The sequence below is a fragment of the Antedon bifida genome, chromosome 6 (assembly GCF_963402885.1).
Source record: "Antedon bifida chromosome 6, ecAntBifi1.1, whole genome shotgun sequence".
Lineage (NCBI taxonomy): Eukaryota > Metazoa > Echinodermata > Crinoidea > Comatulida > Antedonidae > Antedon > Antedon bifida.
This window is the reverse complement of record NC_136231.1, coordinates 6,175,377-6,245,135: the sequence shown is the minus strand read 5'-3', so window position 1 is coordinate 6,245,135 and position 69,759 is coordinate 6,175,377. Positions and strand designations below refer to the sequence as shown.

The window sequence follows — 69,759 nt, the reverse complement described above, 5'->3', positions numbered from 1 at the left end:
TTGTTCGTACGGCAACGTTTGTCTATTTTGGCCCTAATGGCCGCCCATAGACTTGAGGCCGAGTTGACTTGGGGCCGACTTGACGTGGGGCCGACTTGACTTTGGCCGAGACGGTTTGGGGCCGACTTGACCTGCACCCCTATTATTGTATTTTTATGTGTATGCACTGCCTTTGTTAAACCGTAACAATTGTCGTATTCGATTGGGAACTTTCGTTGTCAACGTAAAGATTCGTTGAGTATTTTTTGTATTCGAATTGTAAATTTGTGCTCAACAGAAAGTCATTCGAATAGAAAACGTTGACAACGAAAGCTTTTTCGTTAAGAACAATCTCAACGCTCAAAATACTCCGTTAAAGAAGTACTCAACGGAAAAACTGTACTCAACGGTGAAAGTCTAAATTTCGATCCAAGTCGGCCCCAGGTCAACTCGGCCCCAAGTCAACTCGGCCCTACGTCAACTCGGCCCCAATTCAACTCGGCCTCACGTCAACTCGGCCAAAAAATAATCGGTCAACTCGGCCCATTAAAGTATGGAACGCAAAAAGTGCAAAGGAAGGGGATTGATATTTCTTCACATTTTTTTTACCTATGAATAATTCTGACTTTTAATGAATATTAATATTTAGACAATGATACATTTAGCAACAAAAATAAGAATGATAAGCAATCATTATTACTTATTACAATGAACATTTGGATAATAAATAGGAACACATTGTAGGCCCAATAATGATGATGCACGTACGTCGGCGCGTATGTTCGTTCGTGCGTCAAAATTCAATCATGTCCGATATGCGAGGACATGAACTATTAGGTGTAGTAATTAGATTGTTTGGTTGAATCATTGAGGTATAAAATATTAATGTTAACTATGGTTGAATCACGCGTAGATTTTCTTCAGTGCTGCATATCCATTTGATTAGGCGACAACATCTGAAACCAATTCGTAGCTGCGCCTCCCTGCGCCTTTGCTAGCTATTTCGATATCTACAACTGCTACGTGTTTTCGCTGACCGGGGGATTCCCCTTTTTTAAAAACGCAAATCATGGACAAAAACGAGGCACGCCAAAACGATGTACGATCATGTTTTCTATGGCCAAATGGTGGAACGTAGGCCTACGTCTTCGATTTACTAAAATGCTGTACCTGCACGTGTTTTTGTAACACGCGGGTACTTCTATTCATATCGGCAATGAGATCATTTTTTATATGAGTATTTTTCTTATTTCTTCATTTTTTTTAAAGCGTGGATAGTAATAATCATAATAATATTAAGCACTTTTTGCGTTCCATACTTTATTGTGGCCGAGTTGACCGATTAGTTTTTGGCCGAGTTGACGTGAGGCCGAGTTGACTTGAGGCCGAGTTGACTTGGGGCCGACTTGACGTGGGGCCGACTTGACTTTGGCCGAGACGGTTTGGGGCCGACTTGACCTGCACCCATAATACCGTAAACACATTTTGGCGAATAGAATGTGGATCACGAAAAAATCTCCTGTGAATGGACTTTCCCAAGTTGGGACCTCTGAGTCTGAGAAGGAAATATTTGATTCCATTAAAACGCCACTAAGGAAAGGTGATACGTGGTAAATAAGGTTTACTTAATTTCATATCATCAAATATTCTAGCTAACCTACTCTTATTTATAGGCTAGGTTTTTAGGCCTATACTACGGGGAACAGACGATCGGGACCACGGACGATCGGGACCACGGACGATCGGGCCCAGACGATCGGGCCCATTGTAAGACGATCGGGCCCAAAGCGGGAGACGATCGGGCCCAACAAGGTTTTAAGACGATCGGGACCAGAGACATCGGGCCCAGACGATCGGGCCCAACAAATAAGACGATCGGGCACGTTTTATTTTGGTCGCAATTAAACCAACTGTTGGAATTTTTTATGGCGCGCGCCACTCTAGCTATGCAATTTTTATCATATTATCGGTCGTGTTTTTTTAATCGATTGGGTTTTATTGCATCGCGCTATTTTCTTTGTATATTTTGGCCCACTAAATATTCGTGATCGTTTTTATATTATAGGTATGCCTACTGTAGATTATTTATTTTACCGTCTGTATATTTTTAGACGATGAGTATTTTTATTTAATTATATATTTCATTTACTTTATTATTACAGGTGAGGAGGAGAGGCGATGTGCTTTTCAAAATATGATTGTTTATAATTATACTAATTGATGTTTAAATGTAATTATTAATCAGTATCCGGATATTCACCCCCTGGACATTTACCCCCCGGAAAACTACCCCCCGGACAACCACCACCTGGACAACTACCCCCTTAGGACAACTACCCCTTTAGGACAACTACCCCCTTAGGACAACAACCCCCTTAGGACAACTACCCCCTGGACAACTACCCCCTGGACAATTACCCCCTAGGAACAACCTGACTCTGCAACAGTGTATAATAGGTAGTTGACCGGGGATAATTATCCTAAGGGGGTAGTTGTCCTAAGGGGGTAGTTGTCCGGGGGGGTAGTTGTCCGGGGGGTTGTTATCCTAAGGGGGTAGTTGTCCGGGGAGTAGTTGTCCGGGGGGTAGTTGTCCTAAGGTGGTAGTTGTCCGGGTGGTAAACATCCGGGGGGTAACTGTCTAGGGGGTAGGTGTTCTAGAACCTTATTAATCAATATAATAAATGTCAATGGTCGAATAATTTCATGTGGTGGTAGTAGGAGATGAGACGAGTAACCTTCCCCTGTTGTTCTTCAGCACATGATTTTGTTGATCATGCCACAATCCGGGGATTCCCCTTTAAATAAAACGTAGCGTGTTACGAACTAAACATCAAAGCGGTAACAGTTGCCTACCAAAGTGGAAACAGTTTGAATTTATGACACTTTTTAAATTATGTTCTCTGTCATAATAGTTGCAGTAAAATAAAAAGCAAATAAAAAAAAGTGTGTCTTTATTATACATAATGGTAATGCCGTTGGTTGGTACACTTTTGTGGGTAAATCACACCTTTTTATTTATATTCTTCTATCCATATAGTGTCTTGTCATTATACGCTACGGTACTAGATTCATTCCTCAATCAACAGGCCTACCCAAAAACACGTAATCTAGTATCCACTTGTATAGTGTATGCATAGACCGTCTCATAAAAAATACTTTTAGTATTACTAATTATAAACTATTTTAACTATTAATTTCTGATATTTTTTTACAATGATTTTCAAAGAGCACACATTCACCAACGTTTTGCAACCACCTGTAAAATAAATTGAAAACAAACATTATATACATTATTAGGCCTAAATAAACATTCATCCCTTATACTTATAGTTATACCTAACAAATATTGACCAGAACCAATTACAACCGCAAAAGCGTATCAGCAACGCTTCATACCGAATACCGATACCCGATATTATCGGAACCAAAATAAAAGGCGATCGACATTACCATATCAAACACAAGACTATCGGGCTCTGCGCTAAGACGATCGGGCCCAGCGAATGAGACGATCGGGACCAAAATGGTTCCTAAAACATGAGACGATCGGGCCAACACATGAGACGATCGGGCCCAACGCTGAAGACGATCGGGACCACGTTTTCTGGGCCCGATCGTCTTGGGCCCGATCGTCCGTGGTCCCGATCGTCTGATAACCCTATACTACTAGGCCTAGGCCTACTTAGCCTAGCCTTGGCCTAGTAATAAGTAAGCGTCCACTTTTCCTGGTCCCTAGAGTGCCACTTACTGTAAATCGTCATTGGAACAGTAACCATTAAGAGTGTTTGTGTGAATTCTTTTGCATGTAAGTTTGTACAAGATACCGTGTATGTAATAAAGGGAAAACCCTGAGTTAATCTTCTGAAAAAACATTACAAACTAGTAGTATCATTAAATTAGTTTTTGGTAATTAACGTGAAACTATCTCTACTTTTTTTTAGTTTTTACTGTTTTTACAGGCTAGCTAACCCTAGAACTAGTTTTGCTGTCTAATTTCTCGTTTCTTGATTACTTGGATATTTAGAGATAAAAATAAAATTGGATATTATAAACACTAAACAGGTTTATAAGACCTTTGGTCTGGGATAATAATTTGCAAATGTTGAATAATTATCAAAAATGCCAATATAAAATTAATATGTTGATAGATCATATGTATACTCTATCTAAGGATTTTTGTTTTTACATTGTTGTTGTTAAATTAGGATGTACAGTACTTCTTGTAACAAGTACATATCATATGATGTTTTATGGTTTATGTTTATAATTAACTTCCCTTTATACTTTTTATTTATCTTATTCTGTTTTATTTATTTTGCTGAAGTGTTGTAACAAACGTTACAATATGTGTTATTCTTAAAGGTACCTGGTGGACAGTAAATGGTTTAAGCAATGGAGAAAATATGTTGGACACAGTAATGATTTCCCAGGACCAGTAAATAACTCTCAGCTCTTAACAGGTACGTTTAAGTAACACAGTAGGCCTAAGGTTTTTACAACAGATTAGTGTTCCTGGATTTTACTGATGAGAAAAGAAGCCACCCCTTTGGTTTGCAGAAGCGATCTCGAAGGAAGCCATCTCGAAAAAATCCCATCTTGAAAATCAAGCCAATTGGGCTTTCTTTTCAAGTTAGTAATAGTATGGGCTTCTTTTTGAAGTAGACTGTATGTGAATGTCAAAGGAACAGAAATAACACATGCTTAAGATTTAGTTGGTGAATGTCAGATACAGTCACTGCCAAACTGTGTTTATCATACATCTATATATTAATGACCATACAACCCTTAATTAACTAAATAATCAAACCTCATATATTTATTTTACAGTTTATTGTTTTCCAAATGGTACTTTGATTACATCTTGTACTGTATCTCCTCCTTTTTTGCTTTTTTGGCAAATATGTAAAATTGGTAGAGAATCCCTAAATAATTATATTATTATAGTAGCAATACACAAACATTTTGAAGAGAAGGCCCCCACTTTAATTTGCAAAAGTAATCTCGAAAAGAAGCCCATCTCGAAAAGAAGCCCACCCAAAAGTCCAAACAAGATAATGCTTTGCATTGATATAAATTTATAAATAATTAACATGCTTATCAATTTATCAGTGTATAAAAAACATAAACATACTGGATTTGTAATATTATTTTGTTTTTTTATATTTGTTCTGCTGTTTTAATGCCATTCAATCATGTTTTAGAATGCAAATAAATAAATACCAACTGTAGGGTAGAGGATGTGCCTGGTTCAGTATTATTGATTATTATGATAACATAGTGAATAGGTTTTCTTGTTTGGTTTTCCTTAACTAAGCGTAGGCTATCTCCTCCTAGGCCAAGCTGAATTGGTGAACCTCCACGAAACGGCACAGCCTATGTGGCTATTTGTAAACATGGAAATAAATAATATAAAAATAATTGTTTAGTTCAAACATCTTTTATAATTTGATAAAAACCACATATTTGACGATCACTTCATTTTGCCTAAAATTGGGATGTTTCAGCCTAACATTGGAACGTTTCAGTCCACCCCTGTCAGGTCCTGAAAAACGTCCCTGATTCTTCTGTACTACTATGTTTTACAGTAGTCCAACACAAAACTAACTGATGCTTAATTTAGACATGGCGTGCAACATATTCCATACAGTGGAAAACTAATAAAAACCATATATTATATTACTGTATATTTAGTGGTGAATGGAGACTCTGTTTTGAAAGAGAACCTTAGAGATAACTTGGATTATGTATTGGTACCAACCACCGCATGGAAAAAACTTGTACTCTGGTATGGTATTATAGAAGGGCAGAAGCCGATCTCCCGTAAGGTGGTTGAGCATGGCATATTTATGAAGCGTTGCATGGTAGAAGTGTACTTGATGAAGTTAAAGCTTTGTAAGATTAGCAATCAGGGTCAGACTGATTTTGTTACCAAGCAGTTTAGCAAAAGCGATACTATTGGTACAGTAAATTTAGTTATTTTGTTTAAGTAGTCCTGGTTTTCCACATTTTTACCCGGCTTATTACAAAGATTACTGAATTTTGATGATGTGTTTTCTGCAGAATAATATAATCAAAAAGCTCAAATTTATGATTTTTAAGCCATTGTACGACCATGTGCAGTCATAATCTCCTCTCGATGATAAATAGAGGACTTTGTTTAGCTAAAAAACAACCAACTCCCAATTCAGATTTTGCCATGTACAGTATGAGGGTCGTCCTAAAATGTAATACTGTAATTAACTTGAACAGAGGGTAATTCAGAAGTACACTTATATGTGAAAGATCACTTTAAGGGGTGTGATCTCAGATCTCAGATATATCTGAGTTTTCTAGATCTAGAAAACTCCGATATCTGACTTTTCTAGATCTAGAAAACTCAGATATCTGACTTTTCTAGATCTAGAAAACCCAGATCATCAAATGGATCATTTCATTATTAATAGAGGGTAGCTTGTTTGAAATACTACAGTATTATACGTTTTCTTACTAATAATAATAATTATTGTAACTTGTAGTAGCAGCTTACGACTTAAATCATAAAGAAATACAGTATACACCTTTTAAAATGTATGCTTAGCATTTAGGCCTAGCCTAGCTAAGCAAACTCAATTCAAGGCTCAACGTGTGGGCGCTATCGCGAAGTATCGCGAAGAGTAGGCTTGGCCCTACTAGGCTAGAAGTGGTCAACTCGTACCCAAAATAACTCGTACCTATTCCCAACTTGGCTAACTCGTACATCAACCAACTCGTACCCACACCAACTCGTACCCGCACCAACTCGTACCATGGAGGTATATACCTCCATGCTCGTACATACCTTTTAAGCCTACATTTTAACGGTAACGTGCACTGTATTTTCTTTATGATTTAAGCCGTAGGCCGCTTCTACAATATTAGTAAGAAAACGTACACAGTAATCAGTTTTAATAATACTTTAGTATTTCAAATGACCTACCTTCTGATTAATAATGGAATGATCCAAATGACCTACCAACCAATCATATGATGATCTGAGTTTTCTAGCTCCATTCTGGAACTAGAAAACTCAGATATTGATATCTGAGTTTTCTAGATCTAGGAAAGTCAGATATCTGAGTTTTCTAGATTTAGAAAAGTCTGATATCTGAGTTTTCTAGATCTAGAAAACTCAGATATATCTGAGATCTGAGTTTTCTAGATCTGAGTTTTCTAGACACCCTTTTAAGGGAGAACTTATGGTAATTAGTGCAGTGGTGTTATTTTTCTATTAATCTATTATTTAGTTTCTTGTAAACTTTTTTAAATTATAGAAACAATTGAGAATGTTATGAGGGAGACTTTTGATATACCAGACAAGAGTGAGGTCCGAACATATATATACAGGAGCTATACATATGAACAACTTGCAAAGAAAGATAACACAGTACAAGATGAAGGACTGGACCAAGGACAGGTTTGTGGATTCAACATATTTACTAACCCAATCATGCAGCAAATCAAAATTGGTTATTATTCATTGAACCCTTGTGATTTTCAATGATCATCTTTTTTTTATTCCAATATCTTACCATTTTTGTGTGCGATATTTCTCTAACAATAAACAGAACATGTTGTAACTTGGTCAACATCTGAAGTTGTGCGTCTGACTTATTTTTTTACTGGTGTAAATGGAAAAATCCTACCACTAGGTATTTTTATTTATAATCTATACAAAAATGTAACTATATTGATACTGACGTCTCAAGTGATGAAAATGATATCCTTTTTTAGGAACTGGACAAAAAAGTACTATATGCAATTTAATTTAATTTGTTTTCCTCCATTGAGATAAATTATGTTATGCTCATAAAACAAATACATTTTTTTACCTTCTTACCCTATTTTTTAAAGGCCTGTTTTTGTATATACAAGGTGGGAATGGAGTCGTTTTAATTTAAAAGAAAAATTAAAACAATAATTTATTGATAATATGCTTTAGCTTTCCAAAGTATGAAGTGGTCAATTAAGAAGTGGTCACTTTTTCTAGCATTGAGACTATCTTTGACATAAATAGCTATCCCACCTCCTCAACGTTCGTTTCTGTTTTTTGAGAAGATTGTACTGAGATTTGAGGCTGTCTGAGTACTACATAAAAACCCCAATCTGTTTCTTGGTTAGTAACAGATTTAGTTCATCATATTTGTTAATAAGCTACTGTGCATTGGTAAACGAAGTGGCTGGTAGTTGTTGGATGGATTTCAGTGGGTGGCAGTGTCATCATTGTTCTAATTGGAATTTTTATTTCACCTAATTACTTTAGTCCTTTTATTCTCCCTTTGGAAACAATGAATTAATACTCTGATCTTCCATAGAACCTTTCTACCCCCTCGTCTATAGGGATGGAATACATTCCATCCCTATATAAGTTGAACAGGTTCGTTCAATGTAAGTTCAAGCTATTAAACCCCAGACAGTTCACCAAACAGTGCAAAAAGTCACAAAAACAAAGTTATGGGACAAAAAAACAAGTCAAGGTGGCCATGGAGAGTGAGAGGCCACAGCTTCACCAGTGCCACTAATGTACTGGTAGGTTGAACAAAACAAACCTATTGTGTCAGACAGTTCAAATTACATTTTTTAATGTTATTATTTAATACTTATTAATACTTTATGTTATGTACAAGGAAGGTATCTTAACATGAAAATATTTTTTTATCAGGTTTTGTTCGTGGAACAACAAAACAATGATGGATCATGGCCCAGGCAAATATGTCCTAATCTTAATGAAACCTACCAAAAAACTACTAAAAGTACCAGCAAATCAGCTGCTAGCAGTTCTGTGTATGTACACTTGTTTACTTATTATTATTTATGCACACTAATTAGGTATTATACACCTGTAACATATATTCCTAAATTAGAGGTACGTCTGGTCACTTAAACCTAAGGCCCTCAAGTCAAGGTTACAGTTAGCCTGCCTTAGAGATGGTACTGTAACATAGCCTTTCTTATTATTATTAGCGGATAACTCCTTGTTATTGTATGAGATCAACAGTTTTTTTCTGTATTATTTAGTTATCCGCTTGGTAGAGCAGATAACTCCTTGTTATTGTATGGGATCAATATTTTTTTTCTGTATTATTAGTTATCCGCTTGGTATACCAAGCGGATAACTCCTTGTTATTGTATGAGATCAACAGTTTTTTGGTTATCCGCAACTTAGAAGTTGCGGATAACCCTTGTGATTGTAAATATCTTTTTTTTTTAGTTATCCGCACTTGGCGGATAACTCCTTGTTATTGTATGGGATCAATATTTTTTTTTTCTGTATTATTCTTTCTTTCTCGCTATTTTTGTGCAGCGCTTTTCTCTGGCATTAGAGGACGTGTTTGGAAAATCATAGATCTATTGTATAAAAACATTCAAGGGCATGTCAAATTTGGAGATATATATACAGAGGCATTCAGTATTGAACAAGGTGTGAAACAAGGGTGTGTCCTTTCACCGGTGTTGTTCTGCATATTTATAAATGAGTTTACAAAACTTCTGAGATCCCATGATATCGGTGTAAGAATTAATGATATTTGGTTAGGGGGGTTGTTTTGGGCTGATGATGTTGTCTTGATTGCAGACAATGAACACGAAATGAAAAATATGTTATATCTCGCGGACCAATTTTCACAAGTTTGGAAATTGCAATTTAATTATGAAAAGTCCAATGGCATGGTTATTGGCAAGCGTACTGATAAAACTAAAATTTGGAAATTAGGTAACCATGGTATTTCAGAAGTAGATCACTATAAATATTTGGGCGTATATATATCTCGTAACCTTAATGATCACTTCCATATTGATAATGTAATTAAGAAAGGGAATCGCCTCATTGCGTATATAAAATCTATTATTGACAATTGTAATAACTTAAATCGAGTATATTATGGTAATATCTTGTGGAAAGCAATCGCTCTTCCTTCAATTAACTATGCATGTTCTGTGTGGTGCGGTAGTAGTTGCGATACCGATAAACTTGAACGGTTGCAACTTCAAATGGCCCGATGCATTTTGAAAGCATCTCGTAATACTCCACGAACAGCATTATACGGTGATCTTGGCTGGATACCTATATCAGACTTACAAAATAATTTCAGAATTAATTTCATAGATCGAGTTTTAAAGATGGAAAAAAGTCGATGGCCGAGGTTATTACTTGATTCTTTAATTGCCTTCAATTGTGATTTTAATGACTTCAATTATAAGATTCTAAGCTGTATAGAAAATATATTTAAGAAAGGTAACACCAATGATATATTTGATTGTATTCGTAACTCCAAAGATATTCCCAATACATTCTGGCCGTCTGCAGTCAAACAAGCCCTTAGTGAAGCTTCAATTCAAAATTGGAGTGAAGAAGTAACCAGTAAGTCTTCACTTAGTGATTATATTACATTAAAAACAATTCCTAATCTTGAGAATTACTTGTTAGATAATACGGACTTTGAGGGGGTAAATCTTAAGTTTAAATTACGATCAAATACTCTCCCACTTGAAGGTAGAATATGTAATTGGACACCAGAATGTAATGGTTTGTGTAAACTTTGTAGTGATAATTGTAAAGAAAATATCAGACACTTTTTATTTGAATGTCCTGCGTTCAATGAGATAAGGACCGATGAAAATACAAGGTTAAAGTTACAACTGCAATCATTTGATTATAATGAAATTTGGGAGTTATTCATTAATGGGAACTCTGATGTTAAATTACAACTTACTCTGGGAAGTGATAATTATCTCTTCAGCAAGGAAGTTATGAATATTCTTGATAGGTTTTGTAAAGCATATGTTAAAAGATTATGGAAAAAGCGCTCTCAATTAATTAATAAAGAAAATAGATAAATTAAGAGGCGTCTGGTTCTGTATTGCAGTGTCATTTTGTAATTAGGTTTAGTTGTGGTGCGGATAACTAACTCGTCAAAGTGACGAGTTTCATGTCTAGTTCTTCTTTCCTTCCTTCCTTTTTGTGAGTCGCGTTTCTCTAAAATGTGTAAACATAACATTTCATAACTTTGACAACATATGGGCATTTACGTGAAGTTGTGCACCTCCTATTTTTGAATGACGTCATAGTTGCGCAACGTGACTTACGCGCAATTTTATGAATTTCAATGATTGATCATAGATTAAAAACCAAAAGTCATTTAGTATTGACACTTTGACAAAATTTAAGTCATATCAGGGGCAAACTTTCTACGGATTAAAAATGGCATGTTTCACAAGAAGTTACGCGCGCACGCGCATTTAAAATTTCAAAATGCGCAAAATTAATTTCTAATCAACTTTTTACGCGTTTCTTGTCATTTTGAGCATGTCAAAAATTCCCACGGGCGCGCAATTTTTTACGCACGCGGTGCGCACGTAGCATTAAAAACATTTTTTTCTCTTGAATTATATTTTTCAAGCCTTTCCTAGTAATTTTGAAAACAATTTAGACCTTTTCCAGTTTAAATAACGCCATACGAACACGTTGAATTAGACAATTCGTGCACGTTTTTTATGAAAAAGCTTAAAAAATCGTCAAAATTATGTCTTTTTTTAAACAGTCATAGTTTCTAAAGTAAACCGTTAACCGTTTATTTTTATTACAAAATCTAGAAGTTGATGAGTTGTAGATATCAGATCATGCATCGATAAGGCTAAAAAAACATTGTGACGTCATCGTATGGCCACACGAATGTAAAATATATGATTTTTGTCTCTTTCGTTATTGCTCATCACATTCAATGGAGCGCATCACGCTTATCTGTATTCCTTTTTCTCCTACATTTATATATTGTGTAGGTCAATCAACTTTCTTTAGCATGAGATAAAAATATTTTAATTTTTATGACGTCATCAGGCCTAAAAATTTTAATTACGTGGGTCATTAATTTCATCTTTACAGTAAATTTTAATCTGTAATAGCTCGTAAGAATAAAATGTGATAATCACGATTAAAACGTTTTCTGGAAGCTATTGGATTGTAGATACGAATTCATGTAAACATTTTGCCAATCGGATGTTGTGACGTCATCATATGGCCAGTTGAATAAAAAAAGTTGTATTTTCATATTTTGCGTAATAGTTCATCACATTTAAAAGGGTGCGCATCTATATTTTACGTATTCAAATTTCTTCTACACGTTAATATGTTGTTCCTGAGATAATTTCCTTCTGAAATTGCTATCTAAGTGTTTCATTTTGATACCGTCGCCATGTTAAAAATTGGAATAAATGGCGGGTCCCGTAATTTCACCTATTCTACACTGTATGTAATATGTATACAGATTATACTGTTTGCATGTATATACTATATGACACAAAATTGACAGAATTCAGCACTAACAGCATATCATATTCTTCAGTTCTTGTCATAATGCCATAATCTTTATCTGTGTGCAATATTCCAATGTATGACGTGCATGTGGCGTTTGTCGTGGTGCGGATAACTAACTCGTCAAAGTGACGAGTTTCATGTCTAGTGTCTAGTCTTCTTTCCTTCCTTCCTTTTTGTGAGTCGCGTTTCTCTAAAATGTGTAAACATAAAATTTCATAACTTTGACAACATATGGGCATTTACGTGAAGTTGTGCACCTCCTATTTTTGAATGACGTCATAGTTGCGCAACGTGACTTACGCGCAATTTTATGAATTTCAATGATTGATCATAGATTAAAAACCGAAAGTCATTTAGTATTGACACTTTGACAAAATTTAAGTCATATCAGGGGCAAACTTTCTACGGATTAAAAATGGCATGTTTCACAAGAAGTTACGTGCGTACGCGCATTTAAAATTTCAAAATGCGCAAAATTAATTTCTAATCAACTTTTTACGCGTTTCTTGTCATTTGAGCATGTCAAAAATTCCCACGGGCGAGCAATTTTTTACGCACGCGGTGCGCACGTAGCGTTAAAAACATATTTTTTTCTCTTGAATTATATTTTTCAAGTCTTTCCTAGTAATTTTGAAAACAATTTAGACCTTTTCCAGTTTAAATAACGCTATACGAACACGTTGAATTAGACAATTCTTGCGCGTTTTTTATGAAAAAGCTTAAAAAATCGTCAAAATTATGTCTTTTTTTAAACAGTCATAGTTTCTAAAGTAAACCGTGAACCGTTTATTTTTATTACAAAATCTAGAAGTTGATGAGTTGTAGATATCGGATCATGCATCGATAAGGCTAAAAAAACATTGTGACGTCATCGTATCGCCACACGAATGTAAAATATAGGATTTTTGTCTCTTTCGTTATTGCTCATCACATTCAATGGAGCGCATCACGCTTATCTGTATTCCTTTTTCTCCTACATTTATATATTGTGTAGGTCAATCAACTTTCTTTAGCATGCGATAAAAATATTTTAATTTTTATGACGTCATCATGCCTAAAAATTTTAATTACATGGGTCATTAATTTCATCTTTACAGTACATTTTAATCTGTAATAGCTCGTAAGAATAAAATGTGATAATCACGATTAAAACGTTTTCTGGAAGCTATTGGATTGTAGATACGAATTCATGTAAACATTTTGCCAATCGGATGTTGTGACGTCATCATATGGCCAGTTGAATAAAAAAAGTTGTATTTTCATATTTTGCGTAATAGTTCATCACATTGAAAAGGGTGCGCATCTATATTTTACGTATTCAAATTTCTTCTACATGTTAATATGTTGTTCCTGAGATAATTTCCTTCTGAAATTGCTATCTAATTGTTTCATTTTGATACCGTCGCCATGTTAAAAATTGGAATAAATGGCGGGTCCCGTAATTTCACCTATTCTACACTGTATGTAATATGTATACAGATTATACTGTTTGCATGTATATACTATATGACACAAAATTGACAGAATTCAGCACTAACAGCATATCATATTCTTCAGTTCTTGTCATAATGCCATAATCTTTATCTGTGTGCAATATTCCAACGTATGACGTGCACGTGGCGTTTGTCGTGGTGCGGAAAACTAACTCGTCAAAGTGACGAGTTTCATGTCTAGTTCTCCTTTCACATCGCTTAGCAAAGTTCCAAAGTTTACACACCGGGATACACGCCATACAAAACACTGTTGTGTTTGTGTAAGCGATGTGAAAGGGGTATAGATTTTGTTGCAATATAGATAATGTTGATATAAAGTTTGCGGTACACCACGTGTATTAGTTCTGAAAAGAACTGTTGAGTTTCTCGACGTTTCGATCAATATGCTTTGATCGAGGTGTATGTACCGCAAACTTTATATCAACATTTGATTTCGCCATGCAAACAAAATATAGATAATGTCTAGAGGTTACATGTAGTTAGTTCAATTTGTAAAGTACAATTTGTATAGTGAGCTTTCACATCGGGACAGTAAATGAAAGGTGACAGTAATTTATACAAAAGATAAGTTTTGTTCATTATTGCCACTGTATTTTGTTGATTTAGTGTAACCAGGGAAGAATGTAATTGTTAATGCCCTCGTTTTGCATGTACCAAGACTACTTTATAAGGTAACATCATATTAATATTTACTTTTTAGTGCTTCCTGTCTAGCATTGGAAGAAGCTAAAGAAAAAAAATCATTATCTGCTGAAGTGATCAATGACATTAGTGAAAAAGTTCTTCTGTGTTCCATATGCCATGAGGTATTTCAAACTCCAAAGACCCTAGGCTGTCAGCACTCGTTTTGCCTGAAGTGCATTCAAGATTGGGTGAAAAAAAGTGGTGGTAAGTTAACATGCCCAATGTGCCGTCAAAAGTTCCAGGTTCCAAGTAACGGCGTGGTTGGCCTACCATCGAGTTATTTCATCAACCAACTACTGGAGTATACTAAAGAAAAGAAAGAAAATGTAGCAAGTTTGAAAAGTTGTGTTATGTGTAATAAGGAAGCCACTGCACACTGTATGGAGTGTTCTACATTTCTGTGTAAGCAGTGTGGTGAAAATCACTACAAGATTCCTTCTTGTCGTGACCATACTGTGATGTCATTAGACAAGTATATGGCCATGGATGCGACAGAACGTACTGCAGCAAAGCCAGTTTTGTGTCCAAAACACACAAGTGTTGCTGTTGAGTTTTACTGTGGCACCTGTTCTGTACCTGTCTGCATGAAATGCACTGTTGTCACTCATAAAAAGCATAATTTACAAGAGCTTGATGCAGCATTTGAAAGATTTAAAGATAAAGCAAATAACATCTTGTCTGGGTGTTCAACTAAAGAGAAAGAACTAAAAGCAGAATTGGAGCAACACAACCTCGATACAGAGAAGCAGAATCAGTCAGTAAAGCAATGCCAAGCTCAATTAAAACAACATGCTGAAATCCTTCATAAGAAAATTACCCAGGCCACACAACTCTTGTTGGATGACCTAAACAAACAATATAAAAAAACTTCAGAATGTCGTCAGATAGAAAAAAAAGCTAAAGAAGAGAAAATAAAGCAACTGCAGAATGCCTCATTGTTCGTTGACACATTAGTCAAAGCACCTCAACCTAGTGCAGCCTTATTTGATGCCAGTAATGTTATGAACGAAGCTAGCAAAATGATTGGTAATTGCCAATATAACGACCAACGTTTTCCACATCATGGATATCATTACCAAGATCAACAACGAAGCCAATCATCAATATTATTTAATTTCCAACAAAATAGTTCATTAACTGCAAATGCCAGTTCAATTGGAACTATTCAATCCCAAATGATAACACATAAAAACAAAAAGCAACAATATTATAGTGGTGGGTGGTGAATTTCTTTTCAAAGAAATACAGCGTAATAATTCAATACTGTAGTATGGTGTATTCCCTCTTTTTTTAAATGGATATGTTCTCAAAATGATTATTATGTGAGTGTGAGTGTTTTCTCCAGAATTATTTCCATATACTTTAAAAATAAAGTACTCAAACTTATTGTAGATTCAAATGTTTTACCACAATTTAATCTAGAAGCCTTATTTGGACCGTGACTCTCGGAGATCTAATCAATGCTGTACAACACAAATTTTCTCTCTGATGGTCAAAGAATTGTAGTAGAATAAGAAAATGCTTTGTTGGTGTCTGTAGACTTTTTACTACTTTTCTATAAATAGTGTTATTTTTAGGTTAGTTTTTCATTTAATTTTAATTTATTTAGCATTATTTACCCAGAGTTATACAAACGTAAAATACAATAAAATATATTGTATAAGAAAAAAAGTTTTTTAAAATGTAGCACAATTAGAAACTCTGAGCAGGATTAACCCCAAAAAGTTTCAAGAAATGTACAGTATTTCAATTGGGATCTTGCAATCAATAATTATAATTGCACTTCAAGCATTAAGAAAAATTAATAATACATAGGCCTGATGTATTTTAATAACTAATGCTAACTGCTTTTTTTCAGGTGCATATAATTTAGAATTAAATAAGTATTAAAATATTTGTAAGGTTTGGTCCGTTTTCAACTCAATTTGTGCGGCAAACAAAACGTAGGAAACTATGCTTAGTGCTTTAGTATTAAATTCAAAATAGTGGCAGAATGAGGCCCGGGTAAAAAAATTGCACCTAACTTTAATTGCACTGAATAAAAAAATTAAAAAAAAACATTAGCACGACTTCACTATATAGAAAATTGTAACAATTTGTAGATAATAATGGTTTAAGTTTTCTGTGTATTAAATTAAAAACATCTTTTTTTTTGTGTCTAGCTTATTAAATAGAAATCTTGTACTTTAGCATACAGTTGTTTAGGTTATGTAATGTTACTATTGTATCCTACTAATAGTAATATGTGAATAATTATAGAGGTTTCAACTATATTAAACTGTAAATCCTGTGTCATTGTTCCATTATTGAACAGACCAAATTTAATAATAACCTACAAGATGATCACAACAAAATAATATCTTATCAATTTGGAAGTAGATGCGATACAGTATAGTAGATTAGTTGAAGAGCAATATAACATTTGCCATAATATTTAGTGTGGATGAATTAAAAAAGATGTTGCACTGTTCAATATTCGTTTGGATGTTAGTTCTTTTTCAATTAAAAACTGCTCTTACAGGTATACTATAATTTTTATAATTCTGTTTCAATCTTTAATGCTGGGCTTTCATCTGTAAACTAAAAATATATAGCGTATAATTATTATAATTGATAATTTTGTTTCAAATTAATTCTAAACAACTCTATTGTAAGGGCAATGAGACAAGCTATTGCTTCTAGTGCGGGCCCCAGTTATTGTCAAATAACTGAATAAATGTGTATGAATGAATGAAAATCTGTATGAAATCTTATGTTATTTTATTATTATTATGAGTACATCAACTTTCTGTACTCATATTTTAATGTACATGCATGTTGCGCAGATAACCTACGATTTTTGTGTACCGATTATCTCTTTATCTAAAGTGATGAATTTAAAATCTAGTTGTTTACTTTCTGTCATACAATATGTACATATTCAAGTAAATTGCTTAGTATACCATATTAAAACTTTCTATTGACAATGGTTGAGAATTATAAGATTTAATTTTTGTTTGTCAAAGATATTATTTTTGTTGCTGATTTGAACAAAGGCAATGTGTACACCTCTCAACTTTCTGAAAGTGGACCAATTTCATGGTCAGAATTGGACGTTAATATGACAATGGTGAAACCAGTTGCGGTAGACTTTGACCCGAACCAAGGCTTTATATTCTGGACTGATGTTAGTTTAAACAGCATTCATAGAGTTAGATATGGTGGTTCTAATTATGAGACTTTAATTACAGATGTCCAAGGTAAGATCAAATTTACCAACAATACTCTTTAATATTCAACTGATAAATTAATTTTGTTTGGAGTTCCTGCTTTGTGAATCAATATTAAAGATCTGAACTTATCAATGTGGTCTCTGTAAGGGGCGGAGTCAACGCTGGCCCCGCCTCTTTCAGTATATCAGTATCACTGGTATCAGTATCGCATAATAAATACATTTTAGTTATTCCTAAATATTTTTTCAATAAAATAAAAAACATTTTGATATACTGTAATTAACACTGAACAGACTAATAGTTGCAATGACATTTTCACCATTTTCTGGCAGGGAATTATCAACATAATATCTTCAGGCCTCAGGCATGACAGATTTGTCTTTTGATTTTTTATAAATCTACTTGCTAAATGCTAGAGACACCTTTAATTATATTATTGTATTATTACTGATATTGAGAATTAATTTGCAGTGACCTTGTCTAGAAGAATTATAATAAGTATTCATTAAATAAATGAAACATCTAAGTTTATTAATTGTGGAGGTTCATTAAATGTTTGCTTTCTGAACAAAGTCCAGTTAAACATGATATGAATACAAACAGGTAAGAAGAAGAAAATAAGATACTTCAGACATCTATTGGAACTGAATTGTTTGTTTGTTTCTTTATTTCCATTCACAAAAGCATAAACATACATAAATAATCATTACAAAACAAAAGAATGGAAAGCGGAATCTCTGAAGCACAGCTTATAAGTAGAAATCCTCTGTTACAAAACAGTATATATAAATAGAAATATGAAAAAAAAAAGGCACAAGGGCATAGGCAAACAAAATGTAACTTTTAAGAAAATGCAAACAATCAAAAAAAAGATAGTTTTCTCAGAGAGTGAAATATGTTGGCTATTAGAAACCGGTATCTGAGTCATTCGAGGGCAAAACAAAGTCTCTACAGACATTTTAGTTTCATTATAAATAAATTATATATATGCAATATTGAGAAATGGGGTCGAGGGTCAAATGTCATACTTCCGGGCATTTTTTTGTAAAATGTCTCATTACAGCAAATATAAATATACATATTTTAAATATTTTAGTGAAAAAATCAACACTCTAGCATTAGCGGTTTTCGAGATATGGCAACGCTGTAATTTCACTCCCTAATTTGCATATTTAATATTACTTGTACTACTAATTTGCATACTTTCGAGGTGCATGACGAAGGTGTGATTTTGGAAATTATAATACAGTTCTACGGTGGGTATTCAAAAACAATATCCAAGTCATTGAGTCCAAAAAAAAGTCTCTACAGACATTTTAATCACATATTTATGTAAATATTGAGAAACGGGGTCAAGGGTCAAAATCTGGTACTTCCGGACATTTTTTTGTAAAATGTCTTATTAGAGCAAATATAAATATATATATTCTGAACCAGACTGCAAAAACGAACTCTCTACGATTAGTAGTTTTTAAGATATGGTAACCCTGTAATTTCACCCTAATTTGCATATTTAAGCTAATTTGCATACCTTCGGGATGAGTGTCAGAGGTGTGATGCTCAAAAAATAATCACCTTATCATATGTAACCATTTAAAAAAAAAAAAATCTCTGTTTGCAATTTGTTTCACTCAAAATGCTAGATTGACTAGCCTAAAATGTAATTGTAAAAAATACCTGTTTTAATCAGAGTATTGCAAAAGTAATGTATTTTTGTATTTTATTTTAAAATTTAGAGTGGGTAGAATTGGTGTTTTTTTAATTCATTAATTAAAATATATATTCAGTATTCTAACATTTTTAAAAGATACTATGGTAGGTTAACTAGATGAGCAAAAAGAAGAAAAAAGAAGAACCAAAATATAACATAAATAAATATAACACAATACAATATATCTTATTTTATGGATAATTTATATTTGAATTCTTTTCTAGTAAATATGAAATATATTGATTTTGTTTTTAGTTCCTGACGGACTGGCCGTTCATTCAACTTTACAAAGAGTGTTTTGGACGGATTCTGGCAATGATCGTATCGAGGTGGCTTATTTAAATGGAACCGGTCGCAGCACTATTGTAAATGATGGCTTAAATAAGCCTCGTGCTATTGTTGTAGACAGCTTTCATGGGTATGATTTATAAATATCTTATTTTGCTATTAATGATGTTATCATATTGTTTTATTTCAGTAACTTACAGTGGAGGATCCAGGATTTTGAAATAGGGTGAGCCCAGGGCCTAAAAATGAAAGGAAATGAAATGAAAGGCTGAGCTTAATTTGATGTCCTAACTTTTGCATACAATTTTCAAACTTTAGGGGTTGGGGGCCCCACCTTGGATTCACCCCTGCATTGGACTGGCCTCATATGTCAGGTTATTAAAAGTTCTTGGTTTCCAAATTCAAATAAAAAGAAAGGAGAAATTTAAACCCATTATAAATGTTTCCGTTTTTATGAAGAATATTTGTCCAAATTGATCTACGTCCAAAAGTATGTTATCTTAAGTACCATAAGTATGTATTTTGGTCTATTATTAAACAAAACTATATCAAAAGTATTATTATTTGGGCTGAAAAATAATTGTTTTAGTATTAACTATTAGCAGTCAATGTTCAAATATTAGACAAGTATACATACATACCTTATCTTTGTTTGTGAATAGATAAATAAAATGTCAGTAGCAAAGTGGTGTTTTCTTATAAATTTATAGTCGCTCTATGATTTATGGTTTAAAATGTATATTTTTAAAGTCATTTTTATTTTCTTATAGAGAAGGGGCGTGTTCTTCTCTAAATTGTAATTTGTTTCTATGCTTAAGAACTGATGTTAACCCATACAATGAACAATCCATATTTTACTTTAGAAATATAGTTCTGTCATTATGAAGGTTTAAAATTTATTTATAAAGTTTTTTATATTCTTATTTTCTTCTTAAATGGTTCTTAAATGCTTAAGAACTGATGTTAACCCATACAATGAACAATTCATATTTTAATTTAGCAGTATAATGCTTTGTATTTTTAATGTTTGTTTATATTCTTATACAGGCTTCTATTTTGGACTGATTGGGGTAGTGATGCAAAGATAGAGCGATCTGATCTTGATGGTTTAAATCGTCTGGTCATTGTAGGGACTGATTTGGTCTGGCCTAATGGGATTGCTGTTGACCCTAAAGGTTAGATATGATGCTTTAGAGATTGAATAAAATAATTATCTTTCCTCAAATATACAATAATAAAATATCAGACTCATTTGTTTACTTTATAAAGTCTGATCTTTGTATATCATACACCACTGTTAGATAATATATGATTTACTTTGTGCTAGGTAAAGTTTTTAAATTGGATAAACCAAATATTTGATTTTGTTGAAATTGAAACACTAGGTGTTTCATTTCAGCAGAACTACATACTGTACAGTAGGCCTACAAAACGTTTGTTTTCTGTTGTATAAATAGAGTTGATAATCTAAAACAAACATTTCTTTGGTAGGCCTATATACAACATTTCCATTTTACTTCCTAATAGTCTGGGTTTCAGAAGGATTTTTTTCTTAATATTAGTAAAAAGATAAATATTTTGGCACATATGGTGTTTCATACATATACTTGAGCTTGGATACTCAGACAAAAATCGAAATAAAATAAAATAAATAAAAAAATACAATGAATACAGATTTGGGGCAAGTCTACCTTCCTAATTGTAATATTAGCTTTATACTCACATGGTTGCCCATATTCAAAAGAGCGCCATCTAGGTTGTCAACAGGAAAGCATGGCCACTGAAGGCAAATGAGTTATTAGCAGTTATTACTATTGAATTCAATTTCATTCAAGTTATTACAGCTTTTAACGTTAGTAGTCATTAGGCCTACATTTTTAGTAGTCATTACACTATGTATTTTTACACCAAATGTATTAAAATAAATAGATTTTCATGCTCCAATTAGATTGATATCTAAAACAACATTTTTTTTTACAATGTCCTCTCAGTTACCTTATTGATATGTAAATAGATTTTTATGCTAAAATTATGTTTCTGTAATAGATAAACTAATGTAAACATGATAAATTTATTCAGAATAATAATGAAACTCCATGTTGCAGCCAGTGAATGGTCTAGCAACATATTGAATATTTATTATAAACAATTTGTTATTGTATTGTAAAACATGTGAATTCAATTCCTATCCACCTTAACCATGATGTTTTTTCTTTAAGAAAATAAATTATATTGGTGCGATGCATCACTTCAAAAAATCGAATCGTCTGATTTGTTTGGTAATTTTCGTCAAACATTGGTTTATGGTTCAGTAGTTGGTCACCCGTTTGATGTTGCGGTACACGGCCAATATTTATACTGGACCGACTGGCGAAGTGAGAATCTGAAACGGATTAACCGTTTTGATGGTACGAATCAAGTTGAAAAAGTTGGTTCGGGTGTTTTTGATCGAGCTGGTGGATTACATATTTATGGTGTGTATGGTAGTACATTTTTATTAAAGAAAGATGTATTATAATCAACATTTAACAGTATTAGGCCTAAACTAACATGAATTGATAACAAAATAATACAGTAATTTAACTCAATTTAAATTAATAAATTATGCATGAACTCTTGAAAATGCTACTGTACATAACATCTTCTTAGTAGAGGAACTGCTTTTCTTTTTTATTCTATTTTATTGTATCCAGCAACTCAGATTCCATCATTTTCAGTATTTTTTCTTCAGATTTATTGAAAATTTAATTTGTATATATATATTTATATTATATTCAATAGAAATGGATGAGTGTGGAAGTTCACCATGTCAAAACACAGCAACATGTGTTGACTATATTGAAATGTTTGTATGCGAGTGCAGCAATGGATTTCAAGGAAAATTATGTGATATAGGTATAAGACTGAAAAAATTACAGTATATATATATTTTCAGTCACAAAAAAAAAGAAGCAGCTGGTACATACAACCAAACTAGTGGAGCTGTAGCTTGGTAGTTATATAACCTATGCTTGCCTTCTGATCCCAATGGTCCATGGTTCAATCCTGACCTAGTGCCAGGGTTGTAACTCATGACTCTTTCAACTCCACTCCCTAAGCCTCAAATGAGACTTAGTTTATAAGCATGATAAACTTTCAATAATTTGTCCATCCTGTAATTGGCGAGTTTGTGCTCGCTGTTGGATGAGTATGAAATAAAATTTAAAAACTGGCATTAACCCCTTAGAAAACATGTGCAATGATCTTGTAAATAAGAAAGTTAAATCTATTATCGCTGATGATACGCATCCCTTGCATGGAGAGTTTATAGTTAATAAGTCTGGTAGATTATATTATTAGGTGATCATTTAGAATTCTAAATGATCACCTATTGTTATTGTATGAAATCTTTATTTTTTTTCTTTTTATTGTTTCTGTACACTATTTTGTGTAACAATTATCTCAAAAAGTTTAATGTCAATGATTACCAAAATTTCAGAATATCTTTCAAATAATATAACTTAATCCTAATAAGCTTTCCAGCGTGATCACTCATCCGTGACGACATTTATACGCCATTTTGCGAAATCACATTATCAATCATATCTCCATAATTCATTATCACATATTAATGAAATTCACTACACGTAAACTTCAGGTCAAGGGTAAAAATATTAGCAAATAAAAAGTTGCGCGTTTCAAGGTCATGCACGTGAAATCGCGCGTTAAAAATTTAGAACGCTCAAAATTAAGTTTTGATCAATTTAGAGCATGAATTAGGCCATTTGCGCGTTTCAAAAAATTACTGCACAAAAATGCGTTTTTGCGCACGCGATTCTTAGAAAGCGTAAAAAATAAAATTTGATGTATAAATCACAATCTACTCACAATTCTTAGTACATTCACCGATTTTGAGTCCATTCCGACTTAAGATAACGCTATTCGAGCACATTAAAAATGACAAAATGCGCAAATTAATTGCATCAAAGTGCTGAAAATGGTGAAAAATAAGGCATTTTTAAAATGAAAATAACTCTTCAGAATGCAAGATGACCCCCAATTTTTTTAACTTATTCGGGAAGCCATTGAGTTGAAGATATGAATTCATGTACACATTTGACGTACAAAATGTTGTGACGTCATCAAATGGCCACTTGAATTTAAAATTAAGTTTTTTTTCTCTTTTGTCATATTTTATCACATTCAATAGAACGCATCTCTAATAATTTGTGCCTGATTTTCGCTCAAATTTTAGTATGTGATTGCTCAATTAATTGACTTTCTCATGACCTGCCACTATTTTTATTTTGATGACGTCATCACGCGTAAAAACTTGAATAACGTAGGTTGTGTAATTTCACCTTCGCCGTAAATTTGAATATCTTACAGCTCTTCAGAATTAAAGGTTACCTTGATAATTATAATTTATTATGAAAGCTGATGAAATGTAGATATGAATTCATATAAAAAATAAGCCTATCGGATGTTGTGACGTTAACATATGGCCAGTTGAAGTTTAAAAGTAGTTTTTTCATCTTTTTCGTCAAAGTTATACAAATTTCAAAGAGCGCGCACAGCGCTTCTACGTGCCAAATTCTCTTCCAATTCTTATATTTATTTGCTCAATTCATTATCTTTCGAAATTGTCATCTTCGAGTTTATTTTGATAATTCCATCATGCCAAAAAATTAAAACATGATGTGTGTCCCGTAATTTCACCTATGCTACACTGTATATAGATATACATTATATACTGTACATAATGTATATGGCATATAATAGGCTCAACTCAACGCTATAAGCGTATAATAGGATGGCATACATCAACATTTTCTGATCGTATGTTAACGTACGTGCATGTAAAAAAAAAATTAATTTCATTAAAATGATAAAAATGATCACCTATAATTCGTCAAAGTGACGAATTAAATTCTAGTTAGGTGATCATTTAGAATAAAATGATCACCTATTGTTATTGTATAAAATCTTTATTATTATTTTTTTTTTTTTTATTATTTTTTTTAGGTGATCATTTAGAATAAAATGATCACCTATTGTTATTGTATAAAATCTTTATTATTATTTTTTTTTTTCTTTTTATTGTTTCTGTACACTATTTTGTGTAACAATTATCTCAAAAAGTTTAATGTCAATAATTACAAAAATTTCAGAATATCTTTCAAATAATATAACTTAATCCTAATAAGCTTTCCAGCGTGATCACTCATCCGTGACGACATTTATACGCCATTTTGCGAAATCACATTATCAATCATATCTCCATAATTCATTATCACATATTAATGAAATTCACTACACGTAAACTTCAGATCAAGGGTAAAAATATTAGCAAATAAAAACGCACGCGCACGTAGGTTCATGCGCGTGATATCGCGCGTTAAAAATTTAAAACGCTCAAAATTAAGTTTTGATCAATTTAGAGCATGAATTAGGCCATTTGCGTGTTTCAAAAAATTACTGCGCAAAAATGCGTTTTTGCGAGCGCGATACTTAAAAAGCGTAAAAAACATGAATTTTTTTTACAAATCTCATTCTACTCACCATCCTTAGTACATTCACCAAATTTGAGTCAGTTCCGACTTAAAATAACGCTATACGAGCACGTTAAAAATGACAAAGTGCGCACATTAATTTTACAAAAGTTCTGAAAATGGTGAAAAATAGGTCTTTTTTAAAATGAAAATAATTCTTCAGAATGCAAGATGACCCCCGATTTTTTTAACTTATTCTGGAAGCCATTGAGTTGTAGATATGAATTCATGTACACATTTTACGTACAAAATGTTTTGACGTCATCAAATGGCCACTTGAATTTAAAAATTAGGATTTGTTATCTTTTTGTGTAGATTATCACATTCAACAGAGCGCATCTTGGTTATGTGTGCTCGAATTTCGCACAACTTTCAGTATGTGCTTGCTTAATTAATTATCTTTATCATGAGTTGACACTATCTTCATTTTAATGACGTCATCACGCGTAAAAACTTGAATAACGTAGGCCGTGTAATTTCACCTTCGCAGTAAATTTGAATATCTTACAGCTCTTCAGAATTGAAGGTTACCTTGATGATTATAATTTATTATGAAAGCTGATGAAATGTAGATATTAATTCATATAAAAATTAAGCCTATCGGATGTTGTGACGTTAACATATGGCCAGTTGAAGTGAAAAAGTAGTTTTTTCATATTTTTCGTCAAAGTTATACACAATTCAAAGAGCGCGCACAGCGCTTCTACGTGCCAAATTTTTTTCCAAATCTTATATTTTTTTGCTCAATTAATTATCTTTCGAAATTGTTATCTTAAAGTTTAGTTTGATAACGTCATCATGCCAAAAAATTAGAACATGTGTCCCGTAATTTCACCTATGCTACACTGTATATAGATATACAGTATATACTGTACATATTGTATATGGCATATAGGCACAACTCAGCTCTATAAGAATATAATAGGATGGCATACATCAACATTTTCCGATCGTATGTTAACGTACGTGCATGTTTAAAAAAAAATTAATTTCAGTAAAATGATAAAAATGATCACCTATAATTCGTCAAAGTGACGAATTAAATTCTAGTTATTATTATTATTATATTATATATTATTATTAAAACAACTCGGTTTAGGAATTCCTTTCTACCTTCAGCAGTCAGTGTATTTAATAGAAAAAAAACCTAGATAAGATAATTTTCATTGTTGATAAAATTTTTGGTATTTTGCAAGTGTTGTAAATTTTTTCTACTAATTCAGTGTATTCTTTTTCGCAACAAGAAGACAAATTTCATACTGTACTATTTTGGTTTGTATGACAATAAAAGATCTGTATCTGTATTATCTGCTTGGTACACTATTTGAAAAAGTAGAGGGATCATCACCTGGTGTACTGATCTGGTAGGCGATCACTGCGGCTATCGTGGGTCCATGGAGGGCGCCTAATACAAATTTTCTCAGTTTCCATTTAAGCTTGAGGATGACAATAAATACCTTTACATTTACCCTTTTTGTTCATCTTGTGTAGAAATTGGTATGCTAATCTTTTCCATGACTCTCTTTCAGTAGTTCGATGTCCTGTCAATAATTTCCAAACGATAATTTTAATACTTTACTTAGTGATTTAACTAACAATGTCATTACTTGAAATTGGTTTTCTTATTGAGGTGTTAAAGAAATGAGCAAAATGGAAGTAATTAATATAAAAATAGCTTTACCATTCCTCCACAATTTATTTTCAGATATTAATGAATGCGACAGTTCTCCTTGTTTAAATGGAGGTGTTTGCAATGACCGCATTAACCACTTCAGGTGCAGTTGCCCAACAGGTTCTCGAGGAAGACTCTGTGAAATAGGTAAAATTGATGTATTCTTGATTTACGAGGATAGAAGTTCACTCGAAGGCATGTCAAAGATGAACCCATTGATCTATATTAAATTGCATTTTTATAGCAAGCTGATACTATTTAATTGACATAATTATGCTAATACATTTGGGAAACTAAAAAAATGTTCACATAATTCTTGGGTTGAACACGTAAGTAGGGCAAACTGGGGGGAGGATCCACTGGGGGTAGTGTTTGGCTCCCATTCTCCCCCTTTTAACAACTAAAATGATATGAATTTCCATTTTTAAAGACTATTAATATTATTACTTTATGTAAAAACTATCCTGTATCATGTGAGCAATTAACTTCCTGTAGCTCCCTGAGCCAAAGCTACTTCGAGGTTGTTTAAATTTCCATCCTAATACCATTTGATAATAAATTTTCTTAAAATAATTTCTTAAATTATTTACTTTCTGTATGTTTGTAAACTCATTAATAATAATAATAATAATAATATCCTGGATTTATAAAGCCCCTAATATTGTGAAACCTCTAAGAGCTGTACATATTATTATCATTTCTAAATTAAACATGTATGGAAACATACTGCCATACTGCAGCTACAGGTAGTAATCAGCGCAAAATTGTGTCTTGACCTTACCAGGTACCCATTTGTACACCTGGGTGGAGAAAAGCAAACTTGATTAAAGTGTCCTGCCTAAGGATATAAGCAATGTAACAAGCATTGGATTCGAACCCACGATCACATTATCTACATTCCTGTGCAAGCAAAATAAATTTACTATGTAATATTTTGTTTTCATTAGCACTGCCAACTATTCAATCCTCTTCCATCTGTAAACTTCCTAAATTGAATGATAACGTGATGATGTTGGAACATTCAAAAGATGAATATAGCCCCGGTGAAGAAGTATGGTTTGTGTGCGATAGTGCAAAACTTTTGATTGGATCAGCGAGTGTCACCTGTCAGTCAAATGGTGATTGGTCAGATTCTCTGCCGTCATGTATTCATACAGGTATGAATTTGCAATATATACACAAAGTGATGTTGAATGATTAAAATGAAAATATTTAACTGGAAAATGGGAGAAAACTATAAATGTGGCATGACTGCATTTGAACCATGGTTTCACCAGGAACAAAGCATTCTTACTGAACAGTGTGTGTATGATAGTAGGAATTCTATTGTTTGATTTGATTTGAATTTATTAGAAAAATTAATCATAAAAAATATATACAAAGTGATAACATAACCTACTGACATTACAAATAAATACATTTATGAAAGATTTCCAGGATAGCCCAAAATGCTTATTAGCTTATTACCTCCGCCGAGGAGGTTATGTTTTCACCCCTGTATGTTTGTGTGTGTTTGTGTGTTTGTGTGTGTGTTTGTGTGTGTGTCTGTGAACAGCCTGGAGGCCACAGTTTTTATCCGATTCTCACCAAATTTGGCAACAATGATCTATGACCAAAAAGCTCGGACGAGTTCGAATTTGAGGGGAAAAGGTCATAGGTCAAGGTCACAACTAACAAAAAACTATATTACTGCCTAGAGACCACAGTTTTTATCCGATTCTCACCAAACTTAGCCACAATGATCAATGACACATCATATAATTGTGGTTAAATTTTGAAGGGTCAGGGTCAAAGATCTCCGAGAGTACAAACCTCCGCCTACTGTAAAATTCCCCACATAAAATGCCCCCTGAATATTTTTTTTTTACATTTTTTTTTATTAGTTCTAAGTGTAAATATGTTAACTGCACACTACAAAGTTGTGGATGACAGTGTGGTGTAATGGTTATGTATCCAGCCTCTCACAGTAGAGATTGCTGGTTCAAGTCCCACTGAGGTTATTTTTTTTAATTATTTTTTTATTTCTTTTTTTTTTGTTTTTTGTGGACCTTGATCTTTGACCCTGACCCTTCAAAATTCAACCACAATTATATGATGTGTCATTGATCATTGTAGCTAAGTTTGGTGAGAATCGGATAAAAACTGTGGTCTCTAGGCAGTAAAATAGTTTTTTGTTAGTTGTGGTTTTTTGTTAGTTGTGACCTGACCTATGACCTTTTCCCCTCAAATTCGAACTCGTCCGAGCTTTTGGGGCATAGATCATTGTTGCCAAATTTGGTGAGAATCGTATAAAAACTGTGGCCTCCAGGCTGTTCACAGACACACACACACACAAACATACAGGGGTGAAAACATAACCTCCTTGGCGGAGGTAATAAATTATCATTATTATTATCGTTAACATTATTATGTTGTAAATGTTACCATTTTGATGAATTGTTTGTTTTATATTCAAAAAATAATATCTGCAATTCAGCATTCATTGACTGCAATAGTTTTTCTATTTTTGTAATTTGTTATTTTTTTTAAAGATACCTACGCATATGTATGATTTCCTACTATACTGATAGCGCAATAGGATAATTCAGAATAAATTTATATTAAATTAAAACAAATTGTATGTGCTTGCTCTTTAAAAGAATTGATTTTTCAATTTGATCATTTTAATCATAATAATGTTTGTTTAATACAGGTATTCTTGTAGGGCTTCCTGTTTTGTTTTCAATCTTACTATTCCTGGTACTCTTAGCTGTATGTTATTATTGCAATAGGTGAGTTACACATGTAAATATTGCTTGTTTAATAATTTGGCATACATCCAACAATGAATACATTATTCTCCTGCAATACAGGAAATTTGCCAGAAGTGCTAGTTCTAACCCACTTTAACCCCTTTCTTCCTAAAAATGTTGGGGGCAGAGGTGTTATTATTCGGCCTTGTTTACACTGTAATTTCAAGGCCTTAACAATGAAATAAATCCACCCACGGGGATACAGATTACCCTAGAAAAATACATACAAAACAAATAGAATATTAAGACACTGTAGCCGTATTTACAAATCACACTTAAAGATGTATTGTCCCCCTGAAATATTAGTTTAAAAAAATGTTTTTGTTGAATATGCCATTTAATTTTTTATAGTTATCCACTTTGACCAAAAATTGAATCAGAAAAAAAAAAGTATTTACCTAAAAGAATGTAATTTAAAGCAAAAAATAGTTTAATTTAATCATTTATTTTGTAATTTTATAAGTGAAAACATTAATTTTTTCAAGTTTTTTTTCTACAGAAATGATTAATTTTATTTAAGCTACAAAATAATCTATTCAAAGTCTGATTTTATTAATCTTTAAGTGAGATATTTCTCTTAAATATTAAGTATTTCACTTAACTCAATAAATATTTAAGTATTTCCCTTAAATTGTATTCACTTAGATAGATTTTTTAAATTGTAAGTGCAAGTGTTTCCCTTAGCTCTTAAGAGCCATTGTCTGTAAGAATCAAAGAAATATCAAAAATAGTGGCAGACTCAAAAAAATGGATTTCTTTCAAATTTTGCACATGGCTATATATGTGTTGAGAGAAATCAAATATGAAGTATTTTTTATTTCACACATATATTTCCATGGCAACGGCCAAATTTGTGTTTTTGACAAATTTTGTCCTTTTTTAAGGTTTTTTAAAATGGATATTGGTACTACTTTGATGAACGATATTTTTGTTTTGTTCATTTAATTATAAAAAATAATTAGTGTATGCATAAAAACAATGCATTGTGTACCTGTTTCATATTTTTTTTAAATTTTTGATTTCATACTTTGGGAGATACCATTTATTTAAAAAGGGGTGTTTTTCACTTTTTTAAAATTGTTAAATGCAACTAAACCTTACTTCACCATAACGCCCAAAGTGGTGTATTTTTTTAGCTGATTTATTACAAATAGGTAGTTCTAATGTTTAATAATTGATTTCTAAAATAAAATACTGGGGTAATTTAAAAATCTACAAGCAGTGTTGCGAGAAACATAGGCATTTTTATAAAAAAAAAACATGGTATATTAGTAAAAACATTTTATTTTCTTTGATTATCTGATTTGAAACTCATTGGTCAGAAAAATTCTTAATGTTTTATATAGTTCTAGTTGTGTTGTGAGAAAAAAAACAATATTTTTAATTATAGATTCTGTAATTCCCAGTTTTAATGTCATTTTATAGGTTATATCCTCTGGAAATTTGAATAAATTATCAGATCGTTGTGAATTTTAATCTTTGCAACAGATTACTCCTCTCTTATTTTTAAGCTCCTCTTTCATTTTTTTACTTCCTTTTATTTGCTAACCTAAGCAGATCCCACATGCCCATCCACCACCACTTTCGACTACCACCCACACCCCCCCCCCCCCCCCGACCCCGACAATAACTACAAAAAGATAAACTGTAACACTTTGGTCGATCAACCACTATAGAGTGTCAAATACATGCATTCAAGCACCACCCACACTGCCGCTACCATCGCCCCAACCAATAGACGGATTCAAACTCCTCCATCCCACCCCCTCCCCCTTTCTCCAAGCCCCCATCCACCCCAAGTTAAAAATTGCAATGCAAAAGATATTTCAAACTCCTGGATCCACCACTTTCCCCATCCCAAATTTAAACCAATCAAAAGTCAATGATATACTCAGGTATGTTAATGCTACATAACAAATATTGAAGCCCTGATGTGAAATTTCATTTCATTTAAGGTCAGCATGTAAAATATCACACTTTATATTAAATATTGGTTTTAAATTCTATATTTTTTTTTAAATGTGATGGTTGGATTCAGTATTAATTGTTAATTAATGATTATCTGATAATAATTTAATTTCCTATAGCAACAGTTACTATGGTAACTAAAATTGAGATATTCTTTAGAATTTTTATACTTATTAAATTTTAATTTGTAGATTATTAGCAGGCATGCCTTATTTGCATTTTCAAATTACCGTTTCACAAGGTCATATTCGTAAGGACTTTCTTCTGTGATTATTTTTATTCATAAAAACCCCATATTTTATTTACAGCGGGCACCTCCCGTAAGCGGCCACCTCCCTTAACGGACGCACTTTGAAAAGCCTGTTTGTTCTTCCTATCTAATTAGTGCATTTGGTACCTACCGTAAGCGGCCACCTCCCGTAAGCAGCTGTGGGCACCTTTTTATACTAAAAATGAGATTTTTTGTATGATAAATGACCTCCCGTAAGCGGCCACCCGAAAAATGTGATACTTATTGCATGGACCTATGAATTAGAGGTCCATGTTTATTGTATTTCTTTATGTTGTTGTTTTAAAAACATTACTGTGAAGAGATGAGAAAACTACACAGATTTTGACCGACCATTTTTCATATGATAAAAGCTTTTAAAATTTGTCTGAAAATGCTAAAAAATACTAAACCACCTGGTTATAAATAATAATACAATTAGCTGGAAAATTGAGAGGCTCGCTTCGTTAAGAATATCGTGTATAGCCATAATACGTGATTTTGGCCCGTAAGCGGCCAATTCTCCAGGTCCCGAGGGTGGCCACTTACGGGAGGTTCAACTGTATTAAAAAAAACAATTATCCTTAGTTACGCATAGAAACAGGTTCTAAGATAACATAAATAATACATTTTGACATAATTTGACCCAACAAATGACCCTTTCACAAGGTCAGATATTTTCTGGGATTCAGTAGATAAGTAAATTTGGGAAAAAGCAGTAAAGCTTATATGTAATCAATTGTTTGTAGTCATGAAACCACATACTGTATTAAAAATATTGTACTTAGTTACGTATAAAAACAGTTGCTACAATACACTATAGGTAAAATTTTGATGTCATTTGACCTCAATATGTAAAATATAATTTTTTTTTTGTAAACAGGTTTAAGATAACACTAAAGGTCAATTTTTTACCTTTATTCTGAGATTATTAAGATTCAGTATTTAAAGTAAATTTGGCAAAATGTTTTGTATTTATGAAAAACCCCTTATTTTTTAAATATTTTCGCATAGAAACAGTTACTATGGTAAAATGTTGACCTCATTTGACCTCAAAATGAATGAATTTACAAGGTCAAGTTTGTCATCACTTTAAGATTATTAGAATGCAGTAGAAGTAAAATTGAGAAAAACTACAAATGCAATAAATTCTTTGTATTCATAAAAACGCCATTTTTTACGTTTTTTTTAAAAATTACTTTCCTTAGTTACACATAGAAATGGTTGCTAAGGTAACACTATAGGTCAAAAATGAAAATTGTTGAGAATTGTTATGAACTATCTTGTAAATTTTGATCAAACATTAATAGTTGTAGGAAAGTGGGGACCTGTCCTGTTTTGCATTCTGACCCCTTTTGACCTCAAATGACCTATTTACAAGGTCAGAGTTTTTGGGAGGTCTTTCTGTATCTCTTTACACAAAATAGATGTAAAAATTTATAAAAACAATTGACGCAATTATTTCAAAGTTTAACATTATTTTCCATCAACTAAATATTTCAATGCAAAATACTGTTTTTCTGGCAATTAATTGAAATAAACCTGGCAACACATTCTCCTATTTTATCTAAACTATTCGTATGACTCTAGTAGCATTATGACAAGCCACATATACATTTTATTATTGGATTAGCCATATTTAAATTGTGTTTCATGTTTTTTGTTTGTTGATATTTTGTTTGTATTTTTTTGTATTTTTCGTATTTTCCTGGCAACACAAAACTTATGTACGAAATTTACCCCAGTGTTTTTTTCGTGATTATTGTTGACAAACCTATTGACTATCAAATTACAAAACCTTATTGATATAAAAACACCACTTTGGAAGTTATAGGTACGTTTATGAGGTATACTTTTATAAAAAAAATATTTTTTAAAAACACCCCTTTTTAAAATAATGGTATCAACCAAACTCCATTTTGTAAATTTTTTTTTTCTACATTAAATGGAACTCAATACGTGTTGTTTACACTGCTATAAACAAAAACTGTATACTGTAAGTATTTTTGGTTAAAATAAGTATATAAGTTTGTACTTTTTCAATATAGAAAATCTGTGAAAAATGGCAAAAACATCAAAATTTGGATAATTGACCGTTGTCATGGCAACGGAGGCTAAAAATTAAAATGAATGTTGTAGATATGCTTTTTATTGAAATGTCTATTCATGGTAAAAATTTGAGAGAAATCCATTTTTTCACATCTGCCACCAAATCTTTGATTTTTACAGACAATGGCTCTTAAGTGTGAATGGTGAATACAGCTCCAGGACATCATCTTCTTGTACTTTTAACAATGTTTTTTGATACATAAATTATTTTTTTTTATGTGTGGAAGAAAAATAGAGAAAAAGATTGATTACTCTGGTAGATCGACTAGAAGCAAAATTGATGCTTTAGGAACTGATGATATTCTGGGTGAAACACATGGTCGTCCAATCAGCAGTCACTTTAATCCATACTTTCAAGACTCAAATTATTGTCTATCAGAAATCAGCACACCCATTGAATCTAGTGTAAACTATGACAATCCGCCTAAGCATGCTGTACTCTCGACTTTTATGAACCCTGATGAATAATAGTCACAGCACAGCATTGGACGTTTTGTAAGATTGAGTCTTCGGATTCTACGCCAGTCTTGACTGGTGTAGCACTCTCTGGTGGGAGCTTAGGGATCGACCTGGTATCATGGTTGGTTTTGGTTATGTTAGGTTGATGAATAAAGATCTTGTTATACAATACAGTAGTTCGAAATGTCCAATCTGTAATGTCTAATCTAAAAAAATGTTTACACTTAAATTTAAAAATGATTTACTAGACAAGTATTGTTCTTAGGTTATTTTACTATTCAATTGGTTTGATTGCCATTGAGTTATATCTTTTATTTTATATGCTTTACTTATTATTATTTTCTGTGTATATATTTATATGCTGTATTCATTTAATAACTATAGTTAGTGTCTGTTGAATAATTAAATAATATACTTTATAACGCGAAATCTAGACAAGCGAAAGCTTTTTTTTTTGGTTAAATTATAAGTTTAATATTGTAATTATTTTTCACTTACATTTTTGACAATAAAAAGATATGCAAGAAATATTATTGTGGTGTTCATTCCCTTACAGCCAAAAATAGCCTGATTGAGTGAAGTGAAGTTTTTTTGCAATCCGGTTTCATTATCAATCAATCATATTTTGAATGATTCATAATTGATGATAATAACGTAATATACAGTTTTAATTTAGGCGCAATTAAGAGAAGCGTGTGTAGCCCATATTTTATTTTTATTTTATTTTATTTATTCAACTTCTCACTAACTCTGTTAGTGAAGGATCTGGACCAACAGGTGGTAAACACCTCTAAAATGGTCCAGTACCAATTGCACAGTGGCTGTGTTTGTGTGGAATAGTACACCGGGGTAACCCCTACTCGTCTCGAAAGATGTACTAGGTTCTTTAAAGTGCACATGAGCTATGTGTACACTGGACCTACGGTTTATAGTCCTTATCAGAGAACACTCGTTCTACCACCAGAACCATGGAGTGAGCCTTGAACCCTTGCCGATGCTATGGCTACGTAATTACGGTTCCACTGTCTTAACCGCTCGGCCACCACTCACTCAAATAATAATGAGTGCTGATGGCACACTTGAATAAATGTTAGTGAACTAGAACATGACACAATGTACACGTAATGACATAATAAACTAACAAATCATATTTTCATCATTTTTATTTGTGCACAATGCATGAATTAAAACACATACTTTTAAATGTGAATACATATACCCCGCAAAATTACAAATATTCATTTTTTAGTATGATACACTCGAACGCAAACACTGGTAAATTCATAGCAAAACATTGAAGGCAATGGAGTAACTTTTTATTTAGTGGACTCTTTTGATAAAAAATGTAAATCTCAGCAGATTGAGGTAGCCTATAATGTCATTCCTTAATAGCCTCCGTAATCTAAGCAAAATATATTTCATGATAAAAAAAAAACCCTTTAGAGTGTATACTGGCCCTGTGGGTATCTGCAGTAGATACTATAAACAAAATTATTAATAAGTCAACTTTCCTGAAATCAACCTCATGAATTCTAAAATCCAGACTTTAAAAAAAAACTATAGCAATAATTAGCACTTGAATATGGCACTTCGGTATGTTATTTTCGTATTTAAAATATATTTAAGAATTTATCGTGTATCATAAAAAATCTTGTGACATTTATTTACCTCTTACAAAATATGAACACAACAGCAGATGTATTTTGTGGCTTAACAACTAACACAACCCCACACACCTCCTTCCAACCACAATCATTTCTGTGTCGCCCAAAAATAGGCTACATTTAATTTAAACCGCTCATCCGTGCAATACCTAAATACCACAAACAAAAAGGTTGTTACTTGCACATTCACAGTCATTTAAATGTTACATGTTTGATGGCTAATATACGACAAATTATGTTGTTGAATTGCTCGAAGCAAACCCAGAAAAAATGAATAATGCCACATCAATCTTACAATACCAATGCCCAAGCTATGTTAACAACATTCATAAAACATGTTTTTGATCATAATTGCCAAGTTGTCTACACATGTTCCCAGTTTTATACAGAATTTCAACTATTTATACTATAAAATGTCATATTCCAATGGAAGAAACAAAATTCAGATTATAATTATATTTAGAGAATGTTAAAGTTCTGTATATTATGTATGTTTGACACACAAATCTCATCCATACAGCATCTCATGTGTTCCACATGTGATGCCTGTATTATGGAAGGTTAGGTTAAAGGGATATGATACAGGTTTCACATGTGATGCCTGTATCATGGAAGGTTAGGTTAAAGGGCTATGATACAGGTTTCACATGTGATGCCTGTATCATGGAAGGTTAGGTTAAAGGGATATGATACAGGTTTCACATGTCATGCCTGTATCATGGAAGGTTAGGTTAAACGGCTATATACAGGTTCTACATGTGATGCCTGTATCATGGAAGGTTAGGTTAAAGGGTTATGATACAGGTTCTACGTGTACATGTGATGCCTGTATCATAGAAGGTTAGGTTAAAGGCTATGATACAGGTTTCACATGTGATATGCCATATCACAGATATTTACCCATAATACTGAAAGAAGTTAGGTTAGGTACATCTCTAATTTTAGATTCTATGATGAGATTTGTCAAATGAATATTGAATGCTGAAAACAGTTATCTTTCCCTGATCATGATATATCAAAAAAACATTATGTTACAATTACTGATGGCAACAAGCAAGATTGATTGTATTCATTACAATTCATATAGAAATAAGACAGCTGCCAAGATAACATTAAAATAGTCATAGCTAGAGCTAGTAAGACTATATATGTAATATCACAACTTAGTAATAGGTATTAGAGAGGTTTCGCAACGCTACGAATACAATAACGAAAACGGATACGTCACGCACACGTATTCATTTTCATAAGCCAGTAAAAATCTGTTTTGCATGGCAACGAAATATTGAGGGCGGCGTACAAAATATGACTGCGGTAAATTTTTTAGTGAAGCGCAGGTAGGCCTACATATTGATTGGCTGCCTACGCCTAGCATAACATCAAAGCGAGTGAGGACTTTAAAAACTACTATTTATCAAAATTGATCTGGCAATTTAGTAAATTACTATTAAATGTGCAAAATAGATTAAAACCTATACTCATTTTATAGTTACGAATATGACTGGTGATATCATCAACACGAATGTTTGACGTATCCGTTTCATTATCGTACTCATAAGATTGCGAAACCTCCCTAATGTTCAAAGAAATATTAAAACTTAGTCAAGGCAGTGTCATCTACTGTAGCTAACAGCTAGATTCCGTCAGTAGTTATATTACTGGTATTAAGGGTAAACTAAATATATATAAAAAGGTTACGTTTGTTTTAATTTTACCAATGTTTGTTGTGAAAAAAAAATGTGAAAATATTTCATTTAATACTCTTAAAAATATATATATATAAATTTGAAAGGCATAAAAACTTGAAACCACCCAGTGATATACATGTGCTTTTAGAACCTAAACAAAATTTGAAAACAAAATGCCCATTACAGTATTAATATAGCAGCATACATTTGCACACACATCCTTAATTATATCTTAACCTACTACACTTATAATGCCCTTTTTTTTTGTTAAATTACCAATATTTTCACCATATATAAATCTAATGACAAGCGTCTTTTAAGATCAAATTAAATCAAAATATTTTCTATATAGTAAAACCTTGAAAAAAACATCAGTCACCCGATTCGTCAAATTGCCCCATGGGGGTGGGGTCAATTTCTTCAGACTAGAATGCAATTCTTAAAATAATTGGCCTTATTAAAAGACCTTTTCAGGTAGAACATTCACATATATAAGCTTAATTATTAATGCCCTTATTTGGAACTCTCAGAACATATACATAATATTTATCAGCAAAATTATTACACCAATGCATATATATATTATATACTGGTAAGATAACCTAAACACAATTCACAGAATAAAAATTGCATACCCATATAGCTTTAATCATTTGGCTACATAAAAAAACTTGTTTAAAAAAAGTGAGGCACTTTTTGTGTTTATTCAACATACTAATTTAAAAAATATATTTCAACGTTCCTCTATTACTCTACAGTAAGGCAGACAATCCCCCACCCCCTATTTATTTATTTATTTATTTCTCTCATTCTATATAAAGGCAGATAAAAAATCTTCCCCTCAACCTTAGTACTAAACCACCAGTCAATTACTAACATCCTTAAACAAGTTTAACAATGTGTCCTCTTTCTATTTCTTATTCATACTCATGTTTCAATAAAATGATGCTATTCATTTTAAATAAATGAATACAGTCTACAAATTTAAGATGATTTGTAAACATATTCAAAATCAGTCATTTTAAGAAACTCATATTTTGTAGGCCCTCAAGTAACAACAAATTAAATTTTATTGATAATTTTGTGAAAATGTATTTCAATTGTGAGTTCCTGAATAAATTATTCAGGTTAATAATAAAATAGATAATATGGAGTAATTTATTCAAACATTTTGCTGTTTCACTTGATAACATTTTAACCCTGATGTTTTTCCTAAATAAAATTGAACCTAACCCTTCTAAATGTAATGTCTATCACTAAAAAGAAAACAAAACAAAAATCAAAGAGAGTAGTAGCATTTCAATATCATAAAATAAACATAATTATTGAAAAATCAACAAAGTTATTTCAGCTTGCAGTGAAAATAAACAATTTAACCAAATACCATCAAGCAGTTACTATAAACAGAACAAATATGTGTTCTACTTTAATTAAATATAGTAAATACTATGTTTATTATATTCATGAATTACCAGACAGTCAGGTATACAATCTCCCAATAACAAGTCACATTTAACAATTCAATATTTTAAATATATGTTTATTCTTTCTATAAAAAAAAATAAAATTCAAATAATTTATTTACTACTGTTTTCAAAATATTATTTATTTATAGGTCCCTTTACAATTCCAAATATACATATTTAATTCCAAGTTAATCAAAGTATTGAGATTTACAGTACCTAACTAAATAGAATAAGAAAAATAGTATTATAACATTTAATGTACTTAAAATATTTAAGTACAAAAAATTTACCACCACTTCTAAACAATCCTGCTGACCACAATAAAACCATAAGCTGCTTATGAATTGATTTCTCGTTGTCGTACATCTTCTACGATCACCGCATACCCATCTTCTCTACAGACAATGAACTTGCAGTTTCTCTGTTGCAACTTCTTCTCGAGGAGCTCACCTTGCTTTGCAATCTTCTCTGACCTTATAGCATTACTAGCCAACTTTGGCTTCACGTTATTAGATGTATCCTGTGCTATGGGTTTTGAACCACTACTGTAAAATGACTCGTCACCAGCAAGCCTTGTATAAGGTGATATTGAATCTTTGCTATTGCCGCTACAACCAGAAAGATCTTCCTCTGATACGGATTTCACGTAATCTTCACAGAGAAGTAACTGGTATTCGACAACTTCAAGTTCACCACTGTCACTCACTGATACCGAGCGGTATTGGTACACCGGTGGCTTCTCAATTTTCACCTCTATGTTTCTTGGTAAGTTATCATTGTTTTCATTGAGAAGGGTGTAGAATTCCTTGTCTTTGTTGTCCGATTTGTACAGAGTGGAATTTTTGTACTCCTGTAAAATAAGAACGTTTTAATAACAGATTCACAAATATAATGTAAAGGGAGTCTCCGGTTTAAATTTGAAATTCTACTGTATTATTTTATTTATTCTTTATACTGGGTAGCCTCTTCAGTCTAAGACTGTTCTCGCAGAGGGTCCAGTGTATATATATAATGAGTTTGTGACTGTGGTTGTTTGTGAAATAGTACACTGGGGTAACCCCCTACTCATCTCAAAGATGTACCAGGTTCTTTAAAGTGCACATGAGCCAGATGTGTACACTAGACCTACGGTTTATAGTCCTTATCCGAGAAGACTTGTTCTACCACCAGAAACATGGAGCAAGTCAGTCTCAAACCCTTGCCGATGTTATGGCTACAGATTACGGTTCCACTGTCTTAACCGCTCGGCCATTCACTCACTGTACTAGTTTAATTATTGTATTCACAGTATTTAATACCAAAGTCAACACACAATTAGTCAACATGGATACAGGGGCAGACGCAAGGTTTTGTTTTGCTTGCTCAAACAACCCACTAATGATGCATGTCATTTTCTAGTCTTAAATACATTTGAACATAAAAACTCGTTTAACTTACTGGAAATGAAGGAATGTTCGGCTCTGGAACTGGTTGAAAGAGAGTTGTAAGCTTGTGATAAACGAGACGGGTTAGAATCACTGTTAGAATTATGAGCGGCACAATTAGGCCAACATACAGAACATATCTATCTTTAGAATTACTCGTAATATCTGTAAAAAATAATTGGAGATGAACTAGCTAGCAGACACAGAAAGTATGTAGCAATAGTTCCTTTACGCAGTTATTTTATTCATGATCTAACTGGCTTTTCACCTAATAATAATAAATAAAAATATTAAAGATGTATTGTCCCCTTGAAAAAATAATTATTAAACATTTTGTTGTTGAATATACCATTTTAATGTCACATAATAGTTATCCACTTTGACCAAAAAATTAGATCGAAAAAAAATGTATTTACCTGAAAAACTGTAATTTAAAGAAAAAAATAGTCAAATTGGCTGCCAGCCAATGGGTTTGTGGTTGAATTTAACCATTTATTTTCTCATTTTATAAGTAAAAACATTAATTTTTTTTTCTTTTATTTTTCTACGGAAGTGATTAACTTTATTAAAACTACAAAATAACATATTCAAAGTCTGATTTAATTAATCTTCACTTTTCATGTTTTTGGGGGGACAATACATCTTTAACATTAAATTAGCAAATAAAGTTTGATTTTAATATGTACTAAAAATAAATTTAATCCTTAATCACCTGATTCTCTATACACCATATATGGTATTACTGCTTTAGTTTCATAGGCAATTTATGTATGTATAACATGTGACGGCTGTAATGTGTTAATTTTAGGTATGGCATATGTAATACATATGTTACACTGTATTACACAATTTGCCTTTGATACTGTAGAAATTATAGATACAGTACAGAGAATCAGCCTGCTACTATTGTTTTAAGCATAAATTTCATCATTTTTTACCATTAAAATGTATGAACAGTAATAACAGGGGACAAGACGTCGTTTAAATTCTCCATAGACTGCTAACACTAATTCCCCCATGGTATTTTGCATAAAACAGTAAAGTACGTAATATGCTTAAAGCCATCTCAAATGTTTTGATTACGCTAAGTAATCAATAATGACTTTCTATGACGTGTGTATCTTTAATACTTTTCACATTTAAGCATCAAGTATGATTTATTTGAAATATGTTTAATTATACCAATTAACAAGTGTGATGGAGGACATTTCCACTATAAACACAAACTGTGATATGATGTACTATCTATTTTAACATTTAAATGTTTTATTTACACTTATTTATTCTTACTATTTGTACTACAGAGTATCAAGACACACCTGAGTGTATCCTTGCCATTTGATTGATTAAATTATGATATGTATCACATCCCGCTCAGTATTACTACTCAATGGAGAATTGATATTTAATGATGATAGGCACTAGTGAATGGCACAAATGAATGTTTTCTAAAAATGTTATAATTTTCCGTCTGCCATGCGAAGTTGTTGACTGATCTGCTTTTCAGATTTTATTAACATTTATTTGAAACAGTCCAAGAAAAAAAAAAAAAAAAACAAGCATATATTTACAATAAGTTAAATGGTAACCATAAATAGGAACTGATTCAGGGATTGGAAATAAAAGTAAAAAAACTTGTCTTATACCAATATAATAATAATTTAGGTATTTGTATAGCACCAGTATCAACAAAACTGAAGTAAAAATCAAAGGCAATTGTATTGGATGTTAAAAAGATGTGTTCTTTTTTAAAAATAGCAATAGATGTTGATTTAGTAATATGTCGAGGGAGAGAATTCCAAAGAGAAGCAGCAGAGAACATAAAAGACCTTTGTCCATAGGATTTGGTGTTTATTCTAGGAACAACCAGTTGGTTTTGATCAGCCGAAACGAAGACAAGCAAGAGGGGTGTAGGAGTGAAGAAGATCAAGAAACAGAAATCAAAGTGTTTGTCATCTATAATTGTTTCAATTAATGTTATGGCAGGATGTATACGTACCCTTGCTTCTGAGTTTATCATAGAAATGTAATATATAAATGTTAATTGTTCTACTCTGTGTCTAAATTAGAGTGTTTTCTTTCACAATGGTTTAGTCCTAGCCTACCATCTAGGTTCCAAAGATGATACAATTGTATATGTAAATTATTTATATACAATTATACAATGTGTTAATGTTGTGTTTGCAAATACAAAGATTCAAGTACTATGAGACTGTAATTTGGGGAGGGTAAACATTGCACTTGATTGGATGGTTAGTTGTTGTTATTGTTTAATAGTTTCCACAAATAATATTAATAAATCATTAATTATTTATAAATGTGGATGGTGGTCGCAATAAGTCTAGAAGTAGACTTTAAGCAGAGGCAACCATTAACTAAACACAGTTAAAGCTGCTAGGCACAAATTAGTAAGTTTCATGCACACATTAGCCATGTATCACCATGGTTCCCTGTTGCTAGAAGACTTGGCACCATTGGCCGAATTGAATACAAGTGTTATAAAACAAACAGATTTTTTTAAATATTAGTTTAATTGGGACAATCTGGCAACTCATGAAAATACTCTCCCTATTCAACTCTTAAACTGTTTTCATCTTTTTTGAAAAACATTTGTCAAACATTCACTCACCTTGGATTCTTTTTTTAAATTAATTTAAAAACTTGGTATACAATACAATAATTTTTTAACTGGCGAGATAAAAATGTTGATTATTATTATTTTAATTATTTGTAAATTATCTTTAACCAGTTTTACCTTGTTGTGTACTTTGAACACCTGCTGGTATGGTTATATTAACCATTTGAGACTTTCCAACAACATTGTATGCACTCAGATATATTGTGTACACCAAACTTGCGTCCAAGTCTGAAAAAAAAAGTAACTAAATTTTAAACAGGTGGAAATTAAATTATTGGACTTTGTAAGTTTATTTTAAGTTATCTCAACCATAATAAGTCAAAGAATCTCTCCAGGTGGAATACTATCCTGAGATGAGAGTGTGTCTTATTGTATTATAGTCAGTAGAGTTTATTTTTACGTTAATCTATACGTAATTCTTACTTTCTATGGACCAGAAGTTACCAAAATGAGAGATTGAATGAATGAATGAATAACTAAAGAAAACTATATTATTATTGAAATCAGATTTTACTAGAAGGAATGTTTTTATCTTTTTTAATACAAAATTTTAAAAAAGTGTTTATGAATCAAAAACACCAAAAACAAATTCATACTCCACATGTGTCCTTAAGCTCTGTCTACACTATCAAACTAGATAAAACACTATCAAACTAGTTTGCTAAAAAAAAGTGTGATGTGCCCAAATATGGTAGTGATATTCTCAAATATGAAAAAATGGGCGAAAAGTCACATGAAGTTTGATAGTGTAGACAGACCTTTAGATGAATACTCTACTAAAAATAATCTATATTAATTCTGACAACACAAGATAATTAAAGAGTGTTTGAATAAAAGAAGAAATTTATAAATACCTTTGACATAGTACTGCGTACTGTTATATGGAATACTGATGACTGTACACTTGTCTGGCGCGCTGCAAACCATTATATAGTAACCTAGAACTGGACTACACGCCTTTGTTAACGGAATAGGCTAAAAGCAAAAAAAAAAATATTATAATATATGTTCATCATTATATTTATTATAATTTAAATTCACCAAACTAAGAGTTGACCACCTGAGGAATAAGAATTAATTGAACATTAATATTGAAATCGCCTCTGCACTAATAATTAAAACACCCTTAGGGACGATGTCAAAGTTATTACCCTGCAGTCAATACAGCAGTAACTACATTGTATTCATTCAACTCAATTATGCAAATATTTAGATTAAATAATTTCTTAGTACTTATTTTTTAATAATGTATGAACCTAAACATATTGCAATTCATTTTCATTATGTGTCATTATCTAGATGGAATACTATAGATATAAACATTTATTGCTCTATTGCAAATGGATTAATATGTATAATTCATACCAGCAAAAAAATGAATAAGAGAATTGTGTTTTCATATCAATTAGTAATAGTGCAGCGACATTCAACAGTTATATATAACTTATCTAATATTGCACAATGTATGGTCATTGTTATAAGACAGAATACCACAACACATTTCACTGTGCTGATCAACTTTGCGTATAAATATATTATAGTGGAACCCATATTAAGGGGACACCTTTGGGGCCCTATAAAGTACCCCTTGAATAGGGTTTGGCTATAGTGTTATTGCATATTACCCCACCATTGGGTTCTACCGTTCTACCATCAAAACAATTTTTGTACAATTTAGGCATAACAGAACTTTCAATTTTGTTTAAAATTAATTAAAGGTCATAGTGCAAATGCAAATGCAAACTTTTGGTTTTTTTAATTTTTTAATTTTAATTATTCAATTTCTTCTTTTTTTTTCTCTTTTGTGGTTAACCACCACCTTTATTCATTCAATCTTTCATACGTATTACTATTCACATTTAATTTTCGTTAATTATTCAACTTCTCACTAAAATGCATACAGTACAGAAAAGACAAAACACATTAGTCAAGGATAGGATCAACAGGTGGTAAACGTCTCTGAAACGGTCCAGTCCCAATTGCACAATGAAAACGTATATAAAATTATAATAAATATATTATAATGGCCTATATATTAGATATATATATTAGACATATTATAGATATTGAAATAGAGATTATAGATATTAGATAGAGATTATAGAGATTTTAAAGCTATAAAAGCAATATGTTTGTTAACTTTCACCTTTCTAATTTTCAATTTAGGTTTTATAATTAAGGAATAACATCACATCTTTCAACAATCATCTGTGATTTTCTCATGACATTTTCAATGATCAACTGATCAGTTCAATGTAAACATATAATTTTTAGGCAAAGAACTATAAAAGCGATACAAGTTTGTTAATAGCTACCTTCCACATCAATAAAACACGTCGGCTGTCTTTCTTGTCATACAGATGTTGAAAATCAATATTATGTATCTCTCCAATAGGCGCTGTAAGTAAAACATGTCACATTTTATTTCACTGCAAACTTTCACCTACCTTTACTGTAAACCAATGGCCGTATTCACCATTCACATTTAGACCAAAGGAAACACCTACCCTTATAATGAAAATAATCTTCATCTAATTGGTAAAAAGGTATTTATATTTGTCCTCAAGCTTAACTGGAAACTGAGGAAAATTCGGATTAGGCCCTCCACAAAACCACGGCAGCCAGCAGTGCAGCGCCTAGCAGATCAGCACACCGGGAGACGATCCCCTACTCTTTTCGAATAGTGTACCAAGTTCTTTAACGTGCACTGTTAAGTACACGGGACCAACGGCTTTACATCCCATCCGAAGGATGAGGCAATGAGAGTAAAGCATCTTGCCTAAGGATGCAATTTTAAATATGGTACAGATAACCTCGAACCCATGCCTATCACATGCTAGTCCGATATTACCATTACACCATCACTCTCCAGTATATACAGCACCCGCCGCGATTTCTAGACTTGAATAAGATTTAAGGGAAATACTTAAATATTTATTGAGTTAAGTGAAATACATAATATTTATTGAGTTAAGTGAAATACATAATATTTAATGGAAATGTCTCACTTAAGTTTTATTGGTGAATAGAGCCACAGACTTTGAACCAGAATAATATCATAATGAATAAAAAAACAGTCTCTATATTTTATCCCTTAAGAGTATTGAAAAACAAAATTAAATAAAAATATAGACTATATATTTGCAGTTTATAGCCATCAGCGCAAGCTCGGTGGTCTAGAGATATGAACGCCAGGCTTAGTGATCTAGAGGTCGTGGGTTCGAGTCCCACCTGAGAATTACTTGCCTACTTTTTCGCAAGTATTCTCAATGTACTTAGTATAAGGTACAAATTACGTCAGAGTAGGGCAGAGAACATCTGACCAATTATATATTTGCAATTAGTTAGAGATAAAAGAAAGAAATGTTATGTTATTATTTATCAGACAAGACGCTAAAAATAAATGTATTGGCAAGAGGCAGTTTTATTATTTAACTTTCAACAATTGCAAACTACATCATTAATTCATTTGTTTAGAGTTGAGTTATACTGCACACATACATGCAAACTATTCATGCATGGTACAGTGGCACGAAATGTACAAGATCGTAAACATTTTATTAGAGAAAGTAAATTACATCTATTGAAATGAAAGGTACAAATTTATTGAGAAAGTTGTTTTTGCCTCCAGAATTATATTTCCAAGTATTCATACATAATTATATAACATTATGCTCAAGTTTAAAAGGGCTTATGAAAGTCAAAGTCAGAAGTCTCTACGTATGAATAAAATAAATGTGAGTATATGATTGTGCGGTTAAGATATGGAGGGCAGTAATGCTTAGCTGCTTCAGTTGCATGGGTTCACGACTTACTCACTCACTCAAAAAGTCTTCTCGAAAGAGTCCAGTGTAAATTATTTGCCCTCATGCGCTAGTAAAAAAAACCTGTCATATGTCCTTAGATCAGTATGAGGTTACCCCGCTCTACTAGTTTACGCTTTCTCTGGAGTGGACAGAAAATAAGCGTCTGTAATATGGCTGCCAAGAACCCTTAGGGAGAAAAACATTATTTAAATTTATTACACTTTAAGGACACCAATCTTGAAACATCAACTGAAGCACTTGGCTTTTATGATTGTCAGTATGTATTTATTAAGTAATTTAAAGGATGAACTAATTTGGGTCTGTGTATAAATAATTTCATCTGGTGTTAGAATATGTAGAAAGATTTCTTCATTACAAACCAACTGTTATTGATAGTTTTGCTCAAACTGTCAATAGAGCTTTGATCGGAACTAATCCTGCTTGTTTATTGTAATTTACGACTGATTGAGCTAAAATTTTAGTTTTGAAAGAGCTGACTTATAGTTATACACACACAAGGTAAAGTACTCTAGCAGTGGCTGAGGCCCCTGGTTTGGAACCTTAAGTGCCCCTCCAACGCTGGAGGCCTCGGGAATTTTTAGCATTTTTCGACATATTTTAATGCCTGTTTTTCCTCTGGGAACTGCTCAGGGGCTCTATAAGCTCAGGGGCCCCATAAGTTCTGCGGCCCCTGGGTTTAGCCAGTGAGCGCTCATAGTTGTTACGCCACTGACTATGATATTAGGTAATGTAAATTTATGATTATTCCGAGATAGGCGGTGTTTACATAACCGTCTACGTTCAATAATCAACTGTCTCAGATGTTCCATGATATGTACAGTAGATTTGATAAATATAGCATAATTTAATATTCTGATTAATTGAAGTTACCGCTTATTAAGTACTTTACCCGAGGAATAATTATAGTTACTTAGAACCATACGTATACAGCAAAACAAAACATTATTTACAATTCAACAGACATTTTCAAATGTTGAAAAAAAGGTTGAATACAGAGTACATCACAATACTTTGTTTGTATAATTATCTTCTGGAGTATATATAACAAAAAATGTTCAACAATACCATAGACCAGCAAAAAATGAATTGTATACTTCAATGATTTGCTTTGGTAATTTCATGCATTTTGCAGAATTTCATTTCAACATTTTTTTTATCATGTTAAAATGAAGAATGTATGTTCTCCAAGGAATTCTAGGTTTAATAGCAAATATCTTATCAGTAGAAACATGCCTCATTATAAATAGGAAAAAAATAATTAAAAGATGAAAAACAATTGAAAAATAATAACATAATCTTCGTTTCTGTAGGCGATATATCAAGCGTGAAGAGACAGACAACATACTTTGATATTTAACAATTGTTAAACAATATTTTTTTTTTTTTATTTTTCTTGACAACATAATTCTGCATAATTATATGTTGCGATCTAAGCACTGACAACAGGCCGTTGGCTCTAATCGAAAAATTATAAAATAATGTTCATAATATTAATGTTTTCTGTATATTTTATTTGTGTTCATATTTTTATGATGTATGTACAAGAAAAACATTATATCTAAACATAGTTTTTTCCAATATTCAAAATTAAGTTTCTTGTGTACTATAGGCTTAGCTGTAGATGTAGGCTCTTCTGTATCGTACTGTACTGTATAGGATACTGTTTATAGATATACCGAGTACTGTATAACTGTAGATGTACTATATTTTACAGTAACATACTGTAACTTTACTGAAGGCCTTACAGTAGATGTACAGTATACTGCATACTGTGCATAGTACACGACAAATTATAGGATATGACATAATAATTTGTTTTTTTCATACATAGGTTCTTGAAAGTTCTAAAGCCTTGTCTACATTATCAAACTTTATGTGACAAAAAAATGTGATATGCCCATATATGGACATGATGATGTACTGTAATATCACTACCATATTTGGGAATATCACTACCACATTTGGGAACATCACACTTTTTTTATCAAACTAGTTTGAAAGTGTAGACAGAGCTTTAAATTCAAAATAAATATGTCAAACTTTACCAAGCTGGGTTGTTCGTACGGACACAATGTTAGACCATGCACTTTGCTTTCCCGTCACACCTGTAGTTCTACATATGATTTTCACTTTGTAGCTAGAACAGTGATAAGGTACGTTGGATACCGTCTGAGAATAAGGAGGCTTTTGAGTGTGGCTATCCTTCGCCTAAATACAAATGTAGAAATAATATCAATTTAGCAAGGCTACGAAAAGGGGTGCTGCTTTATAAAAAGCCACTCCTAGCAACCAATAGCATCTAGTCATTGCCAGACGCAGATTTGTTGACAAGTACGCATTTATCAATGGTTTAAAATAAAGAATTATATCCAGATAATACAAATTTAATCATAGTTCTTTAAAATGATATGATTCATGTGTATGAACAGCTGGAATATATTAATGTAATGTCTACATAAATTTCAATAACTTGAAACCAGATAATACTCCTTCAGCCTTATGGGAAACGCTATTTAATAACAAGAAAAAAACAGCCTATACCAAAAAAAGGTGAAAGCACTTAGGAAATGTTTAAATTATATCTACAGTTCAAGAAGATATAAAAAAAAGAGAAATGGAACACATGTTGAGTATTTAACGTTTTAATCTTTATCTAAAAAGATTGAAACGTCTAATGTTGCAATGTTTTCCATATCTTTATTTCTTTACATAGGCGGCCCATCCAAGGGGGAGGGGCTGTGGCTACACTGCTGGCTGCCGTGGGTCCATAGAGGGCCTAATTCAAATTTCCTCAATTTCCAATTAAGCTTGGGGATAATACCAAATACCTCCACCTTTTAATTTTGAAAATTTAAATTTAAAAAATAGGACATTTATGTCAAACTTCAATTCACAATTTTCATGCCCTGGGTTAAATTATATCCACTGTTCAGAAGGTAAAATGCTCAACTCAATGAAATCAGAAATTTATCAATTTGACTTATCTTAAAGATGTATTCTTCGCCAAAAGCATAAACAAATTAAGATTAACAAAAAAAGACTTTAAATCGGCCATTTTGCTGTTTTAATCAAGTTGATCACTTCCGTAGAAAAAAAAAATTAAAAAAATGTTATTTTCAGGTAAATAATTCTTTTTTTCAATCCAACTTTTGGTAAAAGTGAATAACTACTGTATTATGTATAATATTTTATGGCATATTTAACAAACAAACAAAAACAAAAAATTTTTTCAGGGGGACAATATATCTTTAAAAAAAGTCTCACCTTTTTCCATTCTGGGTCAAACTCAGACTGGTACTGTATCTGATATGAAAGTAGCTGTTCGTTGTCCAGAGGCCAGTCTTTTGGTACAGTCCATGACACTTCAAACGAGTTGCTTGTTAGTGGCTTGGCAAAAACTTTGCTAGGTGGATTTGGAATGGCTAGATGACAAAAGAGAATTAATTGAATATTCAGTGGACACCCCAATTCATTAACCCTTTGAAGACAAGGTGCGTATCCCATAAGGGGTAATTTACTGTCCCAGGACGCGAGGCCCATATATGTACGGGTTGAGCATTTGACCTAGGTCAAAACAATTTTTTGGAACGCCAAAACATTTCACATAACAATAAAACCAACAACAATTGCAGAGCGTTACAGTCATAAAAATGTATTTGGCATTTTTCCTAAACCTACTAAAAATATATTTAGCATCAGTCACTTGGGGTGTAAACCTCGCGTCTTCAAAAGGGTTAAGGGGATGCTTTTAAGTGTATATTATTAAAGTGGACGCTTTGTTGGGTCTCAAAGGTGTACCCTTAATAGGGGTTCCGCTGTATATTCATACCAGTTTTAAATAAAACTAAAACATACATTTCAATATAATCATACGAAAATACAATATATACTAGTGATTAAGATTTGTCACTTTGTCTCAGATACAGTAAACCATAAAGTAAAGAAATTAAATCAACAGAATTTTATTTTTCTGCACAACTGTCATTTCTGTCTAAACAGTTTTCTATAGGAAACTCTCATGTTGAATATAGAATTAGAAATTATATTACTAGTGACATATATGTATTTTTTTACTTCAATTATCAATGTTCTTGTTACTTCAACAGAGCATGTTAAATGATTTATGTTATCTCATTTTATTTAAATGCCGCTGGAATCTATTTGATTCTGTCCAGTTTGTGAAAATAAACGATTCAATTTATTTAGAAACGATATTCCGTACCATGACCGAGTATAACCCCAGGCTCTACAGTAATAATAGGTAAATCCATTGTTAATCTAATCCGAGTATAAAACCACCCTCTCATTTTTGTACCCTCTCGACCATAAACAGTATTTTCGCGCATAAAGAGTTCTCATTTTTCTAGGCTTTATTAAATAATTCCTATGATAAACTATGCTTAGGTAATAACCATTAAGTGATTATATGTTTGATGTAGCTTACCGTTAATATTATTAAGCTACTATTTAGTATTAAACACTGAAGCGTCCGATAACATTTATTACAAGGTTATGATCATAATCTAGCTCACAATTGTAGAATAATATCGGACAACCTTGGAAAACCACACAAATACATTACACAACTCTTTCTAAGCTAGTGTACGTGTAAAATAATTTTCAAAACTTTTGTGCTAATGCTGCTTACAACAAAATAGTCCACAATTCAGTCAGATACAATATAACTTGTAAACCCATTTATTTCAACTAAAATTTCACAAAATCCTTATTGTAGTGTATAGTAAATCTGGGGTTATCATAGAACTACATGCTTAAAATTGACAAAACTAAAGTTTTCTGAATTTATACTGTGTAATACGCAAAGTACTTAATACTACCATTGGGTAGACTCTTTCAGGTCTGTAGTAAAAAGGGTCAAATATTGCCATGTTATTTAGGCCTAGATTTACAGTGACCATCAGTTCCGCTGCTGGTCAAATTTGAAATGGTCACTCTTGAGAAAAAAATTCAAATTCAAATTAATTCTTAAATCCTCTTTGGTTTACAGACTTGCCATTCGCGCCATAAAATATCTACATCTTTAAATGAGAAAGTTACAGAAATAAACAAAATTTCTCACCACATTCCATTGCTGAATAGTAGGTCCGGAAGGTATCGGTTTGGTTTTGAAAGGTGGCGCTTATTGAGATGTGCCGATAGTTGCCAGATCCCAAGTTATGAATATCACAGATATAAGAACCGTTGATTAATGGCGAATCTTCACAGATAACGGAAGAATCTCTGCAAGGTAGATTAAGGGTTTAAAAAAATCATCAATCAATAAAAAATGTCAATATTTAATATCTATAAATCTATTTGTAGTAAAAGTGGTTTCAAAGCTTTAAAGTCATTGTGCAGTAAACTGTGTCAGATCTATAAAGTTGTTATATGGGAAGTATAAAGTACCAGTAAGTAACATGTTTATATATATATTATATTATAAAAGAGAAAAACTTTAAATTATAGATTTTAATAATGTATTAAAACGTCTGGATTCAGCTCTATTTTTTGTCTATTAGTAATATTATTAAGTAAACTGTTTTCAAAACCTAAAGTATTTATTGGCACCATAAAAAAATGGCTATTATAGAAAAGGAACAACCTAGTTTTTTATTAAATCAATAATGAAGTGAGTTTCCTGAAGTTACCTTTATGTAAAGCTTTGTCTACATTATAAAACTAGTTTGACAAAAAAGTGTGCTGTGCCCAAATATGGTAGTGATATGCTTAAATATGGTAGTGAAATGACATACTGTATAGGCACATCACATTTTTTGTTACATAAAGTTTGATAGTGTAGACAGAGCTTAAGAATCTTGTTATATTTATGGTAATGAGATGTCAGAACATTGTGTATAAGATGTGTAAAATTAGATTGGAAAGTCCTCAGAGTAAACTATAGATTAACAGATTATTTCAAGTAGTGACGTGTGCTTAAACCGTAGCAGAACATAATTTTTATTTTGTGAGAAAAAAATAAGTATTTTTTTTAATAGCTTAGGTTCAATATTACAATTAAAGGTCATTAACATGGTACAGCAGGTGGTTTACTGTACCTTCCATTCTACTGTACTGAATACAGTAATAAGATACCATAATGTAATCATACCTGATTATCAATTTTCATGCAATTGTGTCGTTTTACATCATATTTCTAATTACCCTGTTAAATTTCCTTTTACTGTTTTTTAGTATGTATCAGGGGCATCACCAGCTTTTTTTGTATGAAGGATCTATTAATGTGTAAATCTGTGGATTGTGTCAATCATGGTATCTGTGAGAGCGTTAAGTCGGCCTATTTTCACAATGATTTTGACACTCTATTTAAATTGTTAAAACTATTTTGATCTTCTTTTTATGATTAATGTGAATATTTCGATGTGTCTAATTTTACTGTACAATTTTTATATGTTTCTCCTAAGGGAGGCGAATAAATTTGAATATGAATAGGGAGGAGGGTTAGGGTTAGGGGAAGGGTTGGAGGCTACACACCGAGGCTCATGTGCAGGAAAAAACATTTTTGAAAATTTTTAATATCTAGGTACCCAGAAATTGCATTAATATTATCTGTTCACTTTATCTTATTCAGGGGTGCAATGAAGTTAAAGTACAATGATGCAAAAGTAGGCCTACTACTAGGTAAATTACATTTTCAGTAATATTATAAATACACAAATGATCTATAGGATCGCTTGCTGTTTTTGTCTTGTTTTTTGGTTAATGACAACAATTTCAACATAATTGTCTGTTGCACCCAATGACGAATCAACTCTTCCCCCACCTCTTGACGACGCCTCTGTATATGGTTTAAATATCTTAAAAAGTACAAAATAAATGTGAATAAACAGTATTCATTAATGTTTATTATTATTAATAATATTATTAATATTATAAAGTAGAATATTTATCGTATAAATTACTACCGATCGTTAAATTCCACATACAGTTCTGTGCTAATATCTACTTGCAGCATTCCCTTGCAATTTGTTTTATAGTACTTGGCAATTAATCTTAAATAGCATCTCTGACAAATCATCTGCATGTGTTGGTAGTGAAGGTTATGAGGTTATTACCTATTTATCTTAGGCCTAGCTCTGTGTTTACACATTCATTAATTTACAATATTAACATGTATATGTATGGAAAGAATAAAAAAACTATTAATAGTGTTATGAATTACTTTAGATCATCATTTCAGGGTCATAAAGGCTTGTACAAGAAACACAACAACTTTGTTCTCATAGAAACCAATCCGAAATGCTTCCTGAGTTTAATGGCAAAGGTATATAAAAACTCTTTTTTTTTTTTTTTTGTGTAATACGTATCCTGTTATCTATGATTGGTATGGTTACATTCAAATTATAAATGGGTTCATATTTTAAAGAAGCATGGTTGCTCTGTCTACACTATCAAACTAGTTTGACAAAAAAAGTGTGATGTGGCCATATATGGACATGATGACATTATTACCATATTTGGGTATATCACTACCATATGTGGGCACATCACATATCACAAACTAGTTTGATAATGTAGACAGAGCTTTAAAGATATTTTTATTTTATAGTTAGTTTTCATATTGGTGCCACCTGATGCGCGAGAAGAAAAAAACAGCACAACCCAGTTTTAATGTTTCTTTGGTAATCTCTCAATACCACATTTTTATGAGCCTTTATCCAGCCGACCTGATGACAACGTAGTTTAACATACAATAAATGATGTGGGAGATAATTAAATAATGTAGAATTTCCTGTTCAGTTTCCTACTCGATATCTCTAAATTACATCTTTGTGTATTCTATACCTATTATTCATGGAGTATTTCCATAGAATGATTAAAAAAGGGGGAGGGGGCACAAGCTGGCAAATTTAGCTAATTACAATTCAAAAGATAGGTCTTAGGAGTTAAAGTTCAACAAATTGCATTTTACCATTTTTAGACCTGCTCCCTCTCCCTATTTCAGTCACTGATTAATAATGGTATAAATGTTGGTGGTCATTAGCAATATATTTCATTGGTTTAACATTGAATGGTCTGCACTCTAAAGCTCTGTCTACACTATAAAACTATGTGCCGCCAAATATGAACATGATGATGTCATATCACTACCATATGTGAGAATATCACTACCATATTTGAGCACATCACACTATTTTTGTCAAACTAGTTTGATAGTGTTGACAGTGCTTAAGGCTTGAACCATGGACTTCTATGGTAATGGTATAGAAAGACATGGAAATTATTCTTACAAAAACCATTGCACTGTGTACTGGTTATTGATTACTGGACTCCAACTGCACCGAACAGATGTATAGTTGACTCCCTCACATTTCAGTGGTTGTTGAACAACTAAAAATAGAAATAATTATAAAAATTAAACTAGAAAATATACTTGTTCTCTATTTGCATATTAGGAAATATTTGATTGAAAGCCAAGTATGAAACATTAAATCAATCATTCTTATTTTGAATGTATTACAAACTGAAGGAGGATAAAGGCAGATTGGAAAAGAACTGGCCACCCTACGACATAATGCCGAGGCTTAAGTGAAATGAGCTCCTAACAGCTCATACCCTATTTTCAGAATTGAATACGGGACCTTTTTTTTTGAAGATCATAGAGATATTTTGTGAAACAGATAGAGAGTTAACCACTCTGGTGTGAAATTCTCTAAAATGGTTACTGTAAATCTGTTAAAAAAAATAACAAAAGACAAATTACTGAAAAAATTACTATGATGTGGGTATCAATGGCTGGATCTCAATGGAGATACACGTAAAGTAAGCAAAAACAATTTTTTCAAAAATAAATCACACTTTTTATAAAATGCTTGTTAATAGCATAATAAAACAAGAAATTTCTGTATATATGAGAATCATTCTAGCTTTTAATGCAGCCACAGTGGTAGAACTTGAAACTTGCATGATTTGCTGATATTCACTGGTTGCTCTTGCGTCGTTTAATAATAATATCTCTATGAATAAGACTACTCTCCCCTGGGCTAGCAAATTGTCTGGTTTCTGAATACAATTTTGATATTAGGAAAGCTTTGTAAATTTAGCATAGCATACTAAATTTATTTATAAAGATGTTTATGGATTGATTACAGATTTGTTGCTAGGATTCTAGATTCCATGTTGTTTTTAGGCGATAATCACTAGTAATTATTCTCAAGAATAACAAGATTATCATTATTAATATTTATGTTCACTATTTTCATTATGGCACAATGAAAATACATTGCTAGAGAATAGTGAAAATATCATTGATAAGTGTCCTTTCACACTTGCTGATTGAAATTCAGTATCAGGGCTCAAAATTATCATTTCGTCTTGAGTTACAATTTTGGATGGCCTAGTTTTGATACACTTGCTTCGATTTTGGGTCAGTACGATAATTGCACGATAAAGATGATGGGAAATTCTAAGATAGATGAGGAGAAGTTCTGAGATGGATGATGGAAAATTCTAAGGTGGACGATGGGAAATTCTGAGATGGATGAGGAGAAATTCTGAGATGGATGATGGGAAATTCTAAGATGGATGAGGAGAAGTTCTCAGATGGATGATGGGAAATTCTAAGATGGATGATGGGAAATTCTAAGATGGATGAGGAGATGTTCTGAGATGGATGATGGGAAATTCTGAGATGGATGATGGGAAATTCTAAGATCATGATGGATGATGGGAAATTCTAAGATGGATGAGGAGAAGTTCTGAGATGGATGATGGGAAATTCTGAGATGGATGATGGGAAATTCTAAGATGGATGAGAAATGCTGAGATGGATGATAAAATATTCTAAGATGGATGATGGGAAATTCTAAGATGGATGAGAAATTCTGAGATGGATGATGGGAAATTCTGAGATGGATGATGGGAAATTCTGAGATGGATGATGGGAAATTCTGAGATGGATGATAGAAAACTCCGAAATGGATCACCTTACAAAATTGAATTACTGTAAACGATTTTTAGAAAGAAGCATTATATTTTTCTTCATAATTTCACTGAAAATTATTAAACAGCGACCAGTGATTTTCAAAAGAATAAAAATGACGCAATGATGTATTAAGGGATAATGGTATTATAGCAATTTCATTAAAATATTAAAGGTTTTGCTATTCTAGAGCTAGGTATATGTTCAGAAATACAGTAATTACCCCGGAACTACTATACATCGCAGACTGACTTAGCCTAATTTGGACTGAATTTAGGTTTGACCACTGCTGGGTTAAATTGAATGTTCACATTTGGTCCATGTAAACATTAACTAACTGTGAACTGACTCTAAAGACTACTTTAAAGCCCCTTTCACACAGAGCTGTAAGACGATAATATTGCGGTAATTTTCGAACGCCGGCTTATGTGTGAAAGGGTAAAAACCCCTTAATGCCGGCTTCCGTTAGACCGCCTCTGGACCTAGTAAAATTGCGGTAATATTACCGTCACGGTCGTAAGCCTGATCTGTGTGAAAGAGTCCACGATATAACGCCTACTTACGCAGTGAAGCAAGGATAAATTTGGGACATTTTCCTTGATTGAGAAAGACTGTGGCAGTTATTTTAGGCCAAATTATTAGATTATATCTGTATGATATATATATTTTTAGGTTAGTTTGTAAATAATACAATGGAAGAATACGGCCAATAATAATAAAAATATAACAGATGTTGGTCCAATTCCAATTTAACTGGCTGTAACGTACGTAAGCCTAGGCCCTAGTTAGCATAGTTCTAGCAGGAACATCCTGCGGTGCGCGCGCCTGGTGCTAGCTCATAACAGCTTCTGATAATTAAATTTGCGTCTATTTGTAGGCCTAATAGATTTTGTTTCTGTAGAATGGCCATCACGATCGGGCAGTTATTAGCACGGAGTGGTGTTGGGCAAAAATATAGGTTTTATGCATCGTAAATAAAAACCAATAAAACTAAACGACGGACACACAAAACAACATCAGCAAACATGTGTGTGCATGGCATGTTTTGTCGGCGGTTCCCGCCATTTTTTTTAAAAAAAAGTGCGACCTCTATTTTATGAAGACAGTAATCTTTAAATATTGCATCTTTTCACTGTGGCCTTTCACACAGAAAACGGTAAAATTACCGTAATATTACCTTCTGTGTGAATGGGTCTAGACAGGCAATAATACCGGCTTGCTTACTGTGATATTGCCACAATTCTATGTGAAAAGGGCTTAAGACTTCAGATGTATAGCGATATTTCCCCTAGAGTAATAATCTTCAAAAGCATTGAAATTTTACCTTCGATAAATTACAAACTTGTGTATTTATGACATAATATATATTATAATAATAAATATATCAAATCCTTTTATAAATGCACTATAATATGTCATAAATTGAGAAGGACTTCAATGTAGCATTTACTGTACATTGTTTAATACTGACATTTTTTAATTATAGTAACTTAATTTTTTAAAATAAGCAGACGACATTCTGAAAAGGCAAGATGAGATTCTTATATTTATACGCATTGTAACACATGTTACTAATTGAATCTCTGATATTAATACTTCTTAAAATAAATAACAACGTTTATATTATCATTATATTAATACTGTAGGTTTATTTGAAAAATATAAAGATGATCTTTCAATTGAATCTATAGTAGGTTGACAGACAACAGAATTGAGTAGAAAAAATGTAAAAAGTACAATGACAGAAAATGATGACGACTACACATTAATTTTTGTTGTTGGATCATTAAAATAGATTTACATATTTCATGCTCTATTTGTCATTATTGTAATTGAACAAATAGAATTATAAAAAATGTATTCTGTTCAAATGGGAGTTGAACGTGAAAATGCACATTTTGTGTTACATTAACACAGATACTTGGTGTGAAGGTAACCTATTGTAATATACAGTAGATCTTGGAAGATGAACTTTTAATGTTGTATAGTTTTTTTAACAATTCAAGTTGACTTTATGACGCATGCTAAATTAATTGTGGGCTTATATTACCAGAGTACATACATTTGCATGAACATTTATCAGAAGTAGGGATTGGTATTTCATACTTGTGTTAGTGTCCATGCGCATCAATACCTGATGATGAGCATATACAAAAAGATGGGCAATGACATGATTACACCCTAGGGCGGGCTTATTTGCGAATGTGGGCTTATAAAAAGGGTATGAGCTTATACAAAAAGATGGGTAATGACAGGATTACACTTTAGGGCGAGCTTATTTGCGAATGTGGGCTTATATAAAAGGATGAGCTTATACAAAAAGATGGGCAATGGTAGGATTACACCCTAGGGTGGGCTAATTCGCAAATGTGGGCTTATAAAAAAGGGTATGAGCTTATACAAAAAGATGAGCAATGGTAGCATTACACCCTATGGTGGGTTTTTTTTCACAAAGGTGGGCTTATACACAAAAGGATGGGCTTATATATGAAAGGATAGAATTACAACCAAGGAGGAGCTTGTTCCTGAGAGTAGGCTTTATACCAGTCAGTAAGTAAAGGTACTATTAATGTAAACATACCACATCTGTTGTAGGCATATGCTGTAACATGGAACATAGAGGTAATAATGAGCCATGCATCTAGTAAACGCCTCACTTCAAGCAGCTTCATCCTACTGGTTATCTTCTCACATCATTAGTCCTGAAAATAAGTAGTAAAACTCTGTTATGCCTAAAAACAAGTTTGTTTGCTATTGAAAAACACCAAAGAATGCGTGTGGTGCAGTGTGTTGGACGTTGGACTACTGATCGTGAGATCGAGGTTCGAATCCAACTCCCGCCGCATTGCTTGTATCCGTAGCCAAGGTACTTTACTTACATTTGCCCTCTCCACCCAGGTGTATAAATGGGTACCCGGTTAGAACAAGACACAACTTTGCACTGATTACTATAGCTGCATTATGTGAGTATGTTTCCATACATGTTTGATCCAAAAAAATGACTGGGGTAATAATGTTCAGCACTTAGAAACATAGGCTCTATATAAATCCAGGATATTATTATTATATTTTACGAAACCGGTTTCTGTATTTTTTATTATACTGCAGATTGCATTGCAGGTTTTACACAATATTATCGGTTGACATTATTGTCATCCCCAGATGATAATCGTGCTATTCATATGACCTTCGAAGGCAGTAACAGAATTACACACAGAAACTGTTTTTAACGATCAAGACAGGATTCAATTGGGGGTTTTAAAATCGTATTCAAGATTGGTTCGTTTTTATGGCTTTTTTTGAGACACAGTACATCAAGAATACAGTTTTAAAATACATATTTTTTTTTTAAAACCTTTCTTTTCTTTTCAATAGAAAACAACAAAAGATCTTCTATTGCTTAAGTAACTCAAAACTATTGAAAGAATATGGTTGACCCTGCCTATCTTTGTGCAATGTAATGTAATCTAGTGGCTACTCTACTCATAATAAAAGAGAATAAACTGAAGTACCGTATTTATTCGAATAAACGTTGTGTCTGAAATAAACGCCCCGGGGCCTTTATTTATTTCCTCGCATAAACACGCCGCCACCATGCAATACAAAATTATGTACTATTACAATACATTTCTATTTGTAGTAGAATTCATTAATTGACATGATCTACAATTTACCAAGCATTTTGAATTGTTACTGTATTTTATCACTTCTTGATATCATTATTAATTGTGTTGTATTTTTTTTCTTTTTAGGGGGTATTTATTTGATTATACATGTTATCATATTACACCAAAAAAATAAACGCTTCCCCACCCCGAATAAATGCCTCCCTCAAATAAACACCACGTCTTCTCGGAATAATAGAGTTGTTAAACATGTTTGCTGTTGATTTTAATACATTTATAGTTTATTTCCCCTACAAATACCTAACAAATTTATTCATTAAACTTTAATTAAATAGTACTGTGGGTTGTTAAGTTCAGTTATATTATACTTACTCAAATAACTTACATTAATGGCATCTCAAAAGCCTTAACAAACACAGCATTAGTTTTAAACTCAACATAGCATGTTCATATGGAGTTCAAAATCCTTTTAACAGTATCAATTACTCCTCAATGTATTGTAACAAAAACAATTTCAGTTGAAATGTAAAGTAACATTCTACTGCTTTAAACAAGAACATTCATTTTTTTTGGTTAAATAACCTAAGAAAGTAATATTTATATATTCAATTTTCATGCGAAAATAATCCCTGCAAATCTATATCTTTATGGTATTGACACTTCAATGTAAACCTTAGTAAAGTACCTGTACTTCCTACGCAAAGTACATGTTAATATAATCTTTTGTAACGCGACATTTAAAGTGTATTCTTGCCATTTGAATGGTTTTTGTTTTCTTTTCCTGACAATTGGGATACAGTACATCATGTTGAACATTTTGTGCAAAGTACTGTACTAGGCTGGGGCAGATTCAAAGTGTGTTTGTTCCTCCTCTTTAAGAACTAAGGGTAAGAATTACTGTACCTTTGAATTGTGTTTATTCTTAACAGATAATTAGTGTGTTAGAGAACCTCCCACCCCTGGATCTACCCCTGGTTATTGATGAACTGCTCAGATATCCTATGCCAAAATTTGACTCAGATGCACCACTTCAAATAGAACTAACTATATGAAAATATTCTCCTCATTCAACTCATAAACATTATTTTATTGTATAAAAATATAAAATGTCTATATATTATTATTAGTAGTACAATAATACTGTGTATACAGAAAATATTCCTAATTATCATTATTTTGCTCTGCTCTCTATACACTGTTGGTGTTTAAGCTATTTTGATATCAGCTACAATAGTAAGCTATAAACTCTTTAATTGCCAGTGAAGAAAGGCCTTAAGGAAACTAATTTTATAAGTTACATATCAAGATGCTGGCAGGTTCAAATACAGTACAAATCATGTTGATAGCCTATTGTATGATGAAACACTAAGCTAAAACTGTTTTATATAGTTTAAAGACCTGCTGTGTGTCCAGTTCTTCATATATTAATTTCAATCATAATATACTTGCACTGATGAAGGGCTAGTGTTGCCTGAAAGCTCTGCTACTTTTTCTGTCTGTTCATTTCGCTTGTTTTATTTTGTATCTCCATTGAGATCCAACAACTGATACCCACAGCATTTTCAATTTTTCAGTAATTTTCCTTTGCATAATAATATACTTCAATACATTATCATTATCAATATCAATCAATTACACTGATTACATACATTGCATAAATTTGTTGCATTTAAATAATAATCTACTCCACGTTCATGATATTCTCATTGGCAAATTTGGAAGTAGACGATTGGAGTCAATTTGTAGGAAAAAAGATTTAGCAAAAATGAATTTACCCACAAAAACAGTTTTCTGCCTACAGTAGGCCTCTAATTTTTTACACGAACCACAACTTTGTTTCTGTTCACAATATGAATTTACAACAAAGCTGAGAAAATTGAAGGAGAGATTGTGTTATTTATCTTTATCGAAGACATATTTTTCGCTTGAGTAATTTAAAACGGGATTCTAGGGAGGCTTACCACATAATGTGCTATCATACGATTCCTAAAGTGACTGCACTGTGCACTCTTTAGTATAAAGTTTGTTTGAAGTTTACTGTTTTCTACGTATATCATGATAATCATACGTGGGTGTGCGATGCATCATGTACATTTATACAGTTAATGCGATTATCAAACAAGGTAGTTCCTACATGTAACGAAAACCCTGTTTTCATTTTTTTTTTTGGCCATTGTTTTCATCGTTTTGAGTAAGAATTAAAGTTTAAACATTCGCTTTTTTATTCACATAAACTTTCGTTTTGCAAAAAAATTGGATCCTACTATCAGTGTAGATACTACATATTCATCTATAATAACACTGTGTATAATGCTGTTATTAAGTTTTAGGACCAATAAGGAGTCTATTACTCTAACATAGAATATATTTAGTATGAATATCCTCTATAACTTTATTTCAAACATTTAATTAATTTACTTATCTATTTTGTGATAAGATCATCATAGGAAACATTATATCCTGTATCCTAACAAAACATAAATAATGGATACATCATCATTTTCAAAACCAGGTTTTTCTTCTATTTTTTGTTTGAACTACTGTACTTTGAAATCTAACTTCATCTTTGTAATGAAATGGTAGAGTTCATGTATGCATTGTGTGAAGTATGTACTTTTTATGTAATTGTGCATGATTAATGTAATTATTGTAACTGCTTGGTACACGCAATATAACTTTTAATGCATTAACCAATGGTTGTTTGTTATGTGTGTGAATATAAAGGATGTTTGAAAAACAGATTGTGAACGTTAAGGATTTAATAAAGAACTGCTGTGTGACTACCACTAATTAAACACTTTATCAAACTGAAGAAATTAAATTTATGTAATTATCAAATTCTGAACATCAGCAGACGGCGGTGTGGTTCTTGCCGCCTTATGATTATTATTAATGGTAATTTACAACAGAAAAAAGTAAATAGTCGCAGATCAAAATATTCCACACTTTACAGTGTATCAACATTCTCTTGAACTTCATAAAATTTCAAACAAGCTACAGTAATAAAGTATATACATCGATTGTCTTCTAAATCTGTACATAGACTTTACCAATCATACAAACACAAAATTATTCATTTAATACAGTACATAATGAATGTTTGTTTATCTCTACCAACTGAATATTAAATAGCTCTGTCAATGAATTTAACTATTCTCTCTATTCTATGAAGACAAAACATTCCTATTTGTTTCTAAGGCCTTGTTTCTGCTGCTGTCAAGTAAATACTGTAATTAATACGGTATTTTTTTAAGACCGTAAATACGGTATATTTTTGCCAGCGGAAACGGTGCTTATAAAAAATATACCATATTTTGTATACCATATTTTCCCCACCAAATTTGTGGATAAAATACGGTATTTATAAATTTATACCATATTTTGGGTACCGTATTCTGCTGCCAACAAAAAATACTGTATATTTTGACTTTTTACACAGATACTGTAAGTAAGGAAAAACATCACAACATTTGCAATTAATCTTTTGGGGAAACAAATATTTCGGGAAAATTATAAGGGAACAAACAGGACAGCCAGATTTAGAAAGATAATTTAGCAAAAATGAAAGGAGAGTATGGGGTGTGCGAACTTGTCGTTGAAACAAGTCAATAACAAAACAAACTGTGAAAGCACAGGCTACAACATCGCCAAAGATAACGCATTGTAATTCGGGCAAGGAAGGAATAACTTGTCCCCATTTTGGGGGATCAAAAGGCAGGAATGTGTATTAAAAAAGATGAATTTTAACCCGACCAAGATAGTACTTCTAGCATAAACGGGGTACTAAAAAATATGGTATAAAATACACAGCATTTTATACCATATTTTGAGGATATGCAGCAGAAACAGGCCCTAACACACTTGAATGCTGTTGTTCGATTTTGAAGTTTCATGTTTCACAAAACATGCAAAGTTTAAGGAAGGATTAAAATACAAGAGGTTCATCAATAAATGGCGTACTTAGATAACGTTATAAAATATAAATAAGCCCCCAGTTATAATAATTAGTATATCATTATGTCCTTTGAAAAAGATGAGGGTAGCAAGATGTGTTTTAATTGCTTTTTGTATGCAAATAATATAGGTTACTGTAGATATTAAGATAACTACTACTGGTATAGCAGTCTATAATTTAGCATTTGCTGCGGCATATTGGCGACAAACGTTTTTCTGAAATTCAACGGCTGCTACTGTACATTTTGAATTTATTTGATTCTGTATTTTAATTTTTATTAAATAATAATTTATACATTATTTTTCATATGTAATTTTCTTTTAATTGAAAAAAACTTTAACAAAAACTTGATGGCAAAAATGTATAATCGTAGTATTTTTAAGATCTGCGACATTAACAAATTTAATGTGTGTTTTTTTAATAGTCACTCATGCATAATTCTCAATTTTGAAAAGTACAATGCTATCTGAGTATGTACACACGTTACAGTACTGTAGCTTTGAGAACAATGCATGCATGCTTGATCTTCCAAAGAGAACCAAAAATAGAATCGTCTATTATTTGTAAAAAATAATGTTGTAATGCACCATCGATTTTAAATGGTTTAATTTAAAGGTTACAAATTTCAAATAAAAAATTCTTTTGTTTATGGGTCTCTCTCTACATATGGCATAAATTCCCAGTACTACAGTATACACAGTAGTAGGCAAAATCTGTAATACAGTGTCATATATGAATCACAGTGTGGCACACCTGTATGTTAAGGTTAGGTTTTTTTTAAAAATTTGTTTGTGTCTTTTGGCACATGTGGCCAATGATTACCAATAGCCTAAATTAATCACTGTCCGTATCAGATAGGTAGTAATCTATTTTGTGAAACCAGTTCACCCCTACTTGTCTGGAATGATGAACTGGGTTCTTTAAAGTGCACACAGTCCTTATCTTAGAAGACTTGTTCCATCATCAACTACTGTAGGAGCAAGTCGGTCCAGATGTTGTTGGCTCTTTAGGTACGATAAACGATGCCACCCTTACCTTAACCGCTCGCCCACTTGACACACCCAGGCTAGGCTTATTGCCTATAATACAGGCATGAAAACACATTATATATCATACAGTACTGTAAGAATTTTATTTTTAATAGTATTTGACAAATTAGCAATGATCTATTTTGATATGATACGAGGACATATATACTGCAATCTTTTAATTCAATCATGCAACAAAATTAAAAATTGAAGTCTAACAGGTCAACACATCATTAATCATAAAATTGACTATAATATTAAAATTAAAGTATCAAAAAGCATTAAAAATCTCATCTCTTGCATGTTGTCGTACTAGTCTGTATTAAAATAGTTTCAAATGTAAAGAATTGTTGAATTGAATGTTGATATAAAATTATTTTTTATTTCTTCATGAAGATATATTGCCATTTGATTTCAACTATATACAGTAGTTCAGGTATATTTTTATGCTTGGAATGAAAGCTGTAGGCCTACACTTTAGGAGATCATCAGCAGCTGTAGTGATATGCACTCTCACTGATAGTGATAAGAAGAACAAACAGGCCTTTGGATGAGTCTGCGTTATTGGTGGAGTCTGCTTATGAGAGGTGGGTTATGCAGAGGTTTAACTAGTGCTAGATTTGATAGCTCTAGATTTGATAACTCTAGATTGATAACATACTATGGTCTGTTACTGACTGCCGCAATTTAGCATTGACATTTTAATTTCTACAAAGTAAATAAGTAGGCAAGACTGGATATATATTAAAACACCTGGAGAGTAAATGATAGTAAACCTGATAAAATATCAAGGCATTTATAGACGGTTAGTGGTAAAGATATATTATCTCCCGAAAAACAAAAACAAATTGTAATTTAGTTGAATATATGCCATTTTAATGTCACTAATAGTTATGCAGTTAAGCGCTCTGATCTTTACGAAATAGCGCTATATACAGTAAATGTCACATAGATAGATGCAGTTTTTTAAAATTTGGATTTAAGTAATTGGAAAAATTATTTACCTGAAAAAACTGTAAATTTAAAGCAATAAAAAAATACTAATTAAGTTATATCTTGCTCTTCCAGGAGAAATGACTATTATCGGTTTATCCAGGTAAGCTAGGCTAGACCATTTATTTTGTCCTTTTATTAGTGATGAAATTTATCAAAATTACAAAATGGCATTCAAAGTTTTTTTCTGATTTTATTAATTTTCATTTAAAGTCATCTTTAAAGTACAATTATAGTGGTTTACTTTGCATTAATTCTTTATCTTTTGGCAAGGATAACCATAGTATTTGGAAAATATATGGACTATTTTTAAAGGTGACAATCCTATTCACAGGAAAAACATACCTTGGTACATGAGATTATCAATACTCAATCCATTATGGATTGTTTCTATAAGACAGATTTTTGTTACAGTATCTCTGACATTATTTGTTTTGCGATAACTGATATCTACAGATCTTGCTTGCTTGTTTTGGCAATTTCTGTCAGAGTTTTCTAAAGTTTGTTCACGCTACAATAGAGAATACTATGTCAAGGACAGGTTGTACTTAATAATAATCAGGGAGAAGTTAATAAAGAACTTGTATTTTATAATTTCAAAAGCATGATTCCTCTGGAACAAGTTCATTATGTTTGTTCAAACAAGCAAGACAAAGGTATATACAAAATAATTCATATGAACTCATATCATGATTCATAATATAATACTGTGATCAAGAAAAAAAGTGAAATAAAATCAAATCCATAAATTTACAAATTTCAACGAGTCAAAATAATGAAATCCTTGACGAGGATGAGGATCTTGCTTGCTATATGGCCATGATAATTTCAAATAATGATGCAAAGTAATTTATTGTAACAAACACTTAGGTCCTGTAAAAGCCCTTTTCAGTCTAGTAGGCAGTACTGTAGACAGGGAAGGCAGTTTATTATAGGATTAGGAGGTTAATATAGGCTAAGTAGGAGGGATGGCTACTATTTATGCTAGTATTAATACATGTCATGTTAATCGATTTATATTGAGGCAGTTTTTTTTAACATTTATGATTTTGGTATGATTTTTTCTATCTATAGTACCCTGCCTATGCAGCTCTTTGATTTATATAGTATTAATGTTATAATCAATATGTATGAACAATTTGCGCAAGGATTTCTTTGCACAATTTGAATAAAAATACTCAATTCAAATTGCGCAGAAAAATTCAAATTGCACAGAAAACAACCATATTCACTTAAAACCAATACAAGGCTTGATAACCAAACCTTACTTACAACTTATAAATAATATCCTACATTGATAAATAATGCAAATAATAATAATGCTATTATTTATTAATAACTTTTTAACAGAATAAAAATTGTTAAAATAAATTAAACGATTTATGAGACGGCCCAGCCAGTCTAAAAAACTTTAATTAAGAGAAGTCACGATCCTCTCGCTGCCGACTGCGTGGATGAGTGTTATGATGAGGTAACATTGCCGAGGTACAGTAGTAGTGTAACTGGATCGGGTGCCAATGAGTGAATACAGAGCTTTCCCGTTTATTTTATGCCTACTAGGCTAGTACTAGGCTAGGCCTATGTTCGGATTAAATTGTGCAAGAAATTGTCTGCATAAATAAATCCAAATTGCACAAAAATACCCTTGTACTTGTAGTAGTAGGCTAGTTAGTAGACCTCCGCTAGGCCTAAATAGGCTCCATCCCCATGCCATGGAGGTGGTAACTCCTCATCAGGGACCATGACATCGCTATCGCCTCTCTCTATATCATTCTAGCCAGGCCCCGGGAGTTGTTCCTGCTCTGAGAGGCCAGCTCTACTGTACACCGTTCTCTCATCAGTATTCCCGGGTGTTTCATAACGTTATGATGAAAGTAATTATTTAGCCCTAGGCTTAGGTAGGCCTAGCCTAGAAGGAAGCCCACAATAGGCCTAAGTTACTTACCTTTAATTCATAAATCTGTTATTTTATTCTATTCCCAACTAGCCTAGCTTATAATTGTCTTTTATTTACAGCATAACACAACAATCCATGTGTACAACACAAACAACGTGTGGTGTTGCGAATCCACTTCTGCAGTGCACGCTCTGCTCTGATGCAACAGACTTATCTCTCTTTCCTTCCTTTTTATCTTGTTTGATCGATCGAGGGACGATGTTTTTAAATATGCCTACAGAATGATGCAAAGCCAAAAAGGAAAGTGCGCACCCTCTGATCGTGATGTCGGTTTTGACTACAGTATCATAATTCTGCCACCAACGCTGCTTATGTATAAACATTCTACAAATTAATCCATTAGGCCTCATTAGTCCTTTTGTTTTAACACAATTGTTTTACAGTACTTTAACACATTACACTGACTTCCCCCTGTATGAAATGAGTTAGCCCTAGATATCTGGACGCTGATTGGCCAAATATAATTGTCTATGATTAGATGGAGTTTGAAGTTTTTGAATGTATAAAGAAAAAAAATACCTGTAGGCGCGGGCCTGCTTAGATATTTGCTTCAGCAGCCTTTTCTCATTCTCACGAATTTCCTTATCTTGTTTCCACTATATCTGGGCAGTTTGTAATTTCACTAAGATAGACCTATATATCACTTCTATGCCTAAATTCACACAATATTTAATCAATTAATTTATATAAATGAAACTTTAACCATATCATGAAAGCCAAGTGGTATATTGTTAGGATTGTTGATATTTTTACAGAATTACATATATTTAACTTTGTTTGATTTTATTGATTTCCGCACATCATATATTTTCATAAACACAATAATTTATATAATCAAAAGTAAATTTATTTATTTCCAGTTGTGTATGTATATTTATTTTCACAAAATTATAACTTTAAATGTTGAAAATGTTTGCAACCCTATTCCTTGTAGATGTTGCAGCGATGGCATTCAATCTTAATTAATTTGTTTTTATTTGCCAGCTTCGGGTTGATCAACTAACATATAGGGTTGTTAGCACCTGTTTGGTCTTTCGTTGTTCATGAGAAAGAGTGAAA

General features: G+C 32.3%; 3 protein-coding genes and 1 long non-coding RNA gene across 6 annotated transcripts; 2 read left to right on the top strand and 2 right to left on the bottom strand.

Moving 5' to 3' along the window:
* Window positions 1–1,476: 1,476 nt before the first annotated feature.
* Window positions 1,477–17,425, top strand: LOC144845148 (uncharacterized). Its single transcript, XM_078702302.1, has 6 exons — window positions 1,477–1,589; window positions 4,342–4,439; window positions 5,671–5,937; window positions 7,269–7,411; window positions 8,657–8,778; window positions 14,501–17,425. The coding sequence occupies exons 1-6, from the start codon at window positions 1,477–1,479 to the stop codon at window positions 15,708–15,710; spliced, it is 1,953 nt and encodes a 650-aa protein (XP_078558428.1). The 3' UTR covers window positions 15,711–17,425.
* A 159-nt stretch (window positions 17,426–17,584) lies between these two features.
* On the top strand, window positions 17,585–34,541 carry LOC144845011 (low-density lipoprotein receptor-related protein 5-like protein). The gene is made up of 8 exons (XM_078702126.1): window positions 17,585–17,723; window positions 19,663–19,825; window positions 20,743–20,870; window positions 21,915–22,169; window positions 22,477–22,590; window positions 27,846–28,055; window positions 29,591–29,682; window positions 34,273–34,541. The coding sequence occupies exons 1-7, from the start codon at window positions 17,585–17,587 to the stop codon at window positions 29,671–29,673; spliced, it is 1,092 nt and encodes a 363-aa protein (XP_078558252.1). The 3' UTR covers window positions 29,674–29,682; window positions 34,273–34,541.
* Window positions 34,542–35,642: 1,101 nt separating this feature from the next.
* On the bottom strand, window positions 35,643–38,807 carry LOC144845210 (uncharacterized). Its single transcript, XR_013612511.1, has 2 exons — window positions 36,742–38,807; window positions 35,643–36,665 (listed from the first exon to the last, which is right to left on the bottom strand). It is a non-coding gene; the product is annotated as an uncharacterized LOC144845210 (long non-coding RNA).
* A 198-nt stretch (window positions 38,808–39,005) lies between these two features.
* LOC144844653 (uncharacterized) lies at window positions 39,006–68,917 on the bottom strand. 3 transcript variants are annotated; one of them, XM_078701662.1, is made up of 11 exons: window positions 68,689–68,917; window positions 59,723–59,843; window positions 55,451–55,550; window positions 52,282–52,442; window positions 50,466–50,623; window positions 49,247–49,409; window positions 45,690–45,772; window positions 44,229–44,349; window positions 43,492–43,602; window positions 40,750–40,901; window positions 39,006–40,162 (listed from the first exon to the last, which is right to left on the bottom strand). In XM_078701662.1, the coding sequence occupies exons 2-11, from the start codon at window positions 59,811–59,813 to the stop codon at window positions 39,650–39,652; spliced, it is 1,653 nt and encodes a 550-aa protein (XP_078557788.1). In that variant the 5' UTR covers window positions 59,814–59,843; window positions 68,689–68,917; the 3' UTR covers window positions 39,006–39,649. The 3 variants fall into 3 exon arrangements, with proteins under 3 accessions (XP_078557788.1, XP_078557789.1, XP_078557790.1); XM_078701663.1 differs by having other exon boundaries at window positions 59,726–59,843; XM_078701664.1 differs by lacking the exons at window positions 55,451–55,550; window positions 68,689–68,917 and having other exon boundaries at window positions 59,723–59,812.
* Window positions 68,918–69,759: the final 842 nt, after the last annotated feature.

What these genes read in the sequence shown, in the direction of transcription:
- LOC144844653 (XM_078701662.1), bottom strand. Translation starts at nt 59,813, where the DNA reads ATGAAGCTGCTTGAAGTGAGGCGTTTACTAGATGCATGGCTCATTATT. An exon ending in ATATGCCTACAACAGATGTG is followed by an intron (nt 55,551 to 59,722) that starts GTATGTTTACAT and finishes TTCTATTTTTAG; the next exon opens with TTGTTCAACAACCACTGAAA. An exon ending in CTATTCAGCAATGGAATGTG is followed by an intron (nt 50,624 to 52,281) that starts GTGAGAAATTTT and finishes TTTGTCATCTAG; the next exon opens with CCATTCCAAATCCACCTAGC.
- LOC144845011 (XM_078702126.1), top strand. Translation starts at nt 17,585, where the DNA reads ATGACAATGGTGAAACCAGTTGCGGTAGACTTTGACCCGAACCAAGGC. An exon ending in GTTGTAGACAGCTTTCATGG is followed by an intron (nt 19,826 to 20,742) that starts GTATGATTTATA and finishes ATTCTTATACAG; the next exon opens with GCTTCTATTTTGGACTGATT. An exon ending in GATTGCTGTTGACCCTAAAG is followed by an intron (nt 20,871 to 21,914) that starts GTTAGATATGAT and finishes TTTTTCTTTAAG; the next exon opens with AAAATAAATTATATTGGTGC.
- LOC144845148 (XM_078702302.1), top strand. Translation starts at nt 1,477, where the DNA reads ATGTGGATCACGAAAAAATCTCCTGTGAATGGACTTTCCCAAGTTGGG. An exon ending in TAACTCTCAGCTCTTAACAG is followed by an intron (nt 4,440 to 5,670) that starts GTACGTTTAAGT and finishes CTGTATATTTAG; the next exon opens with TGGTGAATGGAGACTCTGTT. An exon ending in TCAGCTGCTAGCAGTTCTGT is followed by an intron (nt 8,779 to 14,500) that starts GTATGTACACTT and finishes TTTACTTTTTAG; the next exon opens with TGCTTCCTGTCTAGCATTGG.